Source organism: Nicotiana tabacum, chromosome 11, assembly GCF_000715075.1.
Source record: "Nicotiana tabacum cultivar K326 chromosome 11, ASM71507v2, whole genome shotgun sequence".
Lineage (NCBI taxonomy): Eukaryota > Viridiplantae > Streptophyta > Magnoliopsida > Solanales > Solanaceae > Nicotiana > Nicotiana tabacum.
Window position 1 is genome coordinate 43,734,285 of NC_134090.1, and position 72,089 is coordinate 43,806,373.

Here is a 72,089-nt window from a genome sequence, read left to right on the forward strand (position 1 = left end):
AATCACATGGAACCCAAAAATGGGCTCTACACTGTTTTGGTTCGATAATTGGACTGGATTAGGAGCATTAAATTTCCTAGTCCCTCTAGATTTTGGTGTTGATGAAGACATACATAATGTGAATGAGTTGGTGGAAAATGGTGCTTGGAATGTGGATAGACTATTTGAAGTTTTACCTGAAGAACTGGCACTGCACATTGTTGAGAAAATCAGACCTCCAGTTATGAAAAATGTCCTAGACACTCCATACTGGATGCTTGAAACTATAGGTCAATTTACAATAAAGTCAGCTTGGGAGTATTTACGAATGAGGAACAATTCTAGGATAGCCTATAAAGATGGTTTGGGTGAAGGGATTGCCAATTAAGATCTTTTTTATGTGGAAAGTATGGAAAGCTAAACTACCCCTCGATGACTTTATGAGAAGATTGGTATATTTCATGCCATCTAGGTGTTGGTGTTGTGCTGATCCTAAAGAGGAAACACTAGTGCACTTATTCTTCACATCAAAGGCTGCTTTAATAGTATGGAAATACTTCTTAACAAAGGCAGGAATTGCAATGGAGGGACTGACTTTACACCAAGCCATTACCAAATATTGGACTTGTCATGTTCTGCCTAGAATCAAACCAATAATGCAGGCTCTACCTTCATGCATTATGTGGGAACAGTGGAAGAGAAGTAATAGTCTAAAATATGGAGAGGCAGTCTCAGTTAGCAGAGTTATTTACGAAATATCAACAACTCTTCAAGCATTAATACAAGTAAGAAAACCAGGTATTTGTGTCCCTCACAAGTGGCAGGATTTACTGAATATGCTGCAGAATTATACTCCAAAATTGAAGTTTGAGAAAGTAATATGGGAATTTCCGATAAAATGATGGATCAAACTCAATACTGATGGAGCATGCAGAGGCAATCCAAGAAGAAGCTCGATTGGTTTTGCTTGAGAGATGAGGCTGATGATTTGAAATATGCAACAGGAAGAGAGATCACTGAGGGATCAAATAATGAAGCATAGGCTATGGCAATTGTGGAGGCTTTCAGGCTGTGTAAAGAAATGAATTACACACAGATATGGTTGCAATATGATTCGATGCTGTTAAAAAACATTATTGAGGAATCATGGAAACCACCCTGGGGTAATATTGATCAAATAGATGAAATCTTGAGAATGAAGGAGGAATGTAACATTAGGGTGTCACACATATTTAGAGAGGGGAATAAGTTGGTAGATCACCTAGCAAACTATGCTCTTGATGTTGGAGATATTGAGTGTTATGATTCTGGGATCTAGACTCAATTGGTAGGAGGATAGTGAATGAAGACAAGATGCAATGCTCATACTTAAGAATATGAGTTGCGAGGAATTAGGAGGTGAAGAGGAAAGGAGACAAAGGGGTGAATCTGGTATTGACACAGTATATTATCATGCTCAAATTTGTATGGAGGAGAGCATGGTGATGCCTTTTTTCACTGACTTTGTTTTCTTTTTTGTAGGAAAATTTATTATTTCTCTGCTCTAATCTTCAAGGAACTCCCAGCTAGTAGTATTAGTACCTAGTACTCATTCCATTGGGAGAGAATTGTGGATGGGCACAAGCGTAGAATCTTAGAGGAACCATCTGCTGAAAACTCTGCTGCACAAAAAATTCATGCTAGGCAGCTACTTTTAGGAGCCAAATCTGAGAAGAATTGGGGTGTGATGGACTGAAATTCAACTTCATGTTAACACTCCAATGATACACAAAGGGAGCTGTACTACAATCCATACAGATATCATACTGAAAACACACGCAAAATTAATAGATATATGCTACACTCATCTTTGGTGCACAGTTGGAGAAGTACTATGCTGCCCAGAATTGATGTGGTACGTAGGTATTTTAGGCAAGCAAAATCAAGATTTGTTGAGGTGTTTGGAAGTGATAATCAAGTGCAGAGAAACACCTCAAATGCAAAGGATGGGATTCACATATTTCTGGTCACATATCAACATTGGAAAGCACACATATGAAGCATTAAAATGGGCTGGTTCAAATATGTGCACAGCTGGTGCAAATTTGAAACTAGGCTGCATCTGTGTGGATATGATGCAAAACGGCTCTTGTTCTATCCTTGATTAGTGATTTCTCTATGAAAAATATGAATCGGAGTTTGAAGAAGGAGAGGGAGAAGGAGCCCTTGACCCGCATGAGGATTTATTTAATCACATAGTTTGGGCTCCTAGAATATGGCGCCCTTGGGGCTTTCTATTTGATTGTATCGAAACGCCCAATGAATTGGGATTTTCCTATTGGTCCAGGTCATTTTGGGGCAAGCGGATCAGTACCAGTTGTTGGATCATTTCAATTATTAAAATGATTCCAACAATTCATATAGGGAGCCAGGCAACGACTTCTGCAGAACAACATGCTTCTGCAGATCATCATATTCAAATCCTTTGGGAGGTGGATATGATAATCGCTTTTTATTCTAACTTTGCGTTCTTTTTTGCAGGGAATGTTAATGTACCCATGTCCTCATATTTGCTACAAATTCAAAGGGTGGTATTAGCACATGTTGCTCATTCCCTTGAAGGAGTGACAATAGGAGGCACAAACATGGAAGCAAGGATATTTCTGCTCAGAATTTTGGTCGACATGCTTGACCTGGGCTTTTGGACATCACATATGGGAACTGTGGGTGCATTGAGGAGCAAAACACCAGTTCATTCTATTAGCTCCATATACAAAGAATGGTGCCAATCAGTGGATACCACAGATTATCCCTGGAGATCACACGACTACATGTCCAAACAGCACATATGCAACAGAATGTTGCCCAGATTTTTGATCAATTTTCTCTCTGACTGGTAGTTTTGGCAATCAAAAATGGAAGCAATAGATGCATTGTGGGATAATACCTCAGTGTATCTCATTACATCTACATCCCAAGATTGGTACCAAACATTGATATCAACAGAAGATAGGTGGAGATCACACGACTCACTCCTCAAACAGTGTGTGCTCACACATGGTCGACAATGCTGGACTTTAGTTCTAGTGAAAAATGCGGGCAGCTGTTTAACAATTTCTCATAAGGTAGGTACATTTCTGGATCATAGGCACCATGAGCAAGCTCAAGTGTGGGGGAATTGGAATGATAGAAACACAGACAAACGCGACAGGAAGCTGGAAAATCAATGGAAAACCAAGGCAGTTCAATTTCTTTTTAGGGAGGATTATGGGCAGTGCATACCTATAATAGATGCAGCAGCAGGTTTGGACATGAATATTGTGACAATACTACTGGATTCCTTACATAGATATATGGAACATCAAAGCGAAGAGTGTATCAACAAAAGAAGACTTCATATGGGCCTCAATTGGGAAGATTTATCATGGCTAGTTGCTATTATTAGAGTACATTTTGTGATATCGGTGTTGACATCCTCTTTCAACATTGATAATAGGAATTATGTAATAGTTAAAGTTTATTACTTTCATCTTGTAAGACCTCCAGACAACATTTTGTTATTTATTTATATATGTAAAAACTAGCCCTAGGCACCTTGCCTAGTGGATTTGCTAAAAAAAGGAATTTTGACAGTGCTACTTTGCAATGTGCGGCTGCAAAAGAGGAAGATCAGAGAATTCGAACTTGAAGTCCATCAAGAAGTGCGGACCGTACTATAATTGTGTGGCCACAGAAATCATGAGTGTGACCGCACACAGAACTGTGCGGTCCGCTAAGCTGAAGAAGTGTGGCCGCAATTCAGAACTGTGCGGCCGCAGAATCTCCGAAAGGGCAATTTTGTCCAAAATTTTCAGTTGTGTATAAATAGTCTGTTTTGTCAAAATTAGGTTAAGTTTGAACTTCAGAAAGTAGAGAGCCGTTTCTATTTACTGGTTTGGGAAATTTTACAATAGCTTATCTAATTTACATTGGATTTTTATCTCTTTATCATTTAATATGAGTTTAATCTTCTTTTCTTCTTTAATTTCTTCATTTTTATCTATGAGTAGCTAAATTTCTAGCTAGGGCTGTGACCCAACCCTAGTATGGGTGCCTATGGGTGTTTAATTTAGGGCTTGTTTAATGTTGGGTGTATGATATTTATCCTAGTTCTTGCTTTAATTGTAGAGTTAATAGTTGCAAACAATGATTCAAGCCTATTTGACTAAGTCTATACCTGAGAAGGAGAGATTGAGTCTAGGAAAACTTGGCTAACAAGAAATTGAGGTGATTTCAAGAAATTGATAGTCCCAATTAGAGAGTTGAATCTTGAGATAGTAAAACCCGACTTGAGCATCTATCAACTTTTTTGTAAATTACCCATTTGGGCTTGAGAAAGCCAAATTGGGCAAAACCACTTTATTACCGAGAGGCATTGAGTGGGTAATTGCGCCTCAACCAACGAAACTCGCTATAAAGCCCACAATCCGTTAGGCAACCACCTGGCTGGAAGTCACAGCCCTAGATCTTTTACAGCTTGAAAAACAACACAAAAAATATCATTCTCTAGTTTTATATTTGCAAGCAATAGCTTAATTTAGAAGTAGACAAAAACAACAAAGTATGTGGAAGTGCATTTTTGATACATTATACGCTTAGTCCAAGTATATATATAATCCCATCTATGCTCCCTGAGGAATCGATCCCGATTCCTAGTTAGGTAATTATAATTGAATTGTCCGCTTCACAACCCCAATTTAAGGTGTGAACTTGGGCGACATCAACAACTCTAGTTTTAAGATCTTGAGCAAATGAGTACAGACATTAGTAGCAATATTGACTTGTAATAAACCATGTATAGTCATCTAAAGTTTTCATCAGATATAGATCTCAAATTCCCTTTGCCGTCCAACACACATACTGGACCTTTCCACCCAACTTACAACCAGCCCCTGCTATGACTTCCCTCAGGCCCTGCCACACTTTTAGTATAAAATAAAGACTGTACAAACAAAAATAATTAACTTCTATCAACCACATCGATAAGAAGCTACACAAATTGAAGCTTTATGTATAAGATCGAAGACTATACAAAAATATTACTTTTTCAGCCCAAGAATCTGAAATTAGTAAAAAATTAAAAAATTTGATACCCAAAAATTAAACAAAATAAAAGTGCTTCTTTTTAGCCCAAGAATCTAAAACTAGAAAAAGTTCAAAACTTTGAGTATAAAATAAAGATTGTACCAAGATACTCAGATATTGTACACAACAGAAGATTATTTTTCATCCCCATTAGCAAGAAACTAGAAATATTGAATCTTAAAGTATAAGAACAAAACAAAAAATTGGAAAAAACAGAAACGTTTTGAGCAAAAGAGATACTTATCAATAGAGAAAGGGATGGAGATTTGCTATGGGTGAGAGTAATCTGGAACACATGGAGCAATGAATGGCAAGCAATGAATTAGGTCAAGGGAGGCAATGAAGGTGAAGCGGCAGAGGAGAGAAAAGAATTGGAGAAAATCCACTAGTATTCTTTGGACGATGATTTCATTGTCTTGTGTTGGGGAAAAAATTTTCATTAATTGTAATATTTGGGGGAAAATTTTGAGGAAACTTTTATATAAACAAAATTTTAAACTACGCTTATAAAAAATTACAATTAGTATAACAATAAAATAACTCTTCAAAAAAGCTACATTATAATTCATAAGCGTTTCGAGATAATTTGTGTATTTATATTCTAAGAATACACTTTTTAAGGGTGGCCTTCAAACCGTGGCCGAAGACTCTAATAAAAGGCCATATTTATAAAGTATATCTATAAACAACTTTGGCAACACTTTTCAAGCGTGGTCTGGCTCTCTTCCTCATAGTGGTGCTGGTTAAGCTATATATCTTGCACCGAGAGAGAAATATTCCTTTCCTTTCTAATAAAGAAAAAACAATTAGAAACTGATAGTAATGTTTATAATGGCAGTAATAGCCCAAAATTCCATTCATCACACTGAAACATGATATAGGTGCTTAAACTTTTCATTTAACTCGTTTGAGACATAGCATGTATAGCAATTTCATAAACTCGTGTTGTTCATAACTTAGTTTGAGAACTCATAAATTTACTTATATAAAGTATATAGTTGTATACGGTCAAAATCGGGTTTGCCTACTTTTGTATGACTGACCGAAATCGGGATGGAAGATCTAGGCTCGTCCTCGGTTATATCGGGTCATGGTACGAATATGGGTTGGTAAGCTCGTGGATCAATGGCCGATCAAGATCGAGGTCAGCCGTGGTCGAGACCGAAATGAGAAAGGAATCGAACAAGATCGAAGGAAGCCTGCCAGATCAAATAACATAAAGCCGAGATATTCGTGATCGGGCAAGGATCGTGGCAGAGATCTCGGCGCATATCAAGTCAGGACCGGTTATTTAGCCCATGATGGAATTTACTTCTGTGATTAGAACTATACCATAAATAGGATTCCTCTACTATATAAAAAGGGCCTCAATCATCTTGTCAGAGGTCGAGGTCGAATTTTGACCTCATCATTTGAATGAAGGTACGACCCCATTCCAATTCTTTCTATTTTTTCGACTATCACTTGCAGGCTATCGACAAGGATCGGCACGAAGCTTTGGATCTTAAAGCACACGTTGCACTCTTTTTCCCTTAGACAACGTTAGCTCTTCTTCCACTACAACTTGTCATGATTGCAATTTGCTTGGAAGATTTGAGTGTGATTGTTTTTCCTTCAGTTTATTTGAATTTTTTAATTTACAAAATTCGTATAAGTAAATCTGTAATAGACTGCTTCCTTCTTGTTTGAATAATGTATTTTTGTGACTGCTTGTCTGAATACCCCGAGTCAAATTGTCTTCTAGAATTTCCCAGGTGACTGCTTGTCTCCTACAGAAAAGGAGCGTAAGATATTTAAGGCTGTGATTAATACTTAAACAAATTATTGCTAGACAAAATGGAAAATTCTTAAAGAAAATTCAGTGTGCAACCTTGACGGGATGTCTTGGTATCTCAGATTGTCGATCGTATATTTAATTTTTGAGTAGTTGATCGGGTTTAGAGGAAGATGGTGCTGGTATTAGCATTTGGCGATCTTCACATCCCGCATAGGGCTGCTGGTCTTCCTGCTAAGTTTAAATCTATGCTTGTTCCTGGAAAGATTCAGCATATCATCTGTACTGGTGCCCTTGTATTAAAGTGAGCCTTTCTCAATATCATTAAAGTGTTCTTGGAAAGACCCAGCATATCATTTGTTAATAAATTGATTTAATTAACAGAAAATTTAGAAGTTGTTGAAAGGCAGTAGCAGCTAGGTTATTGTAGCTAGAGATGAATTCATCTTGAGCAGAGTAGATGCTTCTCTATTTTCTCTACATGTTTGTTCCAAGTTTAGAACCTCCCTGAATCTGCCAAAAGATGAGTTTTCTCAAAAGCTAAACCATAAATATGAATATGCCATAGTCTAGAAAGTAATTTCATAAAAAAGGAGAGCATTGTCCATCAGTTGTAATGCATATTGCATTTTGAAAATGATAGAACAAAAAGATTTGCTTTACTTTACTTACTGATTTATAACTGATTCTAAAATGATTTTACCAAAAAAATGGAGAATTTTTTTATTGTGCCTTCTGCTCTCTTTTATAAGTGCCTAAAGGAATTGCACATCAAAATCTCAATCTTGTGTTCATGCCCACTTCTTTTTTCTTACTGAAAAAGAAAACTTATATGTCTCTCAAATATAACAAAACTCTGAATGACTTTGAATAGTCAAAGGAGCAGAGTAGAACAAATAATGTCATTCATGTCTCGCCAAAGGCTATAATGAATTTAGATTTCTTTTCTAGAGGAAATGAATGAGATTATGGTAGTAACTATCAAAAAAATTTGAATACTTCATTTTGGATGATCAAATATTCCCTCTTATATAACTTAAGTAGAAAAATCCCATGTTTTACTACATCTTCATGTTTATTATTTGGTTATTTACTTGTATTAATAACCTATTAATGTATCCTATGGCTTGTATATAATGTCTTTTGTTTCAAGCATTTGTTTGAGTGTTTCAATTCAAGGTGTGAAATCCGGTCTACCGCCCATCACATATGCTGAAATGGAACTGTTTCATGGCTTGAGTCTGAGTATGTTGGCAATGCTGCTTACAACATAATTCCACTTATGATATTAGGGGGTCGAACTTAAGCTTATTTTTGTCCTCTACCCAAGTGTACACAATCTATCTATAGGGAGAGTCAAGTTTATTTTAATGAGGAAGGGTCTTCCCATAGTTATGAGAGTGATTAGAAATTCGATTTAGATACGGCTTTTGTGTGTTGAACATAATCTATGATTTCAAGTTAAACTTTATAAATAAATGTCAGAATATGTATAAATAAATTAAGCAAATATATCAAAACTCACTGAACTGTAATGTAAACCTGTGATTCATCTATGCATGTTTTTGGATATTATAAGCACATGAAAGCTTGTATTTTACTTATCTATGCATGTTTTTGGATATAACAAATCTCATTATGTTCCTTATATATATTGTTTTAGTCTAGCAGGGACAAGGCACTTAAACAGTGGTATCGTTCAAGAAAAATGTCAACCAAGGAGCAGTTACAAGACACTTAGTATTTTGTCTTTTTGGTATATGTATATGCGTACAATTACAATGTACAATGAAGTACCGTGTAGTACATATGTAATTGACTTTGTATAATGAAAATATTTATAATATTTGGCTTGAGAAATTCTTTTGATGTTTGTTAAATATTAGTTGCTTGTAATGTTGGTAGTCATATGAATGTCCCTGTATTAATCTTTAGAGAATTAGATTACTACTGGAAATGTATTTAATTTTGGTCGCTGAGAAAATAAGTTTTAGTGGCGACTTAATTTTGTCACAAAAAATTAGTAATTGTTGCGATATGAAAGTTACCACTATTGGTTTATTTCTTTTGCAGCAACTTTAGTTGCAACAGAAAAACATTATGTCTTTCATGGTTTAATTTTTTGTGGCGACATAACCTTGCCGTGGAACATAATATTTTTTGTGGCGATATAAGTCGCCGGTAAAGGTGATTATGCAGTGGCGACTCCACTAATATTTATTCTTGTGGAATCATTTTTTGTAGCCTTTTTTTAACCTTTTGTGGCAAACTATGTCGGCGCAAAATATGTTTTAGCGGCGACTTTAAAAGTCGCCACAAATAACATTATAGTTGTGCTTATGGAAACACCAAAGTCGTCACTAATACCCTTTAGCGGCGACTATTAGGGATTTTGTAGCAACTTTGGTCGCCACAATAAGGCTGATTTCTTGTAGTGAAACTAGGTCCACCCGTCTCATTTTATACTTTTAACCTCTTATGCTTATCATTAGAATAATAAAAGTATATAATTTCTAGCACCCATTAACCATTCATCATCTTGCATCAGCATCCAACAACCTCTAGTAATTGTGGAACATAGGGTTCATTCATTACAACCTTCCAACCAACACCATAAATACCTTAAAACATTCATAAATAATCAATAATAAATGAACTTGGAGTGGTGGAATTATCTCAAGTGGACCATGTAGACATTCAAATTTTATTCAATTTTGACCATATATAATTTGGTCGTAATTCCAAAATACAAAAAAAAATGTTGGACTAAATCAAGTTAAATTATTCAAGTCCAAGAAATGGATCTAAATCATAAGTCCAACTTTATTTTGTGCTAGTCCATTGAGTTGGCCTTCAAGAGATAAGCCCACTTTATTAGCCCAAGGTTCGTGCCATATGTCAAATGACATGGCATGCCAAGTCAAATCGAGGACCATTAAAATCATGCCACGCGCATAAATGATGTAGCATACCGAGTCAAATGTAAGGACCAATCAAATGTCACCAAATATCCAAATGACATGGTTCTACCATTTATATGCAAGCTTATCGCATAGCTTTAATGATAGATTTAATGACTCAAATATGCAATCAAATTGGAGGAAAAAGATATGTATTTATCACAAGTTCCTTTCCCTACAACTATAAATAGAGGTCTCCATAAGGCCAAAAAAAATACATAGAGAAGCTCTCCTCTCCAGTGGTGATTCGCAAGTCTTCTACGTAAGAAGTTGTTGTCTCCAAGGAGTGAGCCATAAGTTTTCCATCCTCCACGTTTGTGATCAAAGCCTAACTCCACATTCATGGTCAAATCCCAACAACAAGTGGTCCATCAATTCAAGAACAAGCGAAGCTCTCGAATTGACGGTCATGAGAAGAAGAATCAGAGGATTACATCTTTTAACTTAAGATTGTTCAGAGATTGTAACTCGTATAAATTATTGAAATACAAATACTTTTATTTGTCGCTATATTTCTTGTCTTGATTATTATTTTCAGGAACAAAATTTTAGTTGTTACAAATTCTGGCACGCCCAGTGGGACAATCTTTACCTCTCATCTCTTCTCTTCAAAGTTCAAGAACTCTAAGATGACCGCAATGAAGATCTACTCCAGATGCGATACTACAGAGGAGACTTAATCCAAAAGTGGACTGAATGTTGCCTTGGAGATTATTGGCTAAATCAAAAGGAGTAAAGTCGAAATGCTACGACAACAAGTGCTTCATGTGCCGTCCAAGTCATCTTATGTTTCTACAACATCTTCTCCAAAAGAAGTAAAATCTTCTTCTTCCATGATAGAAGAAGGAAATAACATTGCTGATATGGTCGAAAGAACTTTGGCTAGACTCAGTCTGCGAAAAGAAAGTCATTGCAGGTCAAACAATGTCCCTAAAAGGATTGAGGAGGTTCTTCCTAAACATAGTTTATCTGAGTCCAAAAAACCCCTCATGCAGCCAATGCTGATGTCTTAAGCATTGGATCTACTCCGCATAACATGTCTAAATATCATGCTCATGAAGCTTCAAGCATAGAAGAACAACTTGCAAATTTGACGAAAGCAGTTGAAGGCTTATCAAAGCATATGTAAGATCAAGATGCTAAACTTTTCAAATTGACAAATAAAGTAAAGATCATTGAAGAAGTAAAGTCCGCACAAGCACCTTAGAAGTTTCATGAGTCACAAAAGAAAAGACAGTCCTCTCCAAACCAAGCAACAATGATCAAGGAGATTCAAGTCTCCGTCGAAGGTTTCATTCCAGTTGAGCAACTGAAGGACTTCATCATCGAGGCTATCAAAGATAAATCAAAGCCACAAGAAAATTATTCTCTCATATATGCAAAGTCGTATATGTAAAGAATTGATAACTTGAAAATTCATGCTAGTTATCAACCTCCTAAGTTGTAGCAATTAGACGGTAGTGGAAATCCGAAACATGTAGCGCATTTTGTTGAAACTTGCAATAATGCGAGTACGTACAACGATTACCTTGTCAAACAATTTGTTCGATCTCTTAAAGGGAACTCGTTCGATTGGTACATAGATCTCGAACTTAGTTCCATCTATAGTTGGGAGCATTTGGAGCAAACGTTTCTCAATTGTTTCTATAACACAAGATGCATGGTAATCATGATTGAACTTACAAAAGTTCGTCAACAAAAGCATGAGCCAGTTATTGGTTTCATCAACAAGATGCAAAGATGCATTAGTGTCTTTGTTATATATTGCAAGGCATAAAGCCCAATACATTTGAAGAGCTAGAAACTTGTGCTCATGATATGGACTTGAGTATGGCTACAAGTGAGAACTAACAATCGCCTGTCATTGAGCCTTACGATGAAGCAGAAGTAGACGAATCCAAGAATGGGGCAAGTCTTCATTTGAATCTGAAATTGAGGAGTCCATGCATGTTACCACGCCCCTTAACGCATGAGCTTATACTGCAAGTTATGATGCTCCTTAACGCATGATCTTAAACTGCAAGTTATGATGCTCCTTAACGCACGAGCATAAACTGCAATTTATGATACTCCTCAACACACGATCCTAAACTGCAAGTTACGACGTTCATTGACACACGAACCTAAATTGCATAGCACAAAGCTCCTCAAGTTCGAGCTAAACCTTCAAGTTGCAAAACTCTTCAGATTTGAGATAAATTTTCAGGTTGAAAAGCTTTTCAAATCGAGCAAGTCTTCAAGTTTTAAAGCGCCTCAAATTAGGAAAAAAAATCTTCAAGTTGCAAAGCTCTTCAAATTCGAGCAAGTCTGCAAGTTGTAAAGCTTCTCAAATTCAAGTAAAATCTTCTTGCAAAGCTCCTTGATGCACAAGCTTAAACTGTATGCATGAGTTTAAACTGCACATTACTCCTTGTTGCACGAGTATAAACCGCCTAATTTTTTTTTCTGAACTACGTAATGACTTGATCCTCTTAACAAACTATAAAAGGAAGGCACCAAGTAATTCCACGCGAGTCATGTGTACATCGAAGCCGTTTTACACCTAGCACTCAGTCATCAACCTGCAAGAAAAAAATGAAGATGGAGCACACGATGCGAACTGCATGTAGTTTAAATTCAGGAGTATCGATTTTAATAAATAATGCGGCATTTCAATTCGGCATGATGGACTACATTGACACTAATGACATGATGCATCAATGCAGCATATGCAAGTATCGCCAACAACACAACTATTCTAGTTTGACATGCGAATTATCGGTGCTAACGCACAAAGCTTCAATTTGTGGCTAAGTTAGGTCCTGGGCAGCAATCTCCATTACTCAAATTCTGGAAAATTGGAACTACTTATGCTGGTGGATTTGCCTGAGAAGTTGTCTAACACATTATTCGTCTCCTTTATAGACCATTTTGCAAGATCAAGGGGTGTGTCGAGCGATTTTCTAGCAGTCGGGATGGCGCCTCTCACCAGAGGATGAACTTTCAAAGTAGGAAATTTTCTTGTCGCTAACGATCTCAAGATACTGGTATGGCGTAGCATGGTCACTAAAGTGCATCTTTGCTGATGGGTTTCAAGGTTCTATACGCGTTGAGAATCTGCAAGAAACAATTCATGAAAACACGCAAAATTGAAGAAACTGAAATGAGCTAGCTATATTGGGCTATCTTTCATTTATTTGATAAATCCCCCATAGCTTTTAGCTATTTTGGGAAGGATTGGAGGATCTTCAAGATAGTGTTTGAATTTTCAGCTTTTAGTGTTTCAATTTGTAGTTTCTATTTTTAGCATGAATAGCTAGCTTTAGTTGGGGTTGTAAACTCTTATAGCTGATAATGTCCATCTCATTGAGGAAGTATTAGGCATGTGCCTAATAAAAGTTTCTTTGGTTTGGTAATCAACCTTGTTGACTTGGTTTGGTTAGGTAGTCAACCTTGTTGAATTAGTTTGGTTTGGTAGCCAACCTTGTTGAATTTCTTTGGTTTGGTAGCCAACTTTGTTGAATTGTGAAAAGTGTGTGTAAATTGTCAAATATTGTAGACTTTAGAGGGTGAAGCTTTGGCTATAAAAGGAGAGCTTCAACTCTCATTTCTACACACCAACAAAGAGAGAAAGAAAGAGTGAGGTTTCACAGACAAGGTATAAGAAAATAGTCTGTGAGGAAAATAGAGAGTGAGCGATATTGTAGTGAGGTGGGAATATCAAAAGAGGGTTATTTCTTTTGAGTGTTGTAGTGGTATTTGGAGTATTTATCTCCGACCTACAAAGTGTAAAATTTCTTACTATAGTGATATCAGTTGCTCCTCTCGGGGCCGTAATTTTTTTCTTTATTAAAAGGGTTTTCCATGTAAAAATCTTGGTGTCGTTGTTACTCTTTTATACTTGTTAATTACCGTATCTCGGTGCTACATTATTATTCCACTTTTATTACCGTGAATATTATTTTGGCAAGGGGTTTATTCCCAACAACTGGTATCAAAGCACAGGTTCTGCTCGTTCACTGAAATACTATTCACTATCGGTAGTACTATACTCGGTGAAAAATAAATGTCCGGAGTAAAGTACGAGGTAGCAAAATTCAACGGAGATAATGGTTTCTCAACATGGCAAAGAAGGATGAGAGATCTGCTCATCCAACAAGGATTACACAAGGTTTTAGATGTTGATTCCAAAAAGGCTGATACCATGAAAGCTGAGGATTGGGCTGACTTGGATGAAAGAGCTTCTAGTGCAATCAGGTTGCACTTATCAGATGATGTGGTAAATAACATCATTGATGAAGACACTGCACGTGGAATTTGGACAAGGTTGGAAAGCCTATACATGTCCAAAACGCTGACAAATAAATTGTACCTAAAGAAGCAGTTATACGCCCTACACATGAGTGAAGGTACGAATTTTTTGTCACATTTAAATGTGTTTAACGGTCTAATCACACAGCTTGCCAACCTCGGAGTGAAAATCGAGGAAGAAGATAAAGCCATCTTGCTATTGAACTCGTTGCCATCTTCGTACGATAATTTGGCAACAACCATCCTGCACGGTAAGACTACTATTGAGTTGAAAGATGTCATATCGGCTCTTCTACCCAATGAGAAGATGAGAAAGAAGCCTGAAAATCAAGGACAGGCTCTCATCACAGAAGGTAGAGGAAGGAGTTATCAAAGGAGTTCGAACAACTATGGTAGATCTGGAGCTCGTGGGAAGTCAAAGAACCGATCCAAATCAAGAGTCAGAAATCGCTACAACTGTGATCAACCAGGTCACTTCAAAAGAGATTGCCCAAATCCAAGGAAGGGCAAAGGTGAAACCAGTGGCCAGAAGAATGACGACAACATAACCGCCATGGTGCAAAACAATGATAATGTTGTCCTCTTTATAAATGAGGAAGAGGAATGCATGCACCTGTCAGGTCCAGAGTCGGAATGGGTGGTTGACACAGCTGCATCTTACCATGCCACACCGGTAAGAGATCTTTTTTGCAGATATGTAGCAGGTGATTTCGGCACAGTGAGAATGGGTAACACAAGTTACTCAAAGATTGCGGGGATTGGTGACATTTGTATCAAGATAAATGTCGGATGCACATTGGTTCTAAAGGATGTGCGGCATGTACCTGATTTGCGAATGAACTTGATCTCGGGAATTGCTTTAGACCGAGATGGATACGAGAGTTATTTTGCAAATCAAAAGTGGAGACTCACTAAGGGATCATTGGTGATTGCAAAGGGAGTTGCTCGTGGCACGTTGTACAGAACAAATGCAGAAATATGCCAAGGTGAATTGAACGCGGCACAAGATGAGATTTCTGTAGATTTGTGGCACAAAAGAATGGGTCATATGAGCGAGAAGGGATTGCAGATTCTTGCCAAGAAATCACTCATTTCTTATGCCAAAGGTACAACGGTAAAACCTTGTGACTACTGTTTATTGGTAAGCAGCATAGAGTCTCATTTCAGACATCGTCTGAAAGAAAATTGAATATACTTGATTTAGCATATTCTGATATTTGCGGCCCAATGGAAATTGAATCAATGGGCGGTAACAAATATTTTGTTACTTTTATTGATGATGCTTCACGAAAATTATGGGTTTATATTTTGAAAACCAAAGATCAGGTGTTTCAAGTTTTCCAGAAGTTTCATGCTCTAGTAGAAAGGGAGACGGGTCGAAAGCTAAAGCGCCTCCGAAGTGACAATGGAGGTGAGTACACTTCAAGGGAATTTGAAGAGTATTGTTCAAGTCATGGTATCAGACATGAAAAGACAGTTCCTGGAACCCCACAGCACAATGGCGTAGCCAAGAGGATGAACCGCACCATTGTGGAGAAGGTGAGAAGCATGCTCAGAATGGCTAAACTGCCTAAGTCATTCTGGGGTGAAGCAGTTCAGACAGCCTGTTACCTGATCAATAGGAGTCCATCAGTTCCGTTGGCGTTTGAAATCCCAGAGAGAGTTTGGACCAACAAGGAGGTGTCCTACTCGCATCTGAAGGTGTTCGGTTGCAGAGCTTTTGCACATGTACCAAAAGAGCAGAGAACAAAGCTGGATGATAAATCTGTTCCCTGCATATTTATCGGATATGGAGATGAAGAGTTCGGGTACAGACTGTGGGATCCTGTAAAGAAGAAGGTCATCAGAAGCAGAGATGCAGTCTTCCGAGAAAGTGAAGTTGGAACTGCTGCTGATATGTTAGAAAAGGCGAAGAATGGTATAATTCCTAACTTTGTTACTATTCCTTCTACTTCTAACAATCCGACAAGTGCAGAAAATACGACCGACGAGGTTGCCGAGCAGGGGGAGAAGCCTGGTGAGGTTATTGAGCAGGGGGAGCAACTTGATGAAGGTGTCGAGGAAGTGGAGCACCCCACTTAGGGAGAAGAACAACCTCAACCTCTGAGGAGATCGGAGAGGCCAAGGGTAGAGTCATGCAGGTACCCTTCCACAGAGTATGTCCTCATCAGTAATGAGGGGGAGCCAAAAAGTCTTAAGGAGGTGTTGTCCCATCCAGAAAAGAACCAGTGGATGAAAGCTATGCAAGAAGAGATGGAATCTCTATGGAAAAATGGCACATACAAGCTAGTTGAACTTCCAAAGGGTAAAAGACCACTCAAATGCAAATGGGTCTTTAAACTCAAGAAAGATGGAAATGGCAAGCTGGTCAGATACAAAGCTCGATTGGTGGTTAAAGGCTTCGAACAAAAGAAAGGTATTGATTTTGACGAAATTTTCTCACCTGTTGTCAAAATGACTTCTATTCGAACAATTTTGAGCTTAGCAGCTAGCCTAGATCTTGAAGTGGAGCAGTTGGGTGTGAAAACTGCATTTCTTCATGGAGATTTGGAAGAGGAGATTTATATGGAGCAGCCAGAAGGATTTGAAGTAGCTGGAAAGAAACACATGGTGTGCAAATTGAATAAGAGTCTTTATGGATTGAAGCAGGCACCAAGGCAGTGGTACATGAAGTTTGACTCATTCATGAAAAGTCAAACATACCTAAAGACCTATTCTGATCCATGTGTATACTTCAAAAGATTTTCTGAGAATAACTTTATTATATTGTTGTTGTATGTGGATGACATGTTAATTGTAGGAAAAGACAAGGGGTTGATAGCAAAGTTGAAAAGAGATCTGTCCAAGTCATTTGATATGAAGGACTTGGGCCCAGCACAACAAATTTTAGGGATGAAGATAGTTCGAGAGAGAAAAAGTAGAAAGTTGTGGCTATCTCAGGAGAAGTACATTGAACGTGTACTAGAACGCTTCAACATGAAGAATGCTAAGCCAGTCAACACACCTCTTGCTAGTCATCTAAAGTTGAGTAAGAAGATGTGTCCTACAACAGTGGAGGAGAAAGGGAACATGGCTAAAGTTCCTTATTCTTCAGCAGTCGGAAGCTTGATGTATGCAATGGTTTGTACTAGACCTGATATTGCTCACGCAGTTGGTGTTGTCAGCAGGTTTCTTGAAAATCCTGGAAAGGAACATTGGGAAGCAGCCAAGTGGATACTCAGGTACCTGAGAGGTACCACGGGAGATTGTTTGTGCTTTGGAGGATTTGATCCAATCTTGAGAGGCTATACAGATGTTGATATGGCAGGTGACATTGACAACAGAAAATCTACTACTGGATATTTGTTTACATTTTCAGGGGGAGCTATATCATGGCAGTCTAAGTTGCAGAAGTGTGTTGCACTTTCAACAACTGAAGCAGAGTACATTGCCGCTACAGAAACTGGCAAGGAGATGGTATGGCTCAAACGGTTCCTTCAAGAGCTTGGATTGCATCAGAAGGAGTATGTCGTCTATTGTGACAGTCAAAGTGCAATAGACCTTAGCAAGAACTCTATGTACCATGCAAGGACCAAATAAATTGATGTGAGATATCATTGGATTCGAGAAATGGTAGATAATGAATCTCTAAAAGTCTTGAAGATTTCTACAAGTGAGAATCCCGCAGATATGCTGACCAAGGTGGTACCAAGGAACAAGTTCGAGCTATGCAAAGAACTTGTCGGCATGCACTCAAACTAGAAGACAGTGCTACCTCCTCTGGATGAATGAGACTGGAGGGGGAGATTGATGATGTCCATCTCATTGAAGAAGTACTAGGCATGTGCCTAATAAAAGTTTCTTTGGTTTGGTAATCAACCTTGTTGACTTGGTTTGGTTAGGTAGCCAACCTTGTTGAATTAGTTTGGTTTGGTAGCCAACCTTGTTGAATTTCTTTGGTTTGGTAGCCAACTTTGTTGAATTGTGAAAAGTGTGTGTAAATTGTCAAATATTGTAGACTTTAGAGGGTGAAGCTTTGGCTATAAAAGGAAAGCTTCAACTCTCATTTCTACATACCAACAAAGAGAGAAAGAAAGAGTGAGGTTTCACAGACAAGGTATAAGAAAATAGTCTGTGAGGAAAATAGAGAGTGAGCGATATTGTAGTGAGGTGGGAATATCAAAAGAGGGTTATTTCTTTTGAGTGTTGTAGTGGTCTTTGGAGTATTTATCTCCGACCTACAAAGTGTAAAATTCCTTACTATAGTGATATCAGTTGCTCCTCTCGGGACCGTGGTTTTTTCCCTTATTAAAAGGGTTTTCCACGTAAAAATCTTGGTGTCGTTGTTACTCTTTTATTCTTGTTAATTACCGTATCTCGGTGCTACATTATTATTCCACTTTTATTACCGTGAATATTAGTTTGGCGAGGGGTTTATTCCCAACAATAGCATCAATGTCAACGCATATTTGTTTAACTTGCTTATTACTACTTGGGTTGTGATTTTCTACTTATTTTTATGCTTAACGTTTATTTAGCGAGTGCAAACACTAGATTGGGCCCTTTATTTTCTATTTCTTTCTTGGATTAGTGGAAATTTGATTGAGTAGTTAACAAGCGGCAAGGATTTCAGCATATTAAGAAATTAATAAAGCTTGATTAATGAAATCAAACTATGAAAAGGAAGACTCCTACTTGGGTCACTACCAATTGGCTTTTAAAGCATTCATTCGGGTTTGAAAAGACTTTCTAGGGATAAGCTTGAATTGAAAAATTCTAGTGGGTAGCTAACAAAGGACCATAATCACTAATCAAAATATTTAGGCAAGCTAAGTATACACGTGAACTAATTATGCCATTTTGAGGTTATAGCCCCAGTTCTCTTTGTAAAAAACAAACCATTTTCGGTTGCATGCTTCGTGTTCGCTTTAATTCCTTTGTAAGTAATTTGGCAGTTTTAACTATAACTTTAGAAATAATTGCAATCAACTTTAATTTATTGTTTGGAGTTACAATAGGAAACATCAAGCTTGCACTCGTTTGGATACACAACCTTTGTATTTATTCGACCCCAACCTTTGTATTTATTATTGCTGCTACCGTACTACTTTCATTGCGAGAGTAGAATTGGACGTCACTACACATAGTAAAAAGGGAAACAAGAAAAGAAAAGGCCAATAATAATTGTGTGCATAATGAGATTACTGGCGAATTCCCATCTAGTTAGGCATAGATTTATTGTCAATATAGATTTGTAGAATAGCGGGGAAAATATACAACAATCACAAAACTTTGGAGTAGATCGCTTGTGTAATATTATCAGTAGCTAAGGAAAATAAAATGTAAAGTTTAGAGAAACTAGTTCTCTTACATCTGCAATGTATTTGCATCATTCCTTTAGTCTATAAGTAGGAATAGCCATCAAAGGCTTTTCCTTGCATGTTACTAACCCAAACTGCTCATCAATGTCTAAATCAAGAGGCTGCATACCATTTGGAATCTCCCAATCAAAGCAATGCACCAATTGTGCAACCACAAGGCTAACAATGGTAATCCCCAACTGCATTCCAGGGCAGCTTCTTCTACCAGAGCCAAATGGTAAAAGTTGAAAATCACGTCCACGAGTATCTACGTTGCTCCCAACAAATCTCTCTGGGAAAAACTTCTCAGGCTCAGGCCAAACATTTGGATCCCTCTGAACTGCATAACAATTTATCATGATTCGGGATCCCTTTTGTATGTGAAAGCCATCGACTACACAATCTTCCATGGCCTCATGATGCATTATTGGCACTATGGAATGCAGCCTCAGGCCCTCTTTTACAACCATATCTAAGTACTTCAAATTCTCCAAGTCTGATTCTTCTACCATCTTTTCAATTCCTACAAGTTCTTCCAACTCTTTTTGGAGTTTCTTCATCACATGAGGGTGTCTAAGAAGCTCTGTCAATATCCATTCTACTGATGTTGCTGAAGTGTCAATTGCAGCCATAAGCATGTCCTGTATTGAAAAGAGGGAAATAATTAATGAAATAAGCAATAATCTTAAAATTTGTGATTTCTTGAGCTTATATTAGTATTGATAAAATGGGATAGTAGTACATACCAAGAGGATAGCTTTTATATTTCGACAATCAAATTGAAACTCTGCTTCTCCTGATTGCATAATCTCCATCATGGTGTCGACAAAGTCCTTGGTTTGTTTATCGTCATGAGACTGAACATGATCATCAATAATCTTCTCAAGAAACTCATCAAACACCTTTGAAAGATCTTTGAGCTTGCGAGTGAGTCCCTGGAGATCAATAACACCAAGAAAGGGGAAAAAATCTCCAAGATTTGGTGTTGCTGCTAAATGCACAACATCTTGAACTACAGCTTTGAATCCCCTTTTATCCAAGTCCGCATCCATATACTTCTTTCCAAATACCATTAAGCAAGTCAAGTTGGCATTCAAGGACGTAATCTTTGCACTAAGATCAACAGCAACGTGATCATGAGCTTCCCTTTTAAGTGAATCAATCAGAAGTTGAACTTGTTGCTTTCTCATGGACTGAAACGAATTGATCTTATGACTACTCAAAAGGTGCACGGTGCACAATTTGCGCATATTACGCCAATATGGTCCGTACTTTGCAAAAATCAAATTCTTCTGGCCATAAGCCATATACTGAGATGCCTCGTGGTGAGGCCTACTAGCAAAGATGTGATCATATGTCTTGAGGACTTTCTCGGCTGCATCAGCAGACGAGGCAACAATTGTAGGTACTAATCCCAATCGCATATACATAATCGGACCATGTTTGTTGGCTAGTTTTTGTAAATCTTGGTGTGGATTTTTACCTAACAAATGAAGATGTCCTAAAATGGGAAGCCCTTTTGGACCTGGAGGAAACCTTTTTCTCTTCTTGATGTTTAGCAGCTCATATAAGACATATACAAATAGAGCAACTATAAGTGTTGCCCATGTCAAATCCATGGCTCTTAGGACTTTGTTACCTTAATTCTAAGAGCTCTACTGCATGATGATAACGAAGATATGCTATTATTATTTTTCTCCTTTATATTTCTTATGAAAAGGATCAAGAAATCTGATTTTATATAGCTGACAAAATTGAAAAGGGCAAATAAAAAAGGGAAAGAAAAGGTTGAACGCAACCAATCCACCAATATGAAGCTTCTCATTAACTACTGACTTGACCTTTGAATCAGTAGTGAAATGAAATTTCATTTGAATATGCGGCCATGAGTGAAACAAGATAAAAAGAAGTCACAACCTGCAGTAGCAATTTCTTTTGACTTAGAATAAAGGACTAATTCCACCATAGTGACTGATTGACTTGGAAATTTCCTTGCATTCTTTGATGGACTCATTGGTTGATTTTTAATTCTAAGGGCCCGTTTGACCGTTAAAAAATTTAATTTTTTTCGGAAAATTTTTAATTTTTTTTGGAGTCAGTTTTTTGCCATGAAAATTTCAAATTTCACTTGATGTTGAATTTTGAATTTTTCAGAAATTTGGAAAACGCCAAAAAAATATTTTTCAGAATTTCATTTCAAATCACTTACAAAAATTCAAAAACAGCTCAAAATTGTATTCATATCCAAACACACCTCTAATTTTCATATATCATTTTCACTTATAAAAAAATACTTCCTCCGTTTCATATTAAATGAGGTACTTTCATTTTTAGTCTGTTTAAAAACAAATGACATATTTCTAAATTTAGAAATAATTCAACTTTAAACTCTTTTATTTTACTCATTTACCCCTTAATGAGAAGCTTTTATAGCCACACAAATATCACGGCCCCAAAAACTTTTTACCCCTTAAACTTTTAAGACTACAAGTTTCAAAAGTCTTCTTCTTTTTTCTTAAACTCCGTGCCGAGTCAAACTACCTCATTTAATATGAAATGAAGGGTGTAATTTTTTCCCGAAATTTCACAATTTTTAAGTCGAAATGCCCACTTAGTCTCCCACTTTCCAGTCAAAGAAAGGCGTTGTGAGATCAGTGGATTTTCTTGATTAGAGGGTTAATCTACCTACATGCATTTCATGATATAAGGTCCACTAATTTCACATTCAATTTGGAGTCAAATTCAATTATTGGTCACTTCTGTACTTCTCTTTTTCTTGTCCTAAATGCATACCAGAATCCAGAGATGAATGCTGCTATGATAGTTTTTTCCATCTTGGACAGGGAATTGAACATTCTAATTGGCCCCATAGTTAGACAGGTGTTGCTGGTACCTCTTTGAATAATTCAGATAAGAGAAATGCACTTTTAGTATGTAATCTACTGGACTCGTGCATTTAACATAGGGAGAATACATAGTCACCTCTCCAACATATTTTTTCTATAAATTAGTTTCTCGGCATGTTGTATCACGTGTACACCGAGTTATGCAACATATGAACATAATTTTTTTGGCTAAACTCATAAGCGGCACCTTTAAGTTGGTTCCGCTTTTCATTTTGGCATTTTTACTCGGACCTTTTCCATTCTGACACTTTAACCCCTGACCTCATGTGCCATTTAAACACAAAACACTGACATGTGCTTATAACTCAGGCGCGTGTTCATAACTGATGCCCACATGTAAACTTAGCAAATTATTTTCTGCCACTTGGATTAATTATCCACGTAACTCCCTATCAGAAAATATGATCCCGTACCATGTAAATAACCTGCCCCATTAAAATAACCCGCACCCGTGAAAATAACCCACCCACTTAATAAGTAAAATAACCCACACCCACTTAATTTCCCAAAAGCACACATCGTCTCTCTCACCCCGCTAAACCAAAATCCCAAGCCCTAGGAGATGAAACCATGGATTCTCAGTCTTTGTTCGTTCGTTTGAAGGCCAGATAATCCAAATTTTGTTTGAAATTTCATTTGTATTTCATTTTGTTCAGTTTTTGTTTGGATCGATTCTTACAGTAGACCGTCATTGTTTGCTTTACATATCACCAATGTTCTGTTCTTAAATTTGTGTTGTTAAATTTCAGAATTTCAGCTGTTATTGCAGTGAGTTTGCAATCAGTTCCAGTCAATTTGTGTTGAGAACCCTCTGCTCTTTCCGACATGGCTATGGAGTTCGAGTTAAAAATCAGGAAAGAAGAAGAAGAAGCAACTAACAAATTGGGGCTATGGAGTTCGAGTTAAAAATCAGGGAAGAAGAAGAAGCAACTAACAAATTAGGGCAATACAGTTCGCTTTCCTATTAATTTCGACTAAAGCTTCGACAAATTGCAGAAAAGAAAGCAACCTTTAAATATTCATGGCGATGGAGCTTTTGAGAATTAGGGATTTTTTTTACATCTCATAACGGAGAAAGGGTAGGGGAAAGTGAGGTATAAATGGGACTCCAACGGTAAAATTTAATACCGTGAAAAGGGTAGTGATTTTACCCCTCCTAGAGGCCTCACGCGTGACCTGGGTGACGAGGCTCACTCAATGTGACAGGTCAGTGTTTTGTGTTTAGAAGACACATGAGGTAAAGGGTTGGAGTGTCAAAAAGGAAAAAGTTTGACTAGAGGTGTCAAAATGAAAAGCGGAGCCAACTTAAATGGGCCGCTTATGAGTTTGGCCTAATTTTTTTTTATAAAATAAAGCTTTGAATAAGCGGAAAAGGCCTAAAAATGCCACTAACTTACAGAAATGGCCTATTTATGCCATCCTTTAAAAGGTCGCTATTTCCATCCACTAACGTTATACTTTTGCCCTATTTATGCCATTTAATGCCAAGCGGTTCCACTTTTTTGTTTTTAAATAATTAGAATTAATTTTTTGTCACTATATTTCCATGTGTTTTATATTATTGGTTGTTCTTTACCTGGACATACATTTCTTTTAACCCTGGTTATGTTTTAACCCAACCCCTAATTCCTTCACTTCAGTTCTGAAACAGTTAAGTCTGGTGAAGTCATTTTTTGCATTGATGCGTCGATTGATTTATTGTTATGGTAGTCTGATTGAACATAATCAATCTCCTCAGCATAATAAACAATTTGGCATTGGCCTTGGCCATTTTGGATCGCCGGAACATCATCTTCGGCCAACTGGTGCATTTCTAGGGTGTTTATCTGATCGTGGTGATCAATTCCCTTGTTGGATTGGTCTGAAACTTTGCAAGCCTGCTCCTTAGGTGTTGTAGAAGAAATTCCAATGGTTAGCTGGCCACAATTTGGCCCAGAAATGAAAGTACCATTTTGTCGAACACCTGGTGTGTTCGCACTGCCAGTGATCTTTGATTCCAAAATTGAAGCTGGTGGTTGATACCCATGTGAAATTGGAGGTGCAAACAGGTTCTCCTCATCAGGGCTAGCAGATTAGTATCGAGTTTTCCCCAAATGAATACCTGAAACTCCATGGTCGGTCATTTCTGTTATACCGGAGATCTGCAGCTCGTCGGAGACGGTGATCCCCACAGTGGAATTGTCTGAAATTTGGTGGAGAGGTGTGCCTAATGATAGAGAACAATCTCCACCAGCTAACCATAGAGCTGGTGGTGGCAAACCTGGCAAAGTTCCAGTTTCATATTTCTGGGATGCAGGGCAGTAGAGTATTCAGAAATTGACTGCATTAGCTCCTCCTAGATGTGGTGGCATGGTTTATTAAACATAACTGGGGTAAAAAGAAATGTAAGGTCGGGTAAAGAAGAACCAGTAATATAATGACACATGAAATGTGGGGTCGAAAAATTAATTTTAATTATTTAAAAGCAAAAAAGTGGGACTGTTTGGCAATAAGTGGCATAAATAGGCCAAAAGTATAACGATAAAGGCATGGAAATAGAGACCTTTTAACAGATTGCATAGATAGATCATTTCTGTAAGAAGTGGCATTTTTAGGCCTTTTCAGTTGAATAAATAATTATACATGAATGAATAAACTACAAGCTAGTTTTTGTGAATGATCAATGTAGATCATCTGAACCTACATACGAAGATTAACAATCAAAAGTTTAATCAAATAAGTGACTTTGGATATGAAGGCAACTATTTTTAAAAGTCTCATGACTTCTAAAGCAACATTATTATTTTTAAAATTTTAAAAGTTAGGTATTTAATTTTGCGATATGAAAAAAAAATTAAAAGTCCCATCAGTAAACATTTTCTATATACAGAAAAATATACATTATAAATTTTGGAAATCTGCTTTATTGAATTATTTGATTGATTAGCATATTACTGAGAGAAATAGTCGAGCCATATCATAAAAGATTGCCCCATTGCAATCATACTAAGGAAAATGCTTCTTTCACTCAATCAGCGTTTACAGACATAACTGTGGCTGCACCACCCTCCAACTTGGACACCTACTACTCAGATGAGACCCATTATGATAAGTTCCAAGAAAAGATGTGACTTCTCAAGTCCAGCGGATATGAGATATGTTCCCGATAAGATTTCCTAACTTACGCCTCATGTTAGTGAAACCTTATACATAAAATAAAATTTTTGAACTTGTGAATAAGGTAGAAATTTGTTAAAGGGTCTTAGGTAAGTAATGCAGTTTTGGGGGCTTAGTGCTCCCATATAGAAACATAGCGAGCCGTACAAAGTTTTGTAGCTTTTACTCCTGAATATTGAGTGTGAGCACTCAATTGAACCTTCGCAAATGATACCCTAAGAGGGAATTAAGAGAAAATAAGAGAGAGAAAGGAAAATAACAGAGTGCATTCACTTCACAATAGGTGCTCTTGAGCTGGGCTACAAGCTATATGGTGGGATTGGAATTCCACAGCTCAGTCCACGTGATAGTGGCTGAGCTGGCATAACTAACTCTTAGGCAAAACTAGAAATAAAAGGAAATAAAGTGTTGAATATGTAAATATAATACTCCCTTCGTTTCATTTTAAATGAGGTAGTTTGACTCGGTACAGAGTTTAAGAAAAAAGAAGATTTTTGAAACTTGTGGTCTTAAAAGCTTAAGGGGTAAAAAGTTTGTGGGGCCATGACATTTGTGTGGCTATAAAAGCTTCTCATTAAGGGTAAATGGGTAAAATGAAAGAGTTTAAAGTTGAATTATTTCCAAATTTAGAAATGTGTCATTTATTTTGGAACAGACTAAAAAGGAAAGTACCTCATTTAATATGAAATGGAGGGAGTAACATATACTAGTATTATCATATGGGCTAAGCAATTGTGAATAATAAAAAGGATCCACTTCTCATCCCAAGCCAAACTGGTAGCAATTCCCCCTTGTTAACATCTTCCTTATCCTCAAGGAAGGAAGTTTGGAAACCTCAATCTGATAATTTTGGCATCCTCTCATGTTGCTCGATCTTCTGACATCTAATCCCATTGAATTAAAAGTTGAGCAACAACCTTACCACCTTTCTGTATCATTCTCCTATCGAGCACCACTTTTAGCTGAGGGCAATATAGACTGGCAAGGTTAAGTACTAGAGGGTGAGAAATCTGAGTTGGTACTTCATAGCAAGCCTTGAGCAAAGAGACATGAAATGTGGGGTGCAACATAAGCTCAGTTGGAAGGACTAGCTTGTATGCCACTGAACCTACCTTCTACTCCACCATATATGGACCATAGTACTTGGCAGAAAGCTTGTTAAAGTGATGCTGAGACATGGTAAGCTGCCTGTACGGTTGAATCTTGACATAAACCCAATCTTTGTAATGATTCAATCGGTCGTTTCGAGAGTTATAGTCCCGTTCCCCTATTTCCTATTTTTTTGTGTTCTACAACTATATTATGATATACCGGATTAGTTGGTTAGGATCCGGAGTGGTGTTAGAGTGAATTGAGACAGATAGTCTCTTAATTGAAAGCTTAAGTTGAAAAAGTTGACCGGATGTTGACTTATGTGTAAACGACCTTGGATTTAAATTTTGATGGTTCTGTTAGCTTCGTTAGGTAATTTTGGACTTAGGAGCGTGTCCGGAATATTATTTGGAGGTCCGTGGTAGAATTAGGCTTGAATTGGCGAAAGTTAGAATTTTGGCGATTTTGGCCGGCAATGAAAATTTTGATATCGGGGTCGGATTAGATTTTCGGAAGTTGGAGTAGGTGTCACACCTCCGTTTTACTACACCCCCGTAAGGGTATAAGGGAGTTTTTTCCAATTTAAGTGACAATCAAAACAAGATTTATTTATTTATTTAAGTTTAGAGTCGCCACTTGGGATAATTTATGGTGTCCCAAGTCACCGGTTCAAATCCCGAATCGAGGAAAAGATTGACTCTGTATTACATTCCGCAAACATAGAAATTCGGGTAAGGAATTCTGTTAACTCGGGAGAAGGTGTTAGGCATTCCCGAGTTCCGTGGTTCTAGCACGGTCGCTCAACTGTTATAATTGGCATATTATCTGATTTTAATACATGTTTTAGCCTATGGTGCCATTTTAACTTATTAACCGCTCTTATTCATTTTTAGGAAGATTGCAACGTCATTTAAAATATGTCTTGAACCGTGTCACATAAATGCACCCGCAATCCGCAACACATTTTATATAACATTGTCGAGATTTGGATTTGGGTCACATAAATGCGCACCCGAGTTTAGGAAGATAAATTATTAAATAGCGCGCCTAAAATAACTGCGCATTTTCAAGTTTGGGAGGGCCATGGAAATTCAACTAAATGGCACGCCTCGATTTCTAAGGATTAAAATTAATTGAGTGAGGGCCATGGGTTTCGGGATTTTATTTGGCATGGCACGCCTCGAATTATTCCAAATTGTTTTATTATTCGAAGTTGTTATTATCGGGTCACATGAAATGCACCCCCGAATTTTGGAATTAGGCATCGTAACTACATCATGGGAACCGTACCCATAATCACTATGGTTTATTAATCGTGCCTAAAGCAACTAGCGCATTTGAGTTATTTTCCTATGTTAAGAATTATTAGTGCTTTTCAAGTCCATAGTATATTCACCTTTTCTCTAGGATAAAGACATGCTAATACATATTGACTATATCATGAAGTACTACTGACAAGAAAAATATAGCAACTTTGGAATATTATTTTTCAGTTTAAAATTCTACGCACTTATAAGTAACCAAAGGAAACAACAGAAAACTAAAAAAAAAAGGACAAGAGCAAGATCAAGGTTTTAATTAATTTATTCACATAGGCAAATAAGATACCAGTAGCGTCAAAGTCATCCAAAGGATAAACAAATAAACCAACATAAAAACGCGTAGGAAAAGAAAACAATACACAACTAGTAGTTCTCCTATTTTCCTTTGACCATTTCTTACATAACTGTCATTTCAATGTTCACGCCAAAATTACAAGACTTTCTACAAACTAATATTCAAAGTGTCAAAACAGCTTCTTTTAATAAATTAACCAACACCCACTTCATTTTATTGATAATCTTTGATTTTCTCTACAACTTTCAAAGATGGTGTTCGTTTCAGGCAACGTCCAAAAGCAGCAGCCTCTTTCAAAAATATCCACGGAGAAAACTCAGCTTATTTTAACTCACACCAACTCTAAGTTAAGTAATTATGTTCTCTTCTCAAATCAATTACGTACTGTTACTTCCTTTTCGAAATCACTCAAGCTCACGAACCACTGCCATCCAAATTAAAATTCAACTTCATATGAAAAATTACTAGGAATCTCTAACTAAGGAAAAAGAAAGTTAAGAAATAAAACCCACTAAGTGAAATGGAATCGAAAGAGTGAATAGTAACTGAAGCTTGCAAATATTAGGCCTAAGACATGTATATTCCTATTTTATCAATACATGCCAAACAAATGTTCCGTTCAAACACCAAAACAATTATGAAACCTGAAAATATAAGAAGAAATAAAGTGAAGAATAGACCTTTAATTGAGTAGCGGCCAAAGAAGCTAACGGGGATACAAACACGACGGATCATGAACAAAACCCCGTGCCAATAACAAATCGACCCTCTCCACTTAGACCAGAATACTCGTTCAAAGTTCTATTTTCGAAGAAACACACTATTTAAGAGGGTCAAAATCGAAAGGTCACCGGAGCTCCGATTTGGAATCTTTATGAGTTTTCTCTATTGCAAATTTTAGGAGACGAAACAAATCATAAGTTAATGAAGAAAGATTTTCTGGGAAGGATTGAAAGGTTTGCTTGCTCTTAAGAAGAAAATGATTATATAGAGAAGGGAGAGGTGTCACTGGGTTTTTCGTGACAGCATGGAGGTGTAGAGATGCGACTGCTGCTTTGTTCTTCTTGAAGAAGCTGATGCCCATCTCCTTTTTCTGTGTGTCAGGTCTCTTTGTTAGGTCTAGGGTCTAATTGTTTTATAGAATTTTTTAGGTTAGGGGGTATGAGCCTAGGAATTATGGGCTAGGTTCAAAATTAGGCCTAAAAATGGGTAGTTCGAGCCCGAGTTTTATTCTTTCCCCGCGAACGAGATTAAAAATACGATCTCATTTATTAATTAATCCTACTTAAGTAAAATAACTATTAAAATAAGGCTGACCGTTAACACAAAACTATTTTTTGGTATTTTCCAAGATTAAAAATGACTACAAAATATTAATGAAACTATTTTTTTGTAATTTTTATTTTCTTGTAATAAAATAAAGTAAAAGAGTAAAAATTAGTTGAAATAGCTATATTAGGCCTAAATTAAATATTTACGTTCTAAAATATAAAAAATCTTGGGGAGGGTCAAAAATCACATGTTTACAGCTGCCCCTCTTTGACTGAAAATACGAAGTATTTTCAGATAAAGAACGACTAGACAGATTTTTTGACCCGACCCTTATTTGGAGAGACTAAAACTAAAAGAAAGGGGAATATGACCGAGCCCTGTATCTGAGCTGCCTACATATCCTTGGCTATAAAGGAATCAGGCCACGTGTAGTTCAGAGGTGAGTGAGATGATGGAGTATGCCGAGGTGGAGAACCAGTCGAGGTGCCGTTCCGCCGAGATTCCGGTCTGCGGTCCTTTTATTACATCAAAAAATCAAAAGATGAAAAGACTAGCTAAGCCTGTCAACTACAAGTTACAAGATTCCTATCTATAAGTCTTCTGAAGCTTGATCTTGAGTCTTGAATGATTCTTTATGCAGACTTTGGATTTGAACCTTGACGTTTGCTAGCTGCAGGTGCTACTACTTACTGACTTCCTTATTACACCATGACAAAATAAAAGAAGCTAGACTGAACTATGATCTATGCATTACAATAATCATATCTATATCTTCAAACTTGATCTTGTAATTAATGTTGCCTTGTTGACTTGTATTTTCTAGATGAAATCCCTTTATTGCCGACTTGAATTGTGATCTGAGACACTTTCTCTTTTCTTCAGGTGGACGCCTGATTGCTAAACTCGAATTATAATCTAAGATGCTTTCCTTTTATCTAGGTGGACGCCTGATTGCCAAAACTTGAACTGTATTCCCGTGCTCTCCAGGTGGGCGCCTGATTGCTGAACTTGAACTGTATTCCCGTGCTCTCCAGGTGGGCGCCTGATTGCTGAACTTGAACTGTATTCCCGTGCTCTCCAGGTGGGCTCCTGATTGCTGAACTTGAACTGTATTCCCGTGCTCTCTAGGTGGGCGCCTCACTGCTGAACTTGAACCGTATTTCCGTGCTCTCCAGGTGGGCACCTGACTGCCGAACTTGAATTGTATTCCCATGCTCTCCAGGTGGGCTCCTAACTGCTGAACTTGAATTGTATTCCCGTGCTCTCCAGGTGGGTGCCTGATTGCTGAACTGGAATTGCTTCTCCATGTTCTCCAAGTGGGTGCCTGCTTTCAACAAAAATAGACAAAACAAAGAAAATTTTCTGCCCCAGTTTGGTAGTTGAGCACATCTGTGAGTGTTAAACTGAATCATGTTACCAAACATTATCAAGAATTTGAAAGCTAGATCTCGTTATCCAGGAGGGGTCCTGACAACTCCTATTTAAATGACAATTTTTAGTCTAAATTATGTCTTGTAAAGGTATTACTTCCGCTACATCTTGTTATCTAATGGAAATCTTAAAACTAAGTCTCATTATTCAGGAGGGTCCTGAAAACTCCTAATTAAATCTTATCTCAAACATGCAAACTTTGAAACCAACTTATATTCCTTGGGGTACATTTATGCTAGATTTTGCTACTCATGATTGTTTTGATTTTTAAACTAGGTCCCATTTTCCAGGAGGGTCCTAAAAATTTAAGGTCAAACCTGCCTGGTGCTTACCTTTCCTTGCAGATGGTTTCTCTGAAACAAACGAGATTTTCTGCCCCTGTTTCAAATCAAAGAAAAATCTTATCAGTTTAAAAATGTGGTGGTTGGTTTGTGGCCTTGACTTTAAGGGCGATTGCTCCTTCACTTCCCATGATAACTGATTTCCACTCGACGACCTTGCTTGTTTATTGATTAACCACTTTCTATATCACCCTTATCACGGAAAATACCTCTGATCCGTTCAAACCCAATACCATTCATCTGTTACATTGTGCTCTTGCATTGACATGTACTGAACCTTTGTGTTTCTCATGAATCCCAAAGCACGTCAATTGCCATCCACTCAGTGCGCATGCTGTTCTTTCCTGATTTAAATCACTGGCCTTGGCTTTGAGGTCCACTGCTCCATCGCTTGCCATGATAACTTTGATTTCTGCTGGGAAGATCCTGCTTGTCACTGGTTTACCACCCTTTTTTGTCAATCTTATCACAGAAAATACCTTTGATCTGTTCACCCTAACCCTCTATCTGTTGCATTGTTCATGAATTGATATATACCAAGCCTTTGTATTTCACACGAATCCCAAAGCATGTTGATTGTTACCAACTTAGTGCGTTTGCTGTTTTTACTGACTTATGCCACTTTGATGTGCTAGCCAGATCCCGTTTTGTGCAATTAAAAAGTTGGTGGCAAATTTTGAAGTCATTTATCACTTATTTTGACCAAACAGATTCAGGAAAAGGAAGTAAACAAGACAAAAGGAACAGAGTAAAGGACAAAGGAAAGAAATGATTCGTAACAAGAAAACTACAAAGTAGAAACCTATCAGATGTGGATACCAACTCTAATGACCATGACATGCACCTATGGCCTATTCTGTTGAGCAAGTTTGATGTTCCACTCCTATTATACCCCTAAGCCGTGAAACTGTGCTTCAATGCTCCGGTTATCCAATCTGATTCACAATCCTTATTCGACTTGTAGTGCCCGAAGGGTTTTCACCATCAAGCCTCTCTCATTTTGTTCTTTCTCTCAACTTACCATCGACTTACGGTGCCCGCGAGGGTTTTCACCAGTAAGACTCTCTCATTTTTTATTTCTCTCTGCTCCCGTCGCCTTACGGTGCCCATGATGGTTTTCACCAATAAGACTCTCTTGTTTTCATTATTTTTCTGCTTGGACCAGAGTGTTGCCCCTGATATGAATTACCTTTCCTTGCTTGACTTGACATCTCTCGAAGACTGATCGGAAGGTCTTTCTTTGGACCGTAACGTAGGCTTTTGGATAGGGTTAAAAAGAAAGGATATCAAAGGCTCAAAACAATTCACATGGGTTCAAAATTACAACTTTTAGAATCAGATTTCTTACAACAACCACAACTTCTACCCTAGTTTCTTGCTTGGGGACTTTTGGATTTTTATTTTGATGGGACCGAACCGTGAGGCTGCCTATGTATCCTTAAAAGGAATCAGGTCAAACGTTGTTCATGTCATAAGAATTGCTCTATTGTTGTGATTTTTCTTCTTTCTTTTCTTTCTTCCTTTTTCTCTTTTTGTTGTTTTGTTGTTTTTTCTTTCTTCTTTTTCCTCTTTTTTTATTCTTTTTTTTTTCCAATTTTCATCTTTTCTTTTCTCTCTTTTCCTTTACTTATCTTTCGCGCTTGCGTTTCTGATCTTTGCTACTGATTCCAAAAGAGGGGTACGAAAGGAAGTAAATAAGGCTCAAAGGGGGTAACAAAGGATAAAGTGTTTAGATAGCAGAACAAAATGCCTTCGTCATTCCAATCTTCAAAGTATGGCAGATGCAAACGGCACAATTAAACAAACCAAAGAAATCACACATAATATCTTTTGACTGCATCAAAATTGATAGCCATATCCACTCATTTGCCTTCTACATCTGTTAAGTACAAAGCACCATTGAACAACACTCTCACTCTCATTACCACGAACGACTACTATCAATTTGGGCAAACTTTCCTTTCGCTTAAATCCGATGCAGCATGATGCATTTCAATAGGGTTTCTTTGTGTTCTATCTGCCTTAGTTTCACACAATTCGGGTTTGAAGTGATCTCAAAATGCCTTTACTTATTTCCCTCAAATATCCCTACATCTTCAACATTGTTTCATTGCTTCGTGATTAAACTGACTTTAAAACTATGCTGAGAATTACGCGTGCATGTTATTTCACTAGAGTCAACAGGAAAAGAACTATAAAAAGAAAAGAGAACTAAACGAAAATGACTAGAAATCACAGAAAACAGAAAATTGCATTAGATAGATGGTGAAAAGGTTTGGACAACAAAACAAACAAACTAAACTGGGGTTACAAACCTAGACAATACTAAACGGTCTACTATGACTAAACAAACTAGGCAAAATAAAAGGATAGAAGGGTTTGAGTCATAAGACAATATCCGGATTACAACCTTGAAATAACCCGGACAACAGAAGTGACAACAAAATAAACCACCAAAACTCCTCCCTGGCTAACCAAGAAAAGAGCATCTTTCTAATCATCAAACTCAACATCTTAGCCACTGACTTCTGCATCAACAATACTAGGACCTTCACAAGTCTCCATCACATTGTTCTTAACAGATTGCCTTTGGGTTCCCTTTGCCTGATCGTTCTTAAGATCAACCTCTATTAGCGCTGAAAGCTTCGTAGCGCGTGGACCTCCGAGGATCCCAGAAGAACTCTCACATTACTTTTCAAAATAAATCATACCCACTTTATGCATCTCATTATGCATAGGTGACGGACTTTGGCTAGTGTCTGCTGCATCTAGATTTTGCACGACAATATCGCCTGCATCAATAAACTTCTGAATCGCGTTCTTCAGATTCCAACACTTCTCTATGTCATGCCCTGGGGCATTTGAGTAGTATGCGCACCTTTGAGAAAAATCAAACTTCTTTGGAAGAGGGTTTGGCATTTTTATTTGGATCGGCTTCAACATGTCCAATTTCTTTAGCCTCTGGAACAAACTGGCATATGACTCTCCCAATGGAGTGAAGGTTTTCTTCTTCCACAACCTCTCATTCTTAAATGCTTGATTGGGCCGGAAACCTGATCCAGGGGGTTTCGGTAGGCTCGCGGGGGTGGATGGGTATTTTGTGGAGCTGGGTACTGGGAAAGTGATGTACGACTTTGGGAGTTCTGTGGAGAGAAGTAGCATTGGGGAGGGTCCTCTGGTGCACAAGGATATCCATGAGGACGATGACGAGGCTAGAAGTGTTGAGCAGGAAGGCCCATCAGATCATCTTTTCTGTTTCTCTTTCTTCCACCCAAGCTTACTGGGATGTTCTGAATGTCTTTCGAACAACTCATGATTTTGCCTGACTTGATTCCCTCTTCTACTAGCTCCCCTATTTTTAACACATCATTGAAAGGCTTTCCCAAGGCCGGGATTAAATGACTGAAGTAGGTGGGCCCGTGGGCTTGTAGGAAAAGCTCAACCATTTCTTCTTCACCAATCGGGGTATTGACTCGAGCAGCTTTCTCCCTCCATCTGAGCCCAAACTCCCTAAAGCTTTCCTCCGACTTCTTTTCCATTTAATATAGGGAGGAGCGGTTTGGGGTAACACCTGATCTGTATTGAAAGTACCGAACAAAATCTTGAGCCATGTCACCTAATGTAGGCCACTTACCAACATCTTGACGATTATGCCATTTCAAAGCTGCCCCAGTCAGGCTCTCACTGAAATACGCCATCAACAAATTATCTTTCTCGCCAACACTTCTCATTTCACTGCAATAATCCCTCAATGGGCTACCTTATATCCACACCCATAATACAAGTTAAACTTTGGCACTTTAAACCCTGCAGGCAGACGAACGTCGGGGGACATAGACAATTCTTTGTAAGATATGCTACCCTGGTCTCCAATTCCTTGCTTGTTCTTAAGGACTATTCTATGCCTTTCAGCCTCCTAGGTATCCCATCTCGCCCTTTTCTTCATGAGAACTTTTCATTTCCAACATGAGGCTTATCCAACGAGCCCTGCTTGTATGAGTTGAGAACCTTGTGGGCAACCTCTGAGGGGTAATATTGGGCATCATGAGCTTTGAGTGAGTGTTCATTGTTGGGGATGGTGGATAAGACATGAGGGCAATTTTTGGGAAATGTAATTGGAAGATGAGTGATGGAGTTACTAGGGTGGTTGGGAAAGCCATGATAAACGGGTGGATCTGGAGAGTATGGGGGACCATCTGGCACTGTGACCGATGTTTGGGTAAGGGTAGCATTTAGGAAGCTAAAAGGTGGCAGGGGTGGTGCCTTCCCAGTCATCCAAGCATGATACATGTCCGTCATGTATTGTCTTAACATCCTTACCTCATCAGCCAAACCAGTGTCCCGTTCAACCAACTGCTTTCGGGCACCGGTATCAACGAACCCAATTTTGTTGTTGTCCGCCATTGCCTTTTGAATTTATGTTGCAGAGAGGAGTTACTACTTCGGGAACCACAAACCAACCACTTTTCTGTGCTAAATTGTCAACAACAAACTTGTTAGTGATTAGAGCTTAACAGATAGACAACTGCACATTTGGGGAATGAATGCACCTAAGCAGTTAACCGTTTCTATTATGAATTTGATTGGTTGCTTGCGTCATCCCGGCTTTTCCTTATTTCCATTTGCAAATTCTTCTCCTTTTGTTTTCACTCATGCCTTTCTATGCTTGATTTCTCTTTGTTTTTATCCTCTCATTTCTCTCTCTTGTTTTGCCATTGTTTCCTCCCCATGGTTTCTTATTTTTCTCTCTTTTCTTTTCTTGTTTTTTTTCTGTTTCCTCTCTTTTTCTCTTCTTTTCTCTCTTTTTTTCTTTTGGTTATGGTCGAATCCTATGAAGATTGCCTACGTATCATGACCCCGCATGAATCACACCGAGCGTAGTTCTGGGGGATAAGTATAAAAATAAGTAATAAAATATTTTGGGATTTTCAAATTTTTATAAAAAAGAAAATGCTTTGATTACAATGACTCAAAAACTAACAGACTCAAAAAGAAACTAACAGACTCTGATGAACAGATGAAAATACAGACTTAAAAGCAAATTAACAGACTCCAACAAAAAGACGAAAACACAAACTCGAAAACGGACTAACAGACTCCAATGAAAATTATGAATACATCAATGCCTCAACTACTCCTGGGGCCTGCGGGACATCATTGGGTCTCGCCACGGGCCTATGCGCTAAATCCCCTTGGAAGTGGTAGAGATCTTCCATTATCTGGCGGACAAAGGTCATCACAGTGGCAAAGAACATGGATGTAGTCATATCCTCACAACTACTGCACTTCATCGCGATGTAGTCAGCGATCCTTCTGACTCTCTCTCTTATGACACCCTTTTCTTGCAACAAACGCCCAATCTGCTGGGCCCTAGCTTCCAAAGTTTGTTCGGCTACTTGATTCTGTTCTTGGAGTTGTTGCAGGTCTCTTTCTAACTGTGCCATTGATGTATAACAGTGTTCTCTTTCAGCCTTAAAGTCTTTCATCTGCTTGATCATTTTGTTCTCAACGGTGATGACCCTTTTCTTCAACCCCGCAAGCTCATTGTCGTATTTCTCTTTTAACTGTTTTACCAGGCGCGCTCGTTCTTCCGCATTCTTAGCCAATTTTGTTCGAGCCCTGGCTAGTTCATCCTCTGCTTTGTTCAAATCAAAACCATACTCATCCACCTTCTGCCTAAGGTTCTTTATAAGCTTTTCATCCTTTGCACTTTTGGCGGGATTTTCAGCTGCTGTATTCATTTCTCGAATCTGTGCTCGAAGGGCCTCATTTTCTTTGGCTAGCTTTTTCTTTTCACCCTCATCCGCCGTGGATTGCAAACCATTCTAGAATTGGAGATCCCTAACTTGCTTTTCCAGCTTTCCAATTGTGGCCCTGTACTCATTCTCCTTGGCCAACCAAATCCACTGTTCTTGCGACGCCTCAACGAGTTCCTGAATGTGAGGCTTTTTAGTTGGTCTTTCCAGTTCGGCCCTTGCAGTGTTCTTCTTTCTATACCAGACAAGATAGGTAGGTGAGACCTCGCCTCTAGATAGATCAAGCACTCAAGTGTTTGCTGTCAAATACTGGCACTCGTTCCAAATAGAACGAACTATTTCATCATGAAATTGGCCGTCAGAGCTAACCTCAATCGCATGAACACTAAGATCTTCATCTGGGTGCATCACCTGACACCTTCCCAACTATTTCATCACCTGGTATGGAGTGTAAGGCTGAATGCCTCGAAGAACCCTTAGGAGGAAGTAAGGACATGTGGCGGGCATGTACACAATTTCTTCAATAGAAAGCCAACCCAATGTCCATTCTATTTGCCCCGCAATGATTGAGCGAAGGCGGGACACCCAATCTCCAAACCCCTCTAGTAACTTGAACCTTGAAATCCTTGTGTCGAACTCTTCAATGCAACTTTTCTCTGCGAACCCATAACTCATATACTGAGGGCGGTGACACAGGTGTTCGATCATCCACATTTGTAGTAGCAAATTGCATCCCTCGAAGAAATTTGCCCCAACTTTACAAGCTGTGAGAGCTCGGTATATCTCAGATACTATCATAGGAGCAACGATGCTCTTGGCGTTGGTAATCAAGACTTTGACGACTCCAGTCACCCACAGATGGATATTCCCATCTTTCTGGGGAAACACCACGAGGCCTAAGAAAGCTACCATGAAAGCAAAACGCCTATGCTCATCCCATTTTGCTCGGTTCCCTTTGCTACAAACCCCGCTTTCCGGGTTGTTGAATCCTCCTACATGCCCGTACCTCTGGTATATAAAATGTAGAGTGGATAAACCATCCTCCAACTCGGAGTACGAGACTCCCTTGCTTATTTTTTGCAAATCCATGAATTTGTGAGAGTTAACGGCTCTTTGTGATACTTATGCCTCAGACCTTCAGTACTTCCCATATAACCTGCTATATCTTCGAAGGTAGGTGTGAGTTCAAAATCTGAGAAATGCAAGACGTTGTAAGCTGGGTCCCAAAACGTAACCAACGCCTTTATGATGTCTCCTCTAGGCCTTATCTTCAATAACCCGGTGAGGCCTCCCAAATGTAAATTGACCTTATCTTGCTTTGATTTACCCAGATCCTCCCACCACATATGCAACTCCAAAGGGATCTTGTTCATGGCTGTTATTGGCAAACTTTGACTCGTGCTCATTCTGCACATTTATTAGGGTGATTAAGCAAAATCAAGACTCATTTGACTCAAAAACAAAGTTAACGTTGTTTTCTCTCTTTTCTTTTCAAATTTTCATTTCAAATTAAAACCCGGCTTTACAAATACGGCCTTTCAGCACTTCCGGGGAGAAGATTTTAAGGCTGTGCTTGCTAACCGGCCAAAATGTCAAAAAAGAGATCAAAGGTGGTTGTTCTTGCAAAAACAGCCTTCCAGCATCCTTTTGGGGACATTCGGCTATTTTCGACAAGAATGGCTTCACCTTATTTCCAACAAAGTAAGAAAATTTTGATGCCTTTTGGCTATTTTTGCAAAAAAGGAAGTTGGACCCGATGGGGGTTACCTACGTATCCCACATCTGGTGAGAATCAAACTGGCGTAGTTCGGGCAATTTAAAACAAAAACCAACCTTTTTTTCTTTTCTTTTTTTTTTCAAAATAAAACAAAATTTTTCTCTTTTTTTTTTTCAAAATTTCGATAGAGTTTCAGTACCATTTGGACATTTGTTTTTCAAAACAGGTGATTATCTCACTTAGCCCTCACACTACTATTTTCTTTTTTCAACTTTCTCCTATTATTCAAAAGTCAGTGAGCATGCAAATCCGAAGTAAATAAACGCACAAGTAGCAAGTAAGATGTATCAAGATGGTCTTTTCATTTCAGGTACACCTATCCTAGACAGACCCAACTCCTGTGTTGAGTCTCCAAAGTCAAATGCACGTGATGCAAACAAATGCTCCTACTAGGGATCCGACATGAGGCTGAGTTATTCTAAGGTTTAAAACCTGGGTGTATTGTTCTAGACCTGGCTTACCCGAGCGGACAACTCGAGCCGGGAGGGGGGGGGCAGCGTACCGGTAACCAAAAGATCATCTGGCTTTACAACTTGTCCGAACCTCGTTCTATTTGGGATATGACACTAATAGAAAGAAGTCACGACCAGCGTGCATTCCTCAGGAGAGAGAAGAGAGGGGTTTCGTAGCAGTTTATATATACAGTTCAGATAATATCAAAGCGGTAAAAGCAACATTTAACACATTAGGCCCAAACATGTAATAAAATCAGATAATAAATAAAGCCAAATATAACAATTCATCTAAGCTCGAATTCTGAACCCTGAACCAGAGATTCTGGGTTTGATCCCCAGCAGAGTCGCTAGAGCTGTCACACCTCCGTTTTACTACACCCCCGTAAGGGTATAAGGGAGTTTTTTCCAATTTAAGTGACAATCAAAACAAGATTTATTTATTTATTTAAGTTTAGAGTCGCCACTTGGGATAATTTATGGTGTCCCAAGTCACCGGTTCAAATCCCGAATCGAGGAAAAGATTGACTCTGTATTACATTCCGCAAACATAGAAATTCGGGTAAGGAATTCTGTTAACTCGGGAGAAGGTGTTAGGCATTCCCGAGTTCCGTGGTTCTAGCACGGTCGCTCAACTGTTATAATTGGCATATTATCTGATTTTAATACATGTTTTAGCCTATGGTGCCATTTTAACTTATTAACCGCTCTTATTCATTTTTAGGAAGATTGCAACGTCATTTAAAATATGTCTTGAACCGCGTCACATAAATGCACCCGCAATCCGCAACACATTTTATATAACATTGTCGAGATTTGGATTTGGGTCACATAAATGCGCACCCGAGTTTAGGAAGATAAATTATTAAATAGCGCGCCTAAAATAACTGCGCATTTTCAAGTTTGGGAGGGCCATGGAAATTCAACTAAATGGCACGCCTCGATTTCTAAGGATTAAAATTAATTGAGTGAGGGCCATGGGTTTCGGGATTTTATTTGGCATGGCACGCCTCGAATTATTCCAAATTGTTTTATTATTCGAAGTTGTTATTATCGGGTCACATGAAATGCACCCCCGAATTTTGGAATTAGGCATCGTAACTACATCATGGGAACCGTACCCATAATCACTATGGTTTATTAATCGTGCCTAAAGCAACTAGCGCATTTGAGTTATTTTCCTATGTTAAGAATTATTAGTGCTTTTCAAGTCCATAGTATATTCACCTTTTCTCTAGGATAAAGACATGCTAATACATATTGACTATATCATGAAGTACTACTGACAAGAAAAATATAGCAACTTTGGAATGTTATTTTTCAGTTTAAAATTCTACGCACTTATAAGTAACCAAAAGGAAACAACAGAAAACTAAAAAAAAAGGACAAGAGCAAGATCAAGGTTTTAATTAATTTATTCACATAGGCAAATAAGATACCAGTAGTGTCAAAGTCATACAAAGGATAAACATGTAAACCAACATAAAAACGCGTAGGAAAAGAAAATAATACACAACCAGTAGTTCTCCGATTTCCCTTTGACCATTTCTTACATCACTGCCATTTCAATGTTCACGCCAAAATTACAAGATTTTCTACAAACTAATATTCAAAGTGTCAAAACAGCTTCTTTTAATAAATTAGCCAACACCCACTTCATTTTATTGATAATCTTTGATTTTCTCTACAACTTTCAAAGATGGTGTTCGTTTCAGGCAATGTCCAAAAGCAGCAGCCTCTTTCAAAAATAGCCACGGAGAAAACTCAGCTTATTTTAACTCACACCAACTCTAAGTTAAGTAATTATGTTCTCTTCTCAAATCAATTACGTACTGTTACTTCCTTTTTGAAATCACTCAAGCTCACGAACCACTGCCATCCAAATTAAAATTCAACTTCATATGAAAAATTAGTAGGAATCTCTAACTAAGGAAAAAGAAAGTTAAGAAATAAAACCCAATAAGTGAAATGGAATCGAAAGAGTGAATAGTAACTGAAGCTTGCAAACATTAGACCTAAGATATGTATATTCCTATTTTATCAACACATGCCAAACAAATGTTCCGTTCAAACACCAAAACAATTATGAAACCTGAAAATATAAGGAGAAATAGAGTGAAGAATAGACCTTTAATTGAGCAGCGGCCAAAGAAGCTAACGGGGATACAAACACGACGGAATCTCGAACAGAACCCCGTCTCGACGACAAATCGACCCTCTCCACTTAGACCAGAATACTCGTTCAAAGTTCTGTTTTTGAAGAAACACGCTAATTAAGAGGGTCAAAATCGAAAGGTCATCGGAGCTCCGATTTGGAATCTTTATGAGTTTTCTCTGTTGCAAATTTCAGGAGACGAAACAAATCATAAGTTAAAGAAGAAAGATTTTCTAGGAAGGATTGAAAGGTTTGCTTGCTCTTAACCAAACTTATTCGTTAACCATCCGAAATCACCCCGAGGCGCCCGAGACCTCAACCAAAAGCATGAACATATCCTAATACCTTATTCAAACTTGCACTAATCTTTAAAATACCTCAAATAATATCAAATCGACCAAAACACGTCGGATTCAAGCCAAACTTTCTAAAATCTTCCGAATTCCGCTTTTGATCAAAAACCCAACCAAACCACGTCCGAATGACTAGAAATTTTGCACACACATCCCAAATGACACAATAAAACTACTACAACTCTCGAAATTTCATTCCAACCCCTATATAGAAATCTCGCCTACCAATCGGAAATCAAAAAATACCAACTTCGCCAATTCAAGCCTAAATCTACTCCGAACCTCCAAAACCCATTCCGATCACACTCCTAAATTACAAATCACCTCCCGAAGCTAACCGAACCCTCGAAACTCACATCCGAGCCCTATAACACATAAGTCAACGTCCGATTGACTTTTCCAACTTAAACTTCCTTAAAAGAGACTAAGTGTCTCAAACCTTACCAAAATTATTCCAGATTTGATCCGACCAACCCGATACCACAAAACACGGATAACAAAGCATAAAAAAACTTAAATGAGGAAAAATGGAGTGGTAACTCATGAGATGATTAGCCGGATCATCACACCATTACCCCATACTGTGCGATAGAAACACACAAATCGTCATAACAGTCAATGCCAAATCTCAAAACTTTAGGTAATACTGATACTGAGCTGAAACGATAGAACAACCTTCCGCAAGGCGACGATAGTGGCCCAATCAAATACGCAGGGAGAAACATCCTGCACCAATAGTACCATTATAGTTCCTCAATTCCCGATTTATAACAAGCACTTCACGTCGCATAAGGTTGAATAGGATAGAAACAAAGGCATAAGCCTCAAAGGCATCAAATCGAACGATGAGAAATCAAGAAGGGAAGTGCTCCTAACAGCCCTAAAGCCTCTCGAAGGTAAGTACAAATGCCTCTATACCGATCCGCAAAACTCTACTATACTCACTCATGACTCGTGATCTAAGTGAACCTAGTGCTCTGATACCATATTGTCATGACCCAAAATCCATTAAGGGTGATGGCGAAGGACACCGCTGTCAGGCAAGACAACATTAAATAGCTAATTTAATTCCCTTTTTAATGTTTTTGAAATCATAACTTCCTTCAGTTTGACTAGTAATATATGAACTTTACAAAATAATAATGATATTTTCCAATTTCAATAATGAATATGCCCTAATCATCCTAGAACCCGATGTCACAATTGCATGAGCAATTACTAGGATTTAAAATACAATATAATAACTGTCCGGAATACAAATTTGGACAGAAAAGAAAATATAAGTACTTTGAAAGAGACTCTACTGGCTGCGGATCATCTCAAAAGATACAGCTCACCTAAGCCCCCATATCACCAACGCCACTGTGCCCACAAGGCCACTAAACACACATGTGCTTGTATAACAAACTGTACAGCAAGTGTAGTATGAGTATGAAAATAACGCGTACCCAGTAAGTATCTCGCCTAACCTCGAAGAAGTAGTGATGAGCGGTCAACTCCAACACTTACTAGTGGTCCAATAATATAATAATATGAAATTCTAATTAGGCATGATATACAACAATAAACTCAGAAAAAGTCTTCCCAATAATTAAGAACTTAAATCATTTCCTTCCTTTAAAACACGTGATCATACAAACAATAATCTTATATCAATTACAAAAGGGATTACCAGTTCAATTATCACACACAAATACCACCAAGGATGTTCGGCCCGATCCAACATAAATGTAAATTGTGCACTGCTAAGGGTCGAACGGCACAGACTATAGATGCATCTATTTACCCCAATCGCGAATCATACATGCGACGCAGTCAAACATGAATTTAAGGAATTTACCCCGCTCGTGAATCATACATGCGATGCAGTTACACAAAGATTTCTTAAGTTGTTATAATATTCTTCAGTCCTTTCCAAAATACGAAGTTCAAATGAAAAATTTTAAGTTCCAAATCTTTCCTCAATTTCAACTCCTTTCAAAACATTTAATAAGCTAACTCAATCTCTCTTCTTCTCAAGGCATACAGTAAACATAAATCAACAACAATATCAACAAGGCATGATGTAAGCCTAAAACTACCCGGACATAGGCATAGTGTGATGACCTGACCAGTCGTCTCATGAGTTACCGCTCTGTTTTTCCCATTTCTACTTTTTTATGCTTTTGTATCCATGTTATGTGATATTGGGTTGGTCGGATCGAATCTGGAAGGAATTTGGTAAGGTTTGAGACACTTAGTCTCTTTTAAGGAAGTTTAAGTTGGAAATGTCAACTGGATGTTGACTTCTGTGTTAGAGGGCTCGGATGTGAGTTCTGGTGGTTTGGTTAGCTTTGGGCGGTGATTTGGGACTTATGAGTGTGATCAGAATGAGTTTTGGAGGTTCATAGTAGATTTAGGCTTGAATTGGCGAAGTTGATATTTTGGCGATTTCCGGTTGGTAGGTGAGATTTTGATATAGGGGTTGGAATTGAATTATGAGAGTTGCAGTAGCTCCATTGTGTCATTTGGGATGTGTGTGCAAAATTTCAGGTCATTCGGACGTGATTTGGTTAGGTTTTTGATCAAAAGCGCATTTTGGAAGATTTTAGAAAGTTTGGCTTGAATCCGATGTGTTTTGGGTGATTTGATGTTATTTGAGGTATTTTGATGATTGGAACAAGTTTGAATAAGGTATTAGGATGTGTTTGTGCCTTTGGTTGAGGTCTTGGGGGCCTTAGGTGAGTTTTGAGGGGTTGAACGGATCATTTTGGAGTTAAGAAAATTGCAGAAGTTGTAGGTTCAGCTGCTGCAGGTTTTTACTCTTCGCGTTCGTAAGTGGACCCTCACGTTCGCGAGGAGTCAGTGGAATTTTAGCCTTCGCGTTCGTGAGAAGGGCTTCGCTTTCGCGGATGGCTGGGGAGTGACGCATCGCGTTCGTGAGAAGAACTTCGCATTCGCGTAGAGGAATTGGGTCAGCTGGGTCGAGGTCAAGTTGTTCATCGCGTTCGCGGGAGAGGTAGTGCGTTCGCGAAGAGTAAGTCTGAGGAACCATTGCGTTCGCGATGGTCATGTTGCATTCAGGTAAGAGGCAAAGTTGGTCAAAGTAATTTTGTGCTTTGCGAATGCGAGGGTTTGACCGCGTTCGCGAAGAAGGAAATTGGGCCTGGGCAGAAAGTTTTTTAAACTCGTCTTGTCCACGATTTTGGGGCTTATTTCCTCCATAGTTGGTCATTTTTGGAGATTTTTGAAGGAGATTGAAGAGGGATTCAAGGGGGAAACGTTTGGAGGTAAGAATTTTGGACTAAAAACTCGATTATTATGTAAGTTCCACCTAGAAAATCATGGAATCTAAGCCTAAAATTGAAGTACTAGGGCTTGAAATTGGAGACCAAACATTTGGGATTTGAAGGGTCATTTTTGGATGGATTTTGATGTTTTTGATATGTATGAACTCGTGGGGAGATAAGGATTCTATTGGTGTAAAAATTGCTGAATTTCGAAACATGGACCCGGAGGTCGGGTTTTGGTAATTTTGGGATTTGTGCCATTTGTTGATTGTTTTTGCTTGGGCTTCGTTCCCTTAGCATATTTTGATGCCCTCGTTCTAATTTTGGATAGATTCGATGCATGTGGAGGCCAATTAGAGGCGCAAAAGGCGTCGCGAGCTAGAGATGATGTTTTGAGGGTTTGGAACCCCGGATTTGCACATCATAGTGCTATATTAAGGTGAGGCACACGCTTGATGACGAGCGTGGGGTCATGCACTATTGGGGATTGTGACTTGGTCCATCCCGACTGATGATTTTACCGCTTATTTGATTGAAATCTATTTGTTATCATCATTACTTGGGCTGAATGCCATATTTGGGCCTTGTGCCAACTATTTGAACCCTTCTGGGATTTTTATTGATATTTCCTTACTGTTTTGACTATATACTTGAACTCAGTCACGTTGTTTCCCACTATTTTCGTACTCAATCATGTTTACTTAGTTTTAATACTTAAATGATATTTTTAAATGATGTTTTGGGCTGAGAAACACTGTTTACTATAGCCCGAGTGGCTTGTGAGATTTTTGACTAAGTAAGACCGATGGCCTGTGTTGTGAGGAAACATTTGATATTAATTATGAGGCCGGGGGCCTGAGATATGTACGCCACAATGTGGCTTGATTGATATGAGGCCGAGGGCCTAGTGATGATGCCACAAGGTGGCTTGATATTGCGCTTGGGCATTAAAAGGGCCCCTCCAGGAGTCTGCACAGCCCTAGTGAGTGCGAGTACCCATTGTGATGTGAGATTGAGCCCGAGGGGCTGGTATTGTTCTGAGATGTTGCCCGAGGGGCGGATTTGTTTATACTGTGCCCGAGGGGCGAACTTCTATTTGTTTACTTTACCTTAATTGCCTGTCAATTACCTATTTACTTGTTGAAAAAAAAGAATTGTTACTTAACTTTTCACTGGTTTACTGCTTTTAAATAGCTTTGCTGCTTCATTATAGAATGCCTTGTGCCTTACGTGTTTTCTTACTTTCAGTCATTATTTACATTTATTACTCACTGAGTTGGAGTACTCACTTTACTGCCTGCACCTTGTATGCAGATTCAGGCGTAGCTGGTTCCGCTCCCGAGTGCTGATTCCTCCATCTTCAGGCGGACATTCATAGTTCACGAGGTAACTGTTGGCATCCGCAACCCCGTGTCTCTACTCCTATATCACTTCTATCCCTTTTCAGACAGTTGTACTAGTTTATTGACTTAGCGGATTTGTATTATGACTTATAGATGCTCATGACTAGTGACACCCCGGTTAGGGCTGTGTATGGGTGTTCTTTCGCATATTTATGTTATCATTGTTATTTTTGGATTTATTTTATCATGCTTAGACCATTTCTTAAATACTTAATTGCTAATAATTGGAAAATGGGAAGTGTCAGTTGGCCTTGTCTTCACGAGAGGCGCCATCACGACCGGGTCTGAGTTAGGGTCATGACAAGTTGGTATCAGAGCCTAGGTTACATAGGTCTCATGAGTCATGAGCAGGTTTAGTAGAGTCTTGCGGATCGGTACGGAGACATCTGAATTTATCCTCGAGAGGCTGTAGAACCTTTAGGAAAAACTTCATATTTTTGAAATTCTTGTCGTGCGAATTTGTTGATCCGAGTACTAAACTTCTGTTGTTCTATTCTCTCACAGATGGTGAGGACATGTGCTACCGACCAGGGTGGACGACTACTAGTACCACCGGCTATGGCCACCAAGGGCCGAGGACATGGTCATGGTTGCTGCAGAGCAGCTAGGGCAGCACCTGCAAATGCACCAGCTGCCCCAGTCTAGGATCAGGTCCTAGTTGTGGACGCTCCAGCAGCACCAGCTCAGGCACCAACTGTGCCCATTGTGATTCCGGGTCTTCAGGAGGCCTTGGCTAAGATCTTATCAGTATGCACTGGCCTAGATCAGGCGGTTTCAGCCACTACATCTGCGACTACTTCTCAGGCCAGGGGAGGCAATTAGACTCCCACCGCTCGCACCCTTGAGCAGGTCGTGCAGGGAATTCAGACGTCGGGGGTACATCCAACCCAGCCGGTTGCAGCTGCTCAGGACTATGTAGTTCTTGCCATGCCAGAGGATGAGCAGCGTAGGTTAGAGAGATTTGGTAGGCTTCAGCCTCCGACCTTCAACGGTGTAGAGGGAGGGGATACCTAGGGCTTTTTGGACAAGTGTTAGAGGATGATTCGTACAATGGGTAATCTGGAGACCAGCGGGGTCATTTTTGCCACCTATCAGTTTTCAGGAGCTACTTTCACTTGGTGGGAGGATTTTAAGAGGCGTAGGCCTATTGGTGCAACACCCCTTACTTGGCAGCAGTTCTCCGTTCTCTTTCTGGAGAAGTATATGGCACAATCTCGTAGAGAAGAGCTACATAGACAGTTAGAGTGGTTGCATCAGGGGGAGATGATCATGTCACAGTATGAGTTGAGGTTCTCCGAGTTAGCTCGCCATTTGGTTGGTTCCGACAGATTGAGCGAGGATTAAGAGGTTTGTTGATGGTTTTACTTATCAGCTCCATATTCTCATGACCAGGGAGAGGGTAACTGGTGCTACTTTCGAGGAGGTTATGGATATTGCCCGTGAGATTGAGTCTGTTCGTCGCCAGGAGCGAGAGGAGAGGAAGGCCAAGAGGCCTCGAGTATCTGGCAGTTATAGTGGTGCTACTTTGAGGGGTCAGTTTCAGCACGGCAGAGGCCATCCATTCAAGCATGCTCAGCCTGCTCACTCAGGTTATCATGGGGCATCATCGGGTCATGGTTATCACAGTTCCCAGTAGGGACAGTCATCATTTAGTGCCCTTCCAGCTCAAAGTTCGACCCGTGCTCCATCAGTTCAGGGCTCTTCTATGCCAAGTGCATCTGCTAGTCACTCCGGTGCGAGGGGTTCCCTTCAGTCCCCTTCTCCAGCACCTGGGAGTTATTATGGGTGTTGAGAGATGGGTCACATGTGGAGGCAGTGTCCTCATCATTTTGCTAGTTCATCCCAGCAGAGGGGTCAGTCATCGGCTTCAGCACCATTTTCTTCATCACCACCCGCCCAACCAGCTAGGGGTGGAGGTCAGTCAGCCAGGGGTCGCCCTAAATGGGGAGGTCGATCAGGGGGCGGTCAGGCCCATTTCTACGCACTCCCAAGCAGACCCGATGCTATTGCTTTAGATGCTGCCATTACAAGTATTGTTTCAGTCTGCCATAGAGATGCCTCTGTATTATTTGATCCCGATTCCACCTTTTCTTATGTGTCATCATACTTTGCTCATTATTTGGGTATGCCCCGTGAGTTTCTTATTTTACCTGTTCATGTATCTACCCCAGCGGGCAATACTGTTGTTGTGGACCATGTGTACTGGTCGTGTGTGGTGACTATTGGGGGTCTGGAGACTCGAACGGATCTTTTATTATTGTGTATGGTGATTTCGATGTCATTTTGGGCATGGATTGGTTATCTCCGTGTCGTTCTATTCTAGACTGTCATGCTAAGACAGTCACATTGGCTATACCGGGTGTGCCACAGATTGAGTGGCGAGGTATGACTGATTATGTTCCTAGTAGAGTGATCTCATTCTTGAAAGCCCAGCGTATGGTTGGGAAGGGTTGTCTTTCGTATCTAGCCTTCGTGAGTGATGTCGGTATTGAGACTCCCAGTATTGATTCTGTTCCAATTGTGAGGGATTTTCCCGATGTGTTTCCTGTAGACCTGCAGGGCATGCCACCGGACAGGGATATTGATTTTGGTATTGACCTAGTGCTGGGCACTCAGCCTATTTTTATTCCGCCGTATCGTATGGCACTAACAGAGTTAAAGAAATTAAAAGAACAGCTTCAGAAACTTATTGATAAAGGGTTGATTCAGCCTAGTGTGTCACCTTGGGGTGCGTCGGTTCTATTTGTGAAGAAGAAAGATGGCACCATGAGAATGTGCATTGATTATAGGCAATTGAACAAGGTAACAATTAAGAACAAGTATCCTTTGCCTCACATTGATGATTTATTCGACCCGATTCAGGAAGCGAGAGTATTCTCTAAGATAGATCTCCATTCAAGTTATCACCAGTTGAAGATCAGGGACTCAGATATTCATAAGACAACTTTGAAGACACGATTCAGTCATTATGAGTTCTTGGTGATGTCTTTTCGGCTGACCAGTGCCCCAGCAGCATTCATGCATTTGATGAACAGCGTGTTCCGGCCTTATCTTGACTTGTTTGTCATAGTCTTCATTGATGAAATTTTGGTATATTCGCGTAGTCAGGAGGAGCACGCGGAGCATTTGAGAGTTATGTTGCAGAGATTGAGATAGGAGAAGCTTTATGCAAAATTTTCCAAGTATGAGTTTTGGATCAGTTCAGTGGCTTTCTTGGGGCACGTAGTGTCTAGCGAGGGTATTTAGGTTGATCCGAAGAATATAGAGGCGGTACAGAGTTGTCCCAGACCGTCCTCAGCCACAAAGATTCGCAGCTTTCTTGGTTTGGCGGGTTATTATCGCCGTTTTATTTAGGGATTCTCATCTATCGCATCTCCCTTGACTAAGTTGACTCAGAAGGGTGCTTCATTTGTATGGTCGGATGAGTATGAAGAGAGCTTTCAGAAGCTCAAGATAGCTTTGACCACAACTCCAGTGTTAGTTTTGCCATCAGCTTCAGGTTCATATACCGTGTATTGTGATGCTTCGAGAGTTGGCATTGGTTGTGTATTGATGTAGAAGAGTAGAGTTATTGCTTATGCTTCTCGTCAGTTGAAGCCCCATGAGAAGAACTACCCCGTTGATGATTTGGAGTTGGCTGCCATAGTGCACGCGTTAAAGATATGGAGGCATTACTTGTATGGTGTGTCTTGTGAAGTGTTTACTGACCATTGTAGCCTCCAACACTTGTTCATGCAGAAGGATCTTAATTTGAGGCAACGGAGATGGTTGGAGTTGCTTAAGGATTATGATATCAGGATATTGTACCATCCGGGAAAGGCCAATGTGGTGGCCGATGCTTTGAGCCGAAAGATAGTGAGTATGGGGAGTTTGGCATACATTCCAGTTGGGGAGAGACCTCTTGCAGTTGATGTTCAGGACTTGGCCAATCGGTTCATAAGGTTAGATGTTTCGGAGCCCATTCAGGTATTGGCTTGTGTGGTGTCTTGGTCTTCCTTATATGGTTGCATCAGAGAGCAGTAGTATGATGGTCTGCACTTGCTTGTCCTTAAGGACAGATTTCAGCATGATGATGCCAAAGATGTGACCATTTGTGATGATGGGGTGTTGAGGATGCATGGCCGAATTTGTGTGCCCAATGTGGATGGGCTTAGGGAGTTGATTCTGGAGGAGGCCCATAGCTTGTAGTATTCCATTCATCCGGGTGACGTGAAGATGTATCTGGATTTGAGACAGCACTATTGGTGGAGGAGAATGAAGACATACATTGTGGGATTTGTAGCTCAGTGTCTCAATTGTCAGTAGGTAAAATATGAGCATCAGAGACCGAGTGGCTTGCTTCAGCGGATAGATATTCCCGAGTGGAAGTGGGAGAGAATCACTATGGACTTTGTTGTTGGTCTTCCACGGACTTTGAGGAAGTTCGATGCTATTTGGGTGATTGTAGATCGACTGACCAAGTCCGCGCACTTCATTCCTGTGTGTACTACCTATACATTAGAGCGGTTGGCAGAGATCTATATCCGGGAGATTGTTCGATTGCATGGTGTCCCAGTTTCCATCATCTCAGATAGGGGCACTCAGTTTACATCGCAGTTTTGGAGGTCTGTGCAATGAGAGTTGGGTACTCAGGTTGAGTTGAGCACAACTTTTCACCCTCAGACAGACGAGTAGTCCTAGCGTACTATTCAGATACTGGAGGACATATTACGTGCTTGTGTCATTGATTTCGGAGGGTCATGGGATTAGTTTCTACCGCTTGTAGAGTTTGCTTATAACAACAGCTACCAGTCGAGTATTCAGATGGCTCAATATGAGGCTTTGCATGGGAAGCGGTGTAGATCCCCAGTTGGTTAGTTCGAGCCCGGTGAGGCTAGGCTATTGGGGACAGACTTGGTGCAGGATGCATTAGAAAAGGTGAAGGTGATTCAGGAAAGGCTTCGTACAACACAGTCGAGGCGAAAAAGCTATTCTGATATGAAGGTTCGGGATGTGTCCTACATGGTTGGCGAGAAGGTTCTATTGAAGATTTCACCCGTGAAGGGTGTTATGAGATTTGGGAAGAAAGGGAAATTGAGTCCTCGGTACATTGGGCCGTTTGAGGTGCTTCGGAGGATTGGGGAGGTGGCTTTTGAGCTTGCTTTGCCACCTAGCTTATCGAGTGTGCATCCGATATTTCATGTATCTATGCTCTAGAAGTATATTGGGTATCCGTCTCATGTTCTGGATTTCAGCACGGTTCAGTTGGATGATGATTTGACCTATGATGTGGAACCAGCAACTATTTTGGTTCATCAGGTTCGAAAGTTGAGGTCAAAGAGTATAGCTTCAGTGAAAGTGTAGTGGAGAGGTCGGCCAATGGAGGAGGTTACGTGGGAGACCAAGCGGGAGATGCAGAGCAGATATCCTCACCTGTTTGAGCCTTCAGGTACATTTCTTGACTAGTTCGAGGATGAACATTTGTTTAAGTTGGGGAGGATGTGACTACCTGACCAGTCGTCTCATGAGTTACCGCTCCGTTTTTCCCATTTCTGCTTCTTTATGCTTTGCTTATCTGTGTTATCGGGTTGGTCGGATCTAATCCAGAAGGAATTTGGTGAGGTTTGAGACACTTAGTCTCTTTTAATGAAGTTTAAGTTGGAAAAGTCAACCGGATGTTGACTTCTACGTTAGAGGACTCAGATGCGAGTTTTGGTGGTTCGGTTAGCTTTAGGAGGTGATTTGGGACTTAGGAGTGTGATCAGAATGAGTTTTGGAGGTTCGGAGTAGATTTAGGCTTGAATTGGCGAAGTTGATATTTTGGCGATTTCCAGTTGGTAGGTGATATTTTGATATAGGGGTCGGAATGGAATTATGAGAGTTGCAGTAGATCCGTTGTGTCATTTGCGATGTGTGTGCAAAATTTCAGGTCATGCAGACGTGATTTGGTTGGGTTTTTGATCAAAAGCAGAATTTGGAAGATTTTAGAAAGTTTGGCTTGAATCTGATGTGTTTTGGGAGATTTGATGTTATTTGAGGTGTTTTGATGATTGGAACAAGTTTGAATAAGGTATTAGGATGTATTCGTGCCTTTAGTTGAGGTCTCGGGGGCCTTAGGTGAGTTTCATGGGGTTGAACGGATCATTTTGGAGTTAAGCAAATTGCAGAAGTTGCAGGTTTTTACTCTTCGTGTTCGCGAGTAGACCCTCACATTTGCGAAGAGTCAGTGGAAGTCAATGGAATTTTGGCCTTCGCGTTCACGAGAAGGTCTTCGTGTTCGCAGAGGGCTGGGAAGTGAAGCATCGCGTTCGTGGGTCGTTTACTTCTACAATAGGCTAACTTCTACAATAGGCGCCGAAATGCTCCTGGGTCATCCAAATCCGATCCGAACATACGCCCAAATCCGAAATCATCATACGAACATGCTGGAACCTTCAAGTCCAGATTCTGAGATCGTTTACTTAAAAATCCAACCTTAGTCAAATATTCCAACTTAAAGCTTCTGAAATGAGAATTCCCTTTCCACATCGACTCCGAACTTTTCGAATTTCAATTCCGACCATGCGTACGAGTCATAATACCTGAAGTGAAGTTGCTCATAATCTCAAACCACCGAACGACGTGCTAGAGCTCAAAACGACCGGTCAGGCCGCGACATGTTACCCATGAACAACATGGGTTAATTTGCTAATGAATATTGTTTTTATTAAAATTCAAAAACTAACGACATGTGACTCAAATATTTTATCTTTTAATTCAGATTAATAAATACTTACACTCAATTCAAAAATTAATTGATAGCCAATTTTGTTATATTGCCAATTAATATTGTCCAAAATTTACCATGTGACTTTTTAATAGCTGAACTTAATATCTTTATCGATCTCTTATAATAGTTCTTAAAGATTGGTTATGCTTTAACACATATCTAAATGCTTAGTAGTCTATTTATGATTTATCTGATATTTCATATTTTTCGTAATACCTTTTTAGTTAATTTGGTGAGATTAACATTAATGGACTTGTTCTTGTTAATTTATTTTCATTTGTAGATTATCGAAGAAGCATCTATTTATGTAGAGAAAATAGTTTGGAAATTTATGTTGGCAGAAAAATTGATTTCCTTGATGCAACTTTTACCTATTTTATTCATAAAATTTGAAATTGATCTCATTTTTATGATTCATTTTTTTCTACTAAATAAGAAGTGCTCGACATTCTTAAGAACTAATTTTCAAATAACTATGTCAAGCCAAACCAAAAAAAAAAACAAAAAAATCAATTGTACCTCGTCTTTCTTCTTAATACCTATTAGCAAAATCTATATAAAATTAAGGTAAATGAACCATATAATTATTGAACAAACCATGTTTAAAAAACTTTAGGCCAAAGGGGATTATTATTAGAATTTTATCCTGATATTTTATATTTGAATTTACTTATTACTTGAAGAAAGGATAAAATATTTACAAAAATAAATCATATAATTATTGAATAAATTTATGTTCATTATTTTTATATTTTATTATGCATGTCACTACCCTGAATCTCCACTGTCAGGATCGTGAAGACGCCTAATAATTCACTTGCTAGGCAAGCCAACATTAGAATAATTTACTTCTTTTAACAACTTAAACGATAGCAGTAATAACGAATGAAAATAACAGATATGTTCTAAGTACAAATGCGAAAATTAACTAGCCAATCGTCTATTACAATTCCTGAACCTGGTGTCACAAGTGCACGAGCTTCTAAGATAATACACATAAAGGTTTGAAATAAGTACAAAGCTGTGTGGATGAAGTTGTACAACTAAAAGAAGAGGATGGGGACTCCAGGAGCTGCAGGCGCTGAACAACCGAACCTCAAGTCTCCGCAAGTGTTCGATCCGGGCTCGCTAGTAACCGCCGCTGGGATCGTCTCCAAAATATGCACAGTGTACAGAGTGTAGTATCAGTACAACCGACCTCATGTACTGGTAAGTACCGAGCCTAACCTCGACGAAGTAGTGACGAGGCTAAGGCGGTTCACCTACGCTAAAACCTATACGCAGTCTATAATAATGATAGAATAATTGAAATACGGTACAGAAATTAAATAGCCAACTGGAAATGATAACTACAGCCTCAAAAATAAACCAGTATCGTCAAAAATTACCAATCTCTACTAGCTCATATAAAAATACTGGAAAACAACGAAGCCCAAGAAAATGAAACATATAGGTTGTTGCGCGCACAACCCAATCCCATCAGACAATACATAATCCTCCATTATTCCACCATAACAATATCAATAAGAGTCAATAATATATATTTGTTGCAGCGCACAACCCGATCCCACCATATATCGATATCAATATCGTAATTTCACCCTTATTTCACCATATCAATCCACCCTTATTCTACCTGTTGCGCCGTGCAACCCGATCCCACCGTATACATACATATTCACCCTTATTCCACCATATCAATCCTCCTTTATTACAATTGCTACAACATGCAGCCCGATCCCACCATATCAGTATCAAACAGTCAATGTACACAATCAACCAATAGGCTAAATCATAAGGTCTTTATGTTAAATAAATACCAAGCTGAACCAAGAAAAAGAACCTTGTTCAATATAGAATCTACACCAATAATACTGCACAACTAGACCAAACCAGAAATTTACATTTAGAAGGTACTGACAAGTAAAATTAAGCAAATAATAGCGATTAGGGGAACTATGAAAAGAGCTAATATGGTTAATAGAAGAAAATATTGATTAACACGTAGCAATTAAGCATGGAAAGCATTTAGAGCATGTAACATTTAAGATAGGAGGAAAAATAATTAGGGAAAAGTGATAAATCAGGATAAACAGATAATTCGGCATCGTATAAGCACTCGTCACCTTGCATATACAACACTCACATGGAATTCAATTAACACAAATCTGAGGGTTCCTAATTCCTTCAAGTCAAGGTTAGACCCAACACTTACCTCTCTCCAAAGGTCACTCAAAGCTCAATCACATCTTTGCCTTTCAAACACGCTATAGACAATAAATTTGCGTCGAGAAAATAAAATCAAGACCGAAAAATATCGCAACAATCGTAGTATTTTATTTCAAATATTTGAGTGTTACAATCTCTATGATTCCTCTGATTCTACTTTTCTAGTATAAATTCAAGGGCCTTTGAGCTTGATCTTGAATTGTAATTTGATTTATCCGTCACAAACACTTTGATTGTTGCCACGAATTTTATCACAAACAAGTAGTCTTGATCTTGAACGCCTTGTATTTGATTTGAATTCGTTCTTGATCTTGAATACTTGAATTGTTTTTCGTTCTTGAACTTGAACTTGATTTATTGAACTTGAACTTGATTGCTTGAAGCTTGAAACTTGAAGAGAAATTTGCGGCGTTTGATCCACGAGCTCTCTCTTGCTTCTTGTTATAACTTCTGGTGTCTTTTCTGAGTTATAAAGACCCCTATTTATAGTTGTGGAAAGAAGGAGTTGTGATAAGAACAAACGCTTTCCGACCAATCAAATTGAAGTGTGACATGACCGTATTTGATTGGCCAGAACATGTCACTTGCATAGGTGGCGCGATTTCATTGGACTTTTAGTGTGACTGGGCATGCCTTGTCATTTTGACACATGGCACGATCCTATTGGCTCTTTCGTTTGACTTGGCGCGCCACGTCATTTGACATATGACACCAAACTGGGCCTCTAGGAAGATAACATCTTGGGCTTAATTAAATGGGCTCATCACTTTAGCCCAATAGATTAAGACTTATTTATTTAATCCATAAATGTTGGACCTATATAATTAATTCATTTATATATTAGCCCATAATATTTATTTGGACCAATATATCTTGAATTTAAAATATAGTCCAAATTATTTTATGGATTTAATTTAAATAAAATTTATATGCCTACAAATGCCCCTACTTCAAGGCTTGTTGTAGTGTGGATACGATAATCCTTGCGATAAGTCGTGAAGTACTAGCAAAGATAACAAATTTGAATCCGAGGTTGAATTAAAATTTCCAAAATATAGTATATTTCGACAATTTAATTCATTGACCCAACGAGCTGAGACAAATTTGTCTTGGGAACTTTAGTATCAAATTCATATATTAACAGAATTGAGTGAGGCCATGTTAGTTTGAGAATTTGGAACTTTTGTTACTCGAATTTCAACATTACCAAAGGACCTCTTGAATTCCAACGTTACCAAAGGGTCTCCAAATCCAACAAAATAATCTTTTCTAAATATAAACATTAGGCTTGAGATTACACTTTGACTTCTACGTGGCATTGTTATTGCCACAGTCATATACTTTTAGTTTTATTGTCAGTGCTTGCTGCATTCTTCCACATTTGATACAAATTCAATTACTTGGAGTAGTCCTGGTTTATTCCAACTACAACACAAGAAACGTAAATTCTGAGAGGATATGAGGCCAATTTCGAGTCTGAATCAAATAAGGGAATGTTTAGTCGCCTTATTGTATCTGATCCCAGTCCCACATCGAAATAACCTCTTGTCCAGCTGCTTTGAGAAATCTATATAAACCCGTGCTTGTATTTGTTGAGCATCAATTCACAATATTTGCGATCCACTTGAGTTTATTTTTGTGGACTTGGAAGCATTAAAGCGAAGGTAATTTCTTCTTTTTTCTCGTGCTTTCTTTTTTGTTGTTTTTTTTTCTTTTTTTTTTGGTAGGTCAAGCGAGAAAGATACGTTCTTGTTCAACAAGATGATCCACACATGAAGAAGATAATCTTGGGGTGTGAGGGGATGAGTATTCATCCTTTCCCGATTCTTGGAGAGATTACTCTCAATGTGGCCCGATTCTTGGAGAGATTACTCTTAAAATGGCCCGATTCTTGGAGAGATTACTCTCAAAATGGTCCAATTCTTGGAGAGATTACTCTCAATGTGGCCCGATTCTTGGAGAAATTACTCTCAAAATGGCCCGATTCTTGGAGAGATTACTCTCAAAATGGCCCGATTCTTGGAGAGATTACTGTCAAAATGGACCGATTCTTGGAGAGATTACTCTCAATGTGCCCCAATTCTTGGAGAGATTACTCTCAATATGGCCCAATTCTTGGAGAGATTACTCTCAAAATGGCCCGATTCTTGGAGAGCATTTCATCCGTTTAGACTCTGTACCCATTCTAATATTCTTGATTCGGACTTTGATGACCCCTCTTTTCTTTTTCTTTTTTTAGCACGAAGAGATGGCAAATTTTAGGGACTATACCACACCTTCCTCAAAACTTAGATATCTCATCATCGAGACTGAAGATGGCATAGAACAAACCAAGCTTTTGGTTCACACCTCACAAGCCGGCCGATATGCAGCCCCATGGCCTCCTCTAAGGAACTCCCTTCATGTAGAGAACTGGACCATGGAACACAAATCGATTTCTAATCCATTATCCAAGATGTGGTCTCTCCAAGCGCCAATCCATCGCCATGTAAATATTGGTAGCACCCTTCCAAACTTAGGAAGTCGCATAATTCAAGGAGAAGTACATTGGGAAAACACAACAACAATCGAGGGCGAGTATCGTCATATCCCAGGATATTGGGAATGGACTGAAGACGTACTTGGTGGAAGCCAACAAACTCTGAGTACAACAAAGATTTACGATGCTGTCTATGCCTCACTTTTCACTTATTATCGAAACTCGACCATTTTGCAAGCATTTTGTGAGGCTTGGTGCCCCAAGACGAACACATTTCTTACAAAAGCTGGGGAGCTATCTATACCTCTTTGGGACTTACATATCCTTGGGGATTTGCCAATTGCGGGTTCTCCGTACGAAGAAGTGGTACCTGAGACAAGAGAACTCATCGGTTTGAATGAAAAACAAGTCAGATTTATTCCTCGATCTTGCGAGTATTTATTTGCCGCATTTCATCATCTTAAGGAGGGTACGAGTGCTACCCAAAAGGTCTCCTTCATCAAGTGGACAAGTTTTTGGTATAAAAAGCTTTAATATATAGGCCTGCCCCGTTGCAAAAGGAAAAGAAATTTGCACGCCTAAAGTCAACAAATAATCCTAACGGAGTTATTCCCGAGACGACGAGGTGGTCGAGTGATCAAGAAACTATATTTTCTAAGCTTAGGGTGAGGTCTGACAAGAAATATGAGACATATGTAGCGGCATTCTTATCAATTTGGCTATGTGTCTTTGTGTTCCCCAAGGTAGAAAACTCCATTCGCCTTGAGACTTTCAAGAGGGCAAGCATGATGGTAGGCGGGCGACAGATTAACCTTGCAGTCCCAGTTTTAGCGAGTATTTATCATGGTTTGAATAAGATTTCGCGTTCTTCCCATCTCGATCAGGTCAAAGCTTCTTTTCCCATTCATTATGTTTATGGCTGGCTTGCACATTACTTCAAAACCCACTATCCACTTGCTAAAGGTCCGTCTGTCCCTTTGATGGTGTCATACTCAGGAGAAGGGGCTGCAAGGTACTTTGACGAGAAGGATGGAAGAAAACACATCCAGAATGGGGAAGATATAGTTTGGACACCAACAATGTTAACCAATTCCTGTCCTTATTATTACATGGATAACGATGCCCCTCAAGAGTTGGAATCAAATTACTTCATGAGCTTATGTTTTAATTACCTTCTTTTGAGGTATGGTAACTCATTCATCATCAAGCCATATAGCCCGCATCGGTTCGGTCGTCAATTTGGATTTTACCAGAACGTCCTCGGCTTTTTGGAGAACGATATCTGCAACGCCTCTCTAGATGAAGGAATCAGATTTTGGAGGATTTGCACACTGTATCGATCTATGTCACGTGCGGTTTTTCCCCCAGCGGGAGATCCTATGGAGAAGCCTTTCTCCACTAATTATATGTCTTGGTGGGAGAAAACGCATGGGAAGTTTCTCGAGAATAACTTACAAGCTTTGGTAGACAATGTTCGGCTAAAGTCTACAACTTCTTTAGGAGGTGAAGATCAAGGTGTTGGAAAGACGCTCGCAAAAGTTAAAAAAATATCAACTCCAATCCCAAAAGTAGTTACGCAACCTAAAAAAAGGAAACTTAAATCCTCAAAGGCAGCTTTGAAAGAAGTGGTGTGCACTTCAACAGCTATAGAGACACACCCTCTAGTTCTTCCATTTAACATGCGTGTTCCTCAAGACACAAGCCAGAGTACCAATGAAGATCAAAATTGGAAAAGGAAATGGCCTAACCCAGTAGAGATCGTAGAGGTTCAAAGTGTTGATAGTCCCTCAAGAACGCATACAGCTTGTAACAAAGAGGTAAAATACAATCGCCTCGCTCATTCCTTTTTTTTAGGAGTAGCTTCACTATAAGTTACTTACTTTCTTTGCCTTTTCTTTATGCAGTTAAAAACCATTGGGCATCCGATGGTATCCCCATGCGACAAGCTGCAAGTGAGTGATGAATCTATTGGAGGGACTACGTGTAAAGTGAAGTCATCGGTCATCGTCAAAGGTGTCATCTCTTCATCATGACGAATCCCTAAAAAGGAAAACTCCAAATGAGATAACTCGCATTTCACCAATGACAAATACGGCGGTATCTATATTTGAAGGAAAAAGCATTGTTTTCAATCGCAAGAAGGAATTCATTTTGGGACTTTGGGAGGATATTTGCAATAGGCTCTCCAAAACTCGTCCGGAATTGCTCTCATCTTATAGGGAGCAAATCATTGAGATTTTCGAGGATATGAAGAAGATGAATATTCTGGATTTTTCTCCATTAGAAAATTTACAGAATTCTCTTTTTGAACTTGCTGCATCATATGACCAAGAGCTATCCAATATGGCTGATAAGACGAGTGAAGATCAGAAGCTAGAGCTGATTTCCAAAGCTAAAGAGCGTCTCGAATCGTTCAAACTTGAAGCAAGTGAGAAAGTCAAGAAAGTTTCCTCTAGTGAAAAGAAATTGAAGAGAGTCATGAAGAAGTTGCAGACATTACAACAAGAGAGGTAGAACCTCAAAGGTATTATAGAAGCGACTCAAAAGGAGGTTGAAGAGATTCAGAAAAAAATTTCAACTGCCGAGACTGAGGTCTCTTCATATGATAACATAAATTTGTTGACTGTTGATGATTCGGCCAATTTGGAGGAGAAGAAGAAGAACTTGGAGACTAGCTGTCAAGAACTGATCAACTACAGATTTTGTTTAGATTAGGCTGTTAGCATTATCTCCCCTTTTATTTTTTTATATTAGGTTGACCTAGTGGATATTTATTTCATCTTAGATACGATTGTTTCTCGTTTGCTTTACATTACCCTACATTTATCTTAGTTGAATAATTTTTTACTTTACGCACTTGTAACGAAAGATTCATATCTTGTCGTGGGAGAGTCCAAATAATGAACTATTTGATTTTTTTTCGAAAATTAGATTTCAATATATAAAATATATCCAAAATTCAGAATCAAGCACCTTCAGAATCGCCCCAGATAATATTTTGGGACCAACTTTAGATCCCACCACGTTGAAAATTTCAGATTTGCACAGTCTCACCAAAAAATTCATATCTCGGTGTAAAAATATCGAAATTATAAACCGTTTGATTTCAAGAAAACTAGACTTCATGATCTAGAGCATATATAAAATTCTAATTCAAACAATTTCAGAATCGTCCCAAATAATATTTTGAAACCAACTTTATATCGCACCTCGCTATCAATTCCAGATTTGCCCAGTCTCACTAAAAAAGTGATATCTTAGTGTAGGAACGTTGAAATTATGAACCGTTTAATTTCTTGAAAACTAGACTTCAAAATCTAGAACATATCCAAAATTCACGATCAAATAACTTCAGAATCATCCCAGATAATATTTTGAAATCAACTTTAGGTTCCACCACGTTGAAAAATTCAGATTTGCGTGACTTTGCCAATAGTTTTGTATCTTGAAGTAGGAAAGTCGAAATCATGAACCGTTTGATCTATTGGAAACTTAATTTCAAATATATAACATATCAAAAATTCTAGATTTAATGCCTTACAGATACATTCAGATAATATTTCGAAGTCAAGACTAAATTCTGATACACCGACAATTTCAGATTTGCGCGACTTCACCAAATATTTTGTATCTTGATATGGAAGCCTCGAGATCAGAAGACGTCTTACTTGCCATAAATCGAAATTTAAGAGCCATATTCTCACAAATATCTTGGGGTTCAAATCTCACTGAATTCGAAATGTTGCGCCAAGCAATCATTTCCTTATACTTGTGTTTCCTTTTGAGGCCTCGCTTTTTTTTAAGGCAGAGGGTGGACTTAGAGACCAACAAACTTGAAGGTTTGGCGAACCTGAAGACATAGAGAATCCTTGGAGTTCAATGCAAATACTTGACATCCTTCTCAAATCGGCCCATTGAAGATATCAATTTACCAAGGAGGGTTGCCCCCTTTAAATCAAATGAGATCAAAGTTCAACAGGAGAATGGCATTTCAGCTTGATTTTGCATTCCTCCATACTTCACTCGAACAACAATTGGGGCAATATGTATCTTTTGAAATTATGCAACTGAACTTAGAATGAAACTCTAATCTACCTACGTACCTCGGTGAAGAGGATCAAGTCTTACATCCTAACTTTTGCCTAGGCCGCCTCTTTCGAGATTTTCAACCTAGCGGACTATTTTTTTTTGGGCCGTACACAGTTTATACTCTTGCGGGCTAGGAGTGTAGCAACATGCAGTTTAGGCTCGTGCGTCAAGGTGCGTGGCGACTTCAAGGATAATACTTCTTCAAAAACTTGCCATTGATAGGGCCGATCCCCATACCATCTGCATCAACCAGCTTGTAAGCCCCACATGAATAAGCTTCTTGTACGACATATGGCCCATCCCATTTTGAAGTGAACTTCCCTACAGGTTTATGGGAAGTAATTATGGGTCTTCGTTTGGCAAGGACTTGATCTCCTACTTGAAAGGATCTCGGGCGAACTCTTTTATTGAAGGCGCGAGATAATCGAGCTTGATAACATTCAAGACTCTATTGAGCTTCCAATCTCTTTTCATCAAGAGCTTCCAACTCTGCTAACCGAATTCGAGCATTTTCTTCATCAGTGATCCCTTCTTGAATAGCGAGTCATAACGAAGGTATTTGACGCTCAAGTGGCAAGACGGCTTCGACTCCATAAACGAGTGAATAAGGAGTCGCCTGTGTTGGCGTGCGGTGAGTCGTCCTATATGCCTATAGAGCTTTTCCATACGGTCATTCCAATCTCATTTGGATTTGGAGACGACTTTCTTTAACAAGTTGCATAGAGTTTTGTTGAATGGCTTAGCTAGACCATTGGCGGCAGCATTGTACATCGAAGAGTTACGTTGCTTGAAGCCAAAGAGATCACAAATATTGTTCATCAACCTATTATCGAATGGCTTTCCATTATTCATTATTATGTAACGAGGAATGCCAAAGCGATAAATAATGTTTACTCGGATGAAACTTGCAACATTTTCCTTTTTTACTTCCTTAAGAGCAACAACTTCAGAATGTGACCCACATACCCCAGAATGTGCCTCTTGCAAAGCTTGGAGAGCTTCTTCTTCTCCTAGGCATCGCAAGAGTACTCCCTCGAACGACCTTCTGTATAGAGTATCCTTATAGTAAAGGAAGCGAGGTGCACGACGACAGATTTCAGTCATTCTCCTCGGATTTTCTGGAAGTATCCCAAAGCATAAGTAGTCGATAATGGGTTGTCTCCATTCTTCTTTCTTAACTTCAGAAACAACAACAAACTGGTTGAGTTCGTTTTCTTCACCTTCGACCTCATTTGGCGGCGGTACTACCCATTTTTGGCAGACGGTAACTTGCGCTTGGTCAGGCAGGGCTAATATTGAAGCTAGAGCAGCTAAAGCATCAGCCTTCTTATTTTCTTTCCTTGGTACATACTGAATAGTCACATCGCTGAGCCACCCCATCAACTTTTTTGCGTAATTATGATATGGGCGTAGTTCAGGCTTCTTGACCTTGTAACTACCCAAAAGCTGATTGACCACTAACTGGGAGTCACCAAAGACTTGTAATTGCAATTTCTTCATATCAACAACCATTCAAGCCCAAGTATTAATCCTTGATATTCAGCAACATTGTTGGAACAGAGTTGTGTCAAGGTGAAGGAGTAGGACAAGACTTCACCTTGAGGAGTGACAAATACTACGCCAGTCCCGGCTCTCCCACGATGCGTAGCACCATCAAAGTACATCTTCCATGGAGGTTGAACTTCAACGACCATTGCGTCCTCATCAAGTAGTTCATCAGTTAGCTCCCAGTCATCAGGTATCGGATGATCTGCCAAGAAGTCTGCTAATGCTTGTCCTTTTACAACCTTTTGAGGGATGTACAAAATCTCGAATTGTTGAAATTGGTGGTACCATCTCGCTAGTCGATCACTAAGAACAGGTTTTGACATCACGAACTTGATGGGATTTGCTTTAGAAACAAGACGGACAACATGAGATTAAAAGTAGTGCTTCAACTTTTGAATTGAGAAGACTAGCACCAAACAAAACTTTTCAATTGGCGAATAGTTCAACTCGTTAGGTGTCATCATCCTGATCAAGTAGTAAAGAAAGTTTTCTTTCCCCTTACTATTTTCTTGGGCCAATAATGCTCCAACAGACCTTTCCTGCGCCGCAATGTATAGTATCAATGGCTTTCCTGGTATAGGAGCTGCTAAAACTGGAGGCTTCATCAAGTAGGTTTTGATACTTTCGAAGGCATTGCTGCAAGCTTGATCCCACTTGAAAGGAACGCCTTTCTTCATGAGGTGACTAAATGGTTGGCACCTCTCAGCCAGGTTTGATATGAATCTTCTAAGGTATGTTAGCTTTCCTTGCAGACTCTTCAATTCATGGATATCTCGAGGCTCAGGCATTTTCAAAATGGCATCCACTTTGGCTTGATCAATTTCGATCCTTCGATGGCGGACAATGAAACCAAGGAACTTTCCAGAAGTAACTCCAAAGGCACATTTCAACGGATTCATCCTAAGTTGGTACCTCTGAAGCAATTCAAATACCATCCTCAAGTCTTTCATGTGGTCACCATTCTCTCTTGATTTCACCACCAAGTCGTCAACATAGCATTCAACATTCTTGTGGAGAAGATCATCGAAAATATTCTGCATAGCCCTTTGGTAAGTAGCACCAGCATTCTTCAAGCCAAAAGGCATTACCTTGTAGCAATAAATACCCTTGGGGGTGCGAAATGCAGTAAGCTCTTCATCTTTTGGTGCCATGCGAATTTGGTTATAGCCCGACGAACCGTCCATGAAAGACATTGCCTCGTAACCAGTAGTAGCATCGATCATCAGCTCTGGAATAGGAAGCGGGAATTTATCTTTGGGACATGCATTATTGAGGTCCCTGAAGTCAACGCATACTCGAATCTGGCCATTCTTCTTCCTTACAGGGACAATACTTGAAACCCATGTTGGGTATTTAACTTCCTAAATAAATCCAGCTTCAATGAGTTTGTTAACTTTAGTTTCAATCAGGGGAACCAAGTCTGGCCTAAAATGCCTTTGAGCTTGTTTAACAGGGCGAGCACAATTTTTGACTGCAAGGTGATGGACTGCTACTTTCTGGTCCAAGCTAGGCATCTCTTTGTAACTCCAAGCAAAGACATCCATGAATTCTTTGAGTAACTCAATATAAGTGCTCTCTTCATCAGCTTCTAGTAAAGCACTTAGGTAGGTGGGTCTTGGTTCCTAATCGGTGCCAAGGTTAACTTCTTTTAAGGAATCAACTGTCGTCTTCACTCCTTCTTCAAGTTCAGGTGGAGCATCTTTCGCATCTTCATCTTCTTAAGGGTCCCCATCATTGAAGGATATGTGATAACACGGCGAAACATCCTCCAATTCTGCATTATCTTCCATCGAAGACGAAACACCATTCTCGCCTTGTACAATGATATGATACGAAGAACCTACACTTTTTTCATCTTCGTCGTGTTCCTTAGTGTAGACCACAATATATGGCTTTACCTTCAGTACTTCTTCACATGAAACCACCAGTTTTGTTTGTCGCCTCATTCTGGAAGGAACCAAACTTTGGAAATCCTTAGAGATCTCCTGAATTTTTGGTGAAGTGGGTGTTCTTGTATTTTGATGATTTCTCTGGAAGTTATTCCCCTTCTTTAATGGACCCAATATCTCAAATACAGAAGTTCTCACAGTTGATTTTCCAAGCCGATCAAAGACAAAAGGCATGTTAGAAGCGGCAGATTCGTCTTCTATAGTGATATAATTGCTACTCGCCCTTCTTATTGAGATGCGCATTGGTGACGGTTGCTTGTATCCCAGACCTTCACGGGGTTGCCTCGTTGTAGCTTCTGATGGGAGCTTCCCTAACTTTGACGGCTCGTTGGGATTATGTTAGGATCGAAACCTTCATCTGTTCGCTTTGTAGGGAGTGCTACATTGTGCAAACGATTTTGGGTTACAAACCCTGCAAGCGGCTTTGACGACAACTTTACTGCCTCAATTCGTTTTACCGGAAGAGTTAACTCCCTTAGCGTCTTGGTTTGGAGATTATGTGATCTGCCCTCGTCTTTCTTCCTTTTAGGGACATATCGGAGCGCGTGACTTACTTTCTTTCCATAAGATGCAATACCCCCTTTATGAGATTTACTCACGTTGGCGGGTACCTCCTTAGTAACAGTGTTGGCTTTACCTATAGTCACATCAGCTCTTTTGGTTATGGGTTCATCATTCTTGCTTTTCATCAACTTTCAGCTCCTTCACAATGCGGTTCATCAAGTAGAACTTTGCATCGGCAAAGTGTGACTCAACCTCAGTGAATGGCTCATCATCAGCAACTACCGTCTTCTCGACTTCACCCTCGTAGTATTTTAAACATTGATGGTAGGTAGATGGAACAACTTTATTCTCATGTATCCAAGGCCTCCCAAGCAAAACATTGTATGAAGTCTTCGCGTCAATCACATGCAGCCGTGTACTTGATTGCATATCTTCAATAGTGATTCCCAGCCTGATCGCGCCTATGGCTCTTTGCCCCCCTTGGTTAAATACTTAGATCATCACACAAGTTTCTGAGAGTTCTTTCATGGGAATACCAAGTTCTTTCACAGTATAAATTGGAAAAATGTTCACTGAGGATCCTCCATCATTCAAAATCCGATTTACCCTTTCATCGCACATATAGCCAACCAGGTACAATGGGCGGTTATGAGGAGTGTCACCTAGAAAAAGATCATCATTTGTGAATGTGACCTTTTCCTCACAAGCATTAACTTCTTGAGGAGTGGACTCGATGGGCTTTTACAAAGATGGTGCCAATGGTAGGTCATCACTCTTTTCTTCCCTTTTGTCAGCATGGCAACAAGAGGCATCAATGCCCTCATGGGAAATCTTCGTGCGAAACCAACTTGGTAAAAACTCCTCCAAGGTGACTAGATTTCGTGGCTTTTGAGGGTGGTGCATCTCCACTTTTGCTTTCTTCAAATGCCTAACTGGATTCATTTTTATTGGTCTTTTTACCATTATCTTCCTTGTTGGTTGTTCCACTGATTCTTTTTGTGGGCTTCTTTTGTGGTGCCTACGACGAGTCACCAACGTCGAACCTTCATCATCATCAGGTTGGTTGACTTCAGCTTTGTCGCTCTCCAGTAATTCTTCATTTTTACTTTCATTAAAATTACATAATTCATCCGGACTGAATGTGCCAAAGGTGATAGAGACTTGGTTTGCGCTTGCTTTCTCATCTTCAAGCACGATCTTCTTTTCGCGAGCCAAGTCCATGACTTTATCCTTGAAGACAAAGCATTTCTCTAGAGGGTGGCTTACAAGTCGGTGATATTTGCAGTAGTTTGGGTCATTTGTTTTCCCAGCTTCATTTGGTCGCTTCATCTCCGGAAGCTCGATGAGATTTAACTCGAGGAGTTCTTCGAAAATAGCTGGCACATTAGAATCCATGAATGGGTACTCTTTCTCTTTCATTTCTTTTAGAGTCAGCTTCCCACTTGGCTTATCTTGAAATGAAGTGGATTTCATACTCCGCTTCTTGCTCTCCTTTGTCGTGAACTTCACAAGTGACGTATTGACATTAATAGCTTCTTTGCTTTCAGACTTGGGTACGAATTTGCCCCACTTCCTGACTTCTTACTTGTCATTCACTTTGCGAGGTTCATAGATGTGTAGCCTTTCATTTCCAGCGGAGGCCATGCTCAATTCCATGTCATGGGCACGAGTTGCAAGTTCTTCAAATGTGCTAGACTTGATACCTTGCAAGGTGTAGCGCAATCCCCAATGCATGCCTTGGATGCAAATCTCTATGCCTGAAGCTTCACTAAGCCTGTCTTTGCAGTTGAGGCTTGCATTCCTCCAACGATTGATAAAGTCGATAACTGGTTCCCTCTTTCGTTGATGAGTATTTGTAAGCTCTATCATACTCACCGTGCGTCTTGTGCTATAAAAGAGATTGAGGAACTCTTGCTCTAGTTTATCCCAGCGGTCGATAGATCCGGCCTCGAGTTCCGTGTACCAGTCAAAAGCATTTCCCTTTAGCGAGCGGACAAACTGCTTGATGAGGTAATCTCCATAAGTCCCAGCATTGTTGCACGTCTCAACATAGTGCGAAATATGTTGCTTTGGGTTACCTTTACCTTCAAACTGTTGAAACTTCGGAGGTTGATAGCCAGCAGGAATATTCAACATATCGACCCTTGCAGTGTACGACTTCGCATATGTAAGGGAGTATTTGGCAGAAACTTCATATTTGTTCTTAATGGTTCCTTCGATGAACTCCTTCAGTTGATCGATAGGAATCATCCCTTCAGATGAGACAGTGATAGCCTTAGTGGATGCTTCTTTTCTTGGGGGAGAGTCACTCTCTAGAACTTCTGGGATCTTGCCGGGTGCATGGGTAGATTCTTCTTCCATCAAGATTCCCACCCTGTCTGTTAGCTTGTCAATTCTAGCCTCTTGATTTTGCATGCATTTGGTCAAGCCAGCAATTGCTTCCGTCAAGTTTGCCAACTACTCCTCCATAGATGAAGTGTTTGTCACCATGGCTTACAGGATTGTCGTGGATGACGGAGAGTAACATGGATTTTCACACAGATTGATCCTTGACTGGCTCACGCTATGTGGTGTAAGTGGGGAGGATCCATCTCTTGAAGCATCATCATCTTCCTTCACAGCAGAGTGCTTGGAGCCGGAGAGGTCAAGTAGAGCAAGAGTTTTCTTGATCTTTTAAGCAACATCGCTTCCTCCTTCAGATGCGTTTGTGGAAGATCTTGCTCCTTTTGAGGATGAAGATCATAAAACAGGGGTTGATGCGGATGACACTTGGGGTGCCTGTTGTCCTAAAGAGCTTGCTTTGCTCCTCGTAGCTGGTCTGAAACTTCCAAAGGTGACATCGATGATGCTTTCCACATCAGCATAGAACCTAGAGTTAGCAGTCTTGGTGGATGTTGATCTGGAGTTGATTTTCTTCGAAGCCATTTCAATGTTCTTGAACTTTGGTGAGTGAAAAGTTGAGATGAGAAGTAGAGATGGTCCCACTGGGCGTGCCAGAATTTGTAGACAATAAATTTGCGTCGAGAAAATAAAATCAAGACCGAAAAATATCGCAACAATCGTAGTATTTTATTTCAAATATTTGAGTGTTACAATCTCTATGATTCCTCTGATTCTACTTTTCTAGTATTAATTCAAGGGCCTCTGAGCTTGATCTTGAATTGTAATTTGATTTATCCGTCACAAACACTTTGATTATTGCCACAAATTTTATCACAAACAAGTAGTCTTGATCTTGAACGCCTTGTATTTGATTTGACTTCGTTCTTGATCTTGAATACTTGAATTGTTTTTCGTTCTTGAGCTTGAACTTGATTTCTTGAACTTGAACTTGATTGCTTGAAGCTTAAAACTTGTAGAGAAATTTGCGGCGTTTGATCCACGAGCTCTCTCTTGCTTCTTGTTATAACTTCTGGTGTCTTTTCTGAGTTATAAAGACCCCTATTTATAGTTGTGGAAAGAAGGAGTTATGATAAGAACAAACTCTTTCCGACCAATCAAATTGAAGTGTGACATGACCGCATTTGATTGGCCAGAACATGTCAGTTGCACACGTGGCGCGATTTCATTGGACTTTTAGTGTGACTGGGCATGCCTTGTCATTTTGACACATGGGACGATCCTATTGGCTCTTTCGTTTGACTTGGCGCGCCATGTCATTTGACATATGGCACCAAACTTGGCCTCTAGGAAGATAACATCTTGGGCTTAATTAAGTGGGCTCATCACTTTAGCCCAATAGATTAAGACTTATTTATTTAATCCATAAATGTTGGACCTATATAATTAATTCATTTATATATTAGCCCATAATATTTATTTGGACCAATATATCTTGAATTTAAAATATAGTCCAAATTATTTTATGGATTTAATTTAAATAAAATTTATATGCCTACAAATGCCCCTACTTCAAGGCTTGTCGTAGTGTGGATACGATAATCCTTGCGATAACTCGTGAAGTACTAGCAAAGATAACAAATTTGAATCCGAGGTTGAATTAAAATTTCCAAAATATAGTATATTTCGACAATTTAATTCATTGACCCAACGAGCTGAGACAAATTTGTCTTGGGAACTTTAGTATCAAATTAATATATTAACAGAATTGAGCGAGGCCATGTTAGTTTGAGAATTTGGAACTTTTGTTACTCGAATTCCAACATTACCAAAGGACCTCTTGAATTCCAACGTGACCAAAGGATCTCCAAATCCAACAAAATAATCTTTTCTAAATATAATCATTAGGCTTGAGATTACATTTTGACTTCTACGTGACATTGTTATTGCCACAGTCATATACTTTTAGTTTTATTGTCAGTGCTTGCTGCTTTCTTCCACATTTGATACAAATTTAATTACTTGGAGTAGTCCTGGTTTATTCCAACTACAACACAAGAAACGTAAATTCTGAGAGGATATGAGGCCAATTTTGAGTCTGAATCGAATAAGGGAATGTTTAGCCGCCTTATTGTATCTGATCCCAGCCCCACATCAAAATAACCTCTTGTTTAGCTGCTTTGAGAAATATATATAAACCTGTGCTTGTATTTGTTGAGCATCAATTCGCAATATTTGCGAGCCACTTGAGTTTATTTTTGTGGACTTGGAAGCATTAAAGCGAAGGTAATTTCTTTTTTTTTTCTCGTGCTTTCTTTTTTGTTGTCTTTTTTTTTCTTTTTTTGGTAGGTAAAGCGAGAAAGATACGTTCTTGTTCAACAAGATGATCCACGCATGAAGAAGATAATCTTTGGGTGTGAGGGGATGAGTATTCATCCTTGCCCGATTCTTGGAGAGATTACTCTCAATGTGACCCGATTCTTGGAGAGATTACTCTCAAAATGGTCCAATTCTTGGAGAGATTACTCTTAATGTGGCCCGATTCTTGGAGATATTACTCTCAAAATGGCCCGATTCTTGGTGAGATTACTTTCAATGTGGCCCGATTCTTGGAGAGATTACTCTCAATGTGGCCCGAATCTAGGAGAAATTACTCTCAAAATTGCCCGATTCTTGGAGAGATTACTCTCAAAATGGCCTGATTCTTGGAGAGATTACTCTCAAAATGGACCGATTCTCGGAGAGATTACTCTCAATGTGCCCAATTCTTGGAGAGATTACTCTCAATATGGCCCAATTCTTGGAGAGATTACTCTCAAAATGGCCCGATTCTTGGAGAGCATTTCATCCGTTTAGACTCTGTACCCATTCTAATATTCTTGATTCGGACTTTGATGTCCCCTCTTTTCTTTTTCTTTTTTTAGCACGAAGAGATGACAAATTTCAGGGACTATACCTCACCTTCCTCAAAACTTATATATCTCATCATCGAGACTGAAGATGGCATAGAACAAACCAAGCTTTTGGTTCACACCTCACAAGCTGGCCGATATGCAGCCCCATGGCCTCCTCTAAGGAACTCCCTTCATGTAGAGAACTTGACCTTGGAACACAAATCGATTTCTAATCCATTATCCAAGATGTGGTCTCTCAAATAAATATTGCTAGAACCCTTCCAAACTTAGGAAGTCGCATAATTCAAGGCGAAGTACATTGGGAAAACACAACAACAATCGAGGGCGAGTATCGTCATATCCTGGGATATTGGGAATGGACTGAAGACGTACTTGGTGGAAGCCAACAAACTCTGAGTACAACAAAGATTTACGATGCTGTCTATGCCTCACTTTTCACTTATGATCGAAACTCGACCATTTTGCAAGCATTTTGTGAGGCTTGGTGCCCCAAGATGAACACACTTCTTACATCAGCTGGGGAGCTATCTATATCTCTTTGGGACTTACATATCCTTGGGGATTTGCCAATTGCGGGTTCTCCGTACGAAGAAGTGGTACCTGAGACAAGAGAACTCATCGGTTTGAATGAAAAACAAGTCAAATTTATTCCTCGATCTTGCGAGTATTTATTTGCCGCATTTCATCATCTTAAGGAGGGTACGGGTGCTACCCAAAATGTCTCCTTCATCAAGTGGACAAGTTTTTGGTATAAAAAGCTTTAATATATAGGCCTTCCCCGTTGCGAAAGGAAAAGAAATCTACACGCCTAAAGTCAACACATAATCCTAACGGAGTTATTCTCGAGACGGCGAGGTGGTCGA

The 72,089-nt window shown here is 39.3% G+C and overlaps 1 protein-coding gene across 2 annotated transcripts; it reads right to left on the reverse strand.

Moving 5' to 3' along the window:
• Window positions 1–19,376: 19,376 nt before the first annotated feature.
• Window positions 19,377–29,326, reverse strand: LOC107782783 (cytochrome P450 71AU50). Of its 2 annotated transcripts, none has more exons than XM_016603720.2 (3): window positions 28,897–29,326; window positions 20,192–24,718; window positions 19,377–20,086 (listed from the first exon to the last, which is right to left on the reverse strand). In XM_016603720.2, exons 2-3 carry the CDS (start codon window positions 21,062–21,064, stop codon window positions 19,475–19,477), a joined length of 1,485 nt encoding a protein of 494 aa, XP_016459206.1. In that variant the 5' UTR covers window positions 21,065–24,718; window positions 28,897–29,326; the 3' UTR covers window positions 19,377–19,474. The 2 variants fall into 2 exon arrangements, with proteins under 2 accessions (XP_016459206.1, XP_075081151.1); XM_075225050.1 differs by having other exon boundaries at window positions 20,192–28,640.
• Window positions 29,327–72,089: the final 42,763 nt, after the last annotated feature.

Bases quoted from the DNA above. Each gene is read 5' to 3' on its own strand.
- LOC107782783 (XM_016603720.2), bottom strand. From the start codon at position 21,064: ATGGATTTGACATGGGCAACACTTATAGTTGCTCTATTTGTATATGTC. The intron at 20,087-20,191 runs GTATGTACTACT...TTTTCAATACAG, and splicing joins ATATAAAAGCTATCCTCTTG to GACATGCTTATGGCTGCAAT.